The sequence below is a fragment of the Abramis brama genome (genome assembly GCF_963993115.1).
Source record: "Abramis brama genome assembly, chromosome: 18".
Taxonomy (NCBI): Eukaryota; Metazoa; Chordata; class Actinopteri; order Cypriniformes; family Leuciscidae; genus Abramis; species Abramis brama.
In genome coordinates, this window is record NC_139980.1 from 17,493,616 (window position 1) to 17,565,704 (window position 72,089).

Genomic DNA, 72,089 nt, shown 5'->3' on the forward strand with positions numbered 1-72,089 from the left:
ATCTGTCTGAACTTGATTACACTATTCACAAACGCCCCAGTAGGTGGCGCCAAAGATGCGGTGATGTAAACATAGGCATTTATATTTTTCTGCAAAGGTGGTCTTTCGCTGCCCTGTGACGTCACAAGTCTCCACTTTTGAGATTCTGTGGTTTCAATAAAAGCAGTTTTTGGAATAACAAGGGAGTTTTGAGTTTTGAAACTTACAGGGTATTTTTATAATATAACGAACTCTTAACTGAAAATTGGAATTCTCAGTTCATGACCCCTTTAAAAGTATTTTCCTTGAAAAAAAGAATTGTCATGCCTTAAAATAGATGCCTAATCTGGTATACGTAGTTCTATGAATATGCAAATTTTCCCCGCCTCCACTCACTCACACCAGCTCAGAGATCCACACGTTGACATGATGTGTTTTGAATTTGCACATGGTTTGTCCTAAATCATATTAAAAACACGACATAGACATATAAACAACATTAAAAGCTTGATTTTCACCACAGGGGGGCTTTAAAGAAATTATAAAAGTAAATAAAAATATACACAGAGACTGAGGAGGAGTTTTTATCTGCAGGCAATCTGGTTATTGAATGAGGACACTTGAGTCTGTAGAACTTTTAACCCATGTATAAACACATACATTACATACAGACACAGACATTATCATTGATTTTATTTTATATTCATGTTTGTATCATATCATATATATCATATATTGTATCATATATATTGGTTTATTTGTTCTTATTGTTGTTAGCATTGTTGCATTGTGAGACGATAAACTTAAAGTCTGCGTGAACCGGAAGTTGCAAACGACTTTTCTCCAGTGTTGTGACGTATTTCCCAGTGAAACGGAATATTGAACAGAGGGCAGGGTTTTACTCTAGTGCTCCTCCTCTCCATCGCTCACTCATAGCAGACTAACGGTTTGAGGGGAGTGGTTAAGCGTTTCCCAACCCAAGCCGTCAAACCTACATCATCAGAGAAGGAACACCATTCCAGACCGGAAGTAACTTTTCAGACTTTGATTAAAGATTATGACGGCAAACAATTTTTTTCTGTGTATTAACTTGCACGGATTCATTTTTCACCATAAGACTAGTAATATGCGCTAACAAAGTAAATAGGGTCAATTTTGAGCAATATTGGAGCAATATTGAAGCCTATCCTGCTGAATTTTTCCCCCTTTTTTAATATAGGTATAGGCTTAGTATAGGCTATTTTAAATACATTTAGTCAAATGGAGAATCCGGCAGTAACTACACTGATTTAAATTTCACAAGCCTTAAAAACAACACATCAAGCTGAAAGCAATGCGTTTGATACAATACAATGAACCGGCTCATAAGAGGCATTCTTATCAATGGTGGGGTTACACTTGTCGCCCTATATGTTATTAGTTCCCTGAAATTTACTATATGATTTTGATTTAATTAAAAACAGCTGGCTCATAAGAGTCGTTCGGGAATCGGACTGATCGCTGTTTGTTTCATGAAACGGAAGATGCAATAGTCTTTTCATCCCTATTGTGTCATATATCCGAGTGAAACGACTTCTCGAACAAGAAAAATTGTAATTTGCTATTGGTCAATCTCATGTGAGTGACAGGTTGTCCCGCCCTCACTCCAGTAAACGTGTGGGATAAAAATGTGGGGGAGTGCTCTGGGATCGGGCCAAATTCCGAGCTCGGGGACCTCTTCTCGGACAGCACGCCAAATACGCATATTTTATACTATATCTGATTATATGTAACTGTGACCTCGTAAAAATAATTATGTACAGTCACAATTGGTTAAAACAAAATTCATATGTGCATGGTGCATGACATTTTTTTCCATCTTTACTCTATGTAATGGAGCATATTAAATTCATTGTGCTCAATTCAGTCAATCAGTGATTCTATTTATAGCTACACATACATAGCTGTAGGCATACTGTAATTGTAGCATTTTGTTTTTGTTTACAACGTGGTCACCTGTATTCAGTGGTTGGCCTATAAAACTCAAATGGCATATTTGTTACAAAGAAAGAATGAAGAAACTTAAAGGGATGGTTCGGAGTAAAATCAACCTAGGGTCCATTGCACCATGACCCCGAGCCAAACACCCCCGAGCAAAAGCACGTAAAAGTCCTGGCAGAAAGCGATGCATAAGGATGTAGTGTAAGTGTTAAAAACTTAGTGTTAACTAATGATTGTTGCAAACTGGTACTACCAACAAAATATTAGTGCATTCCTGGAACACTACTCATTACACTACATCCTTATACATCGCTTTTTTTTTATAAGCATTTTCTCAGAAACATTTTAGCTGGAATGTAGCAAGGTTTGTTGATAAGGGAAGAAGGAGCTTGAACATTGTTCAAAATATCTCCTTTTGTGTTCCACAGATCAAATTAAACACTCAAATAAGCTTTACAAAATCACTTTTACAGACTCATGCACTCTTGCATGTAAACCGTAGGTTCAAAGTAAACCGTATTCTCCAGACACTAATGATTCAAATTCTCCATGAAGGATGAACATGCTCAATTTCCTTCCAGACAAAGATTTTATCTCCTGTATTCATCTTTTTCAATTAGGACCAACCTCCCCAGCCCCGAAGGGCCCTGTATTTGAATAGTGTCCATTATCTTCCATTTCTTCCACTCAGATGATCAATTTCATGTGAAAAATACACAGTTATTTTTTTTATGACGCAGAATAAATGAACATCCGAAGTAGAATGCCTCCCAAAATTTGCATTCAAATTAGATCACGCCCCCACATGTGAGCAATGGCTCTGCTCTGCGCCCTGTCCCGTCCTACTTCCCTGGTACTGTCATCAGCGTAGACTCCATCTGTTCATCTGCTGGGTAGCCCAAGTTATAAATCACATCATGACTGGATGATAGCAAGCTATTAGCAGCCAACATTGTGTGTATGTGCATGTCGGTGCATGGTTATGAAAGGGGAATAAAAGAGAAGGCACTGTTCTTTGCCACAGTGGTTTAAAGGTGAAGTCTGTAATTTTGCATGGCTAAAATAAGTTCTCGTATTCCAGTTTAATATGCAGAGACTGCAATCTTTGAGCAATCATTTAATTGTTAAAGCATCCTGACAAGCCTGACACAGTAACATTGGCTTAACCAATGGGGTGAGTTTAGGGCGGGACTATCTGTATTTCTGATCAATGGCAGACAAGGGGAGTGTTCAAAATGTTTGCAATTCCTGTTTGATGCCACTGGTGATACAAAACACAGCTTTAAACTCCAAAGATTCTGATGTGACTTCAACAAACTGCCTCTGAAGTTCACTATAGTTTGTGTTGGAGTGAAATTTCCAGATTGATAAATCATTTATTTGCATTTAATGTATGCAACATTCTTCTGTAGCAAAAGGGTGTCACCTTGAAATGATCCAGAAATGATAACACACATTAGGAACAAGTTGTTTCAGACTGAAAAGGTCTTTTTTCTAAATGTTATTTAATTAGTAATAAAATACATACATATATATAAAATCCTTGAAAGTTTTGCATGAATTCCTGAATGAGTTTTTAAAAGAAAGAGAAAATCATTTCTACTTAAGTTTCTCTGTGCATCAGAGCTTGGATCTTCATTTTAACTATGAGACTGACTAAACATCTATCACATGACTAAGCAAATGGCAAAATCTCCATATCCATAGGGGGAAACATACAATGGTGCACTACATCTGAAATGGTCCTATGTGCAGGCCAACAAATCTAGAAGCTGTTGTTCATGATGTTTCATTTATACTGGCTTGAGGAACAAAGTAGTATCATAGCTGTGAAAGGCTAAGACTAACTATTTCTCCAAACTAATTGAAGAGGCCAGTGGCAGCAGTTCTAAATTGTGGCAACATATAAATAGACTAACCAATTCAAGTAGCTCTTAAGGTTTGTAATAATCTGATTCATAGTAATGAGGCTATTGCAAATGTTTTAAATCGTTTTTTTTTATTATTATTTTTTTATTAATAAAGTAGTCTGTACAAGAATAAGCAAGTAATTTTAAATATCGAGTCATCTCCTGAGGAATTTGATTATGCTCACACAGGCTCCGTCTATATCAAAGAGGTATCTCGTGATAAAGTTGAAAGGGTGATTGTAAGCATGAGTAAATCAATGTCTAAGGACATTCACAAAATTCCGCTGCATTAATCAAGAGATATCAAAGCTGTTTGTTGGAGACAATTACTTATTTAGTAAATTTGTCAATACCATCAAAAATATTCCCAGAGAGCTTGCAAACAGCAATAATAACATTGGTCTATAAATCGGGACATAAAGATATAGCAAGTAACTAGCCTATTGCTATCCTTCCTATTGTCTCAAAAATTAGAAGATCTTCGCTGAGCAATTAGTGGAACATTTAGAGTCTAACCAGTTGCTTTATCCACAGCAGTTTGGATTCAGGGACAAATATTCCACAGAAACAGCTGCTATTTTGACACTTTGACACTGTTAATCACAGTATTTGACTAAATAAATTAAATCAATTCAGTATGTCATCAGAAGCTTTGCAGTGGTTTAGGTCATGTGTGAGAGACAGCAATGTGTTAGGGTCAATGGGGTGAAGTCACCTTTGCATGCCAACAACATGGGAGTACCACAAGGGTCTGTACTTGGCCCACTGTTGTTTGCAATGTACATAAATGACCTTCCAAATTGCTGTCCGGGTGTCAGCTGTCAGATGTATGCTACCCAGCTTGGAAGTGAGCGCCTGACACAGGCATTACAGGATATTTATAAATGGCTTGAGTTGCCTCATTTAACTCTTATTGTTAAGAAAACAGTTTCCATGTGCTTCTCCATACAAAATAGGCCTGCAAGGGATGTATTTGAGGTGAGGATCAAGAATGAAGTAACTGAAGCAATGAATGAAGTCAAGTACCTTGGCATCATTCTGGATAAGAATTAAAAATGTTATAGTCAGGTTAAGTATATCTGCAAGAAGGTCAAACAAAACCTAAATTGTTTTGTGTTATTAGAAGGGATTTATCATGCAGTTTATCAAACTGCAAAACTATATATGCATGCAATGATATTTTCACATTTATCATATTGCATCACATCATGGTCACAAGTCTCTCCAACTAAATTAAATGGTACATGGACTGCATTTATATTGCGCTTTCACAGACCTATGGCCACCAAAGCGCTTTACATTGCCTCACATTCACCCATTCACACACCGACGGCGGTGTCAGCCATGCAAGGCGCCATCCAGCTCGTCGGGAGCAGCTGGGGTTAGGTGTCTTGCTCATGGACACCTCGACACTTGGTCAGGTGGAACCGGGGATTGAACCGGGAGGGGGAGGGGGAGGGGGAGGGGGAGGGGGAGGGGGAGGGGGAGGGGGAGGGGATACACCGCTCTACAGTAATTTGAAAGTGATTGCAGTACCAGTTTTGGCCACAATCTTACATACGGCTCCTTTAAAGCCTATTATCTCAATATACAAACAGGCAATAAAAGTTATGGACCAGAACCCATGATCATTGTGATGTTTAAAGAAAGCATAACCTTCTTAGCTTAGACAGTTTTATTGATTTTAATTATCTCAAACTGGCTTTTAAAAGTCTAAACAATGATTTGTTACCACCGTTTTCTACATTTGTCAGTAGGCGTCAGAGATCTCAGGGGGCAAACACTTCTCATAGGGCAAACACTATCAGTGGTGACTGTGTTGTCCCTACGTATAATACCTCTTTTGGTCCGTCTGCTTTCTCTGCAAAGGGGCCAAAACTCAGGAATGCTTTACCTACTAATTTGAAATTAGAGACCAGTGGCAATGCTTTTAACAGAGGACTTAAACAATGGCTAAAAACAAAACAACAGTGCTCACATGAATAGCCTACCACTGGGTTATGGTCTGACTATGTTGCCTTTGCTCTATTAGCTTATGTATGTCAATAATTCTGAATAAATTGCTTCTTTCTTTCTTTCTTTCTTTCTTGCTCCTGTAATCTTATCTTATCTTTCCCATTTTATTCCTTTTATTATTAGTATTGTTATTCTTGCTTTTACTGTTAGCATTGTTATTATTACTTTTATTATCAGCATTGTTATTATTATTACAGTTTTTTTTTTTTTTTTTTTGTGAAAAAGCCTCCAGTGGACAGGTGTTGAAAATTAGCATGTTTGCTAAAACACTCAAGCAAATACTTATGGTTTGTCCAATGTAATTGTGATGTCCATGTAAAATATAAATCTAATAAATAAATACATTTAAATCATAGCCATACTCAAATATTGTGTGAAAACATTAATGTTCATATTATTTAGGTACTTTTTAAATGCTAAAGGGCTAAAGAAATGTATAGGCAATTTTTAGCTGAATTTAACTGATATTTTGTTGACAGGCTTTTCCCACAGCATATGGAGCAAATTTGCAGCTGAGTATATTTGCTGTTGACAGTTTTCTAGGCCTTTTGATGTTCAGTGTTTATGGCTTCAATAAGCCTTACTGTCCTTAGGGACTCGACCATATTATGACAGACTCAGGTCATATTAACCTCCATTCTTCCTACTCTCAGAGACAGTTTCACATGGCAAAGCTTGACACACAAATGTCTTAGACAAGGGTAATATATACTGTATAAAATAATTTCAATAAATGAAACTGCTTAATTCAATTCAGATGTTTGATTTGTATTTATTTGTTTTGTTTAGAATTAATTCTGATGGTTAGTGCTAATTGTGGTGTCTTGGACACATTTGTTGTGACCACAACTTTCCTGGACACTTGTTCCCCTGCCCAGATAAATGCAAGGTCTGAATGTACGGCGGCAGACCGGCGGTTACGGTCTGGTGTGGTAAGGAAAGCACACAACGAAGGAGAATGTTTTGGAACACACATATACTGATCACTTGGAGAAATAACAGAGAACAAACACAACTCAAACCAAATACAAATGAGAACCGACAAAGACAGAGGGAGATCACAGAGAATATATACAGGTGGCAGGGAGGATTAAACTGATTAACAAGATAACTGAAGACACACAGCTGAACCAAAATAACTAATGATGACGGTGACCATGGAAACAAAGAAGTGGCGGGAAACACAAAATGGAGTTCAGAAACAAACTGACACACAACAACGCAGTCCTGAAGTGTCAGCTAGTCTCTCCCCTGTGAAGGCCCCCTTCTCCTTCCCTTTACGACTTTCGTGAAGACGTGAGGAGACAGGGGCAAGGGGAGGACCTTGTACTGATATGCCTGACACTCGAAGGCGAACCAAAGAAATTGTCTGTGCCGAGGCAAGAGCGCGACCTCTGCGTCCTAGTGGGATTCGTGCAGAGGCAAGATGTGTTTAATCGCCTCAGTCTGTTTCTTCACTGCTGAGAACTGCTGGGCAATGTCCCCAACAGTGTTGCCGAAGAGAGCAACCCTGCGAGATGGGGGCATCCAGAAAGCGCACTGTCGACCTCCCTCATCTCTGCAAGGTTTAGCCAGAGATGCCGTTCCTGGACCTCTAGTGCGAACAAGAGTGCGAACTGGCCACGAGCCCGCGCAGTACGCTCAGATACCAATCATCTAATCAAGAGTTTTCGGGACAGGTCAGAGGATTCCACTCGAGCCTGATGCTCTCGCCGGCCCGGGCAAGCGTCGCCACTAACTTTGCACCATACTCTGACTGGGTCACTCCATCTGATGGTGGGAGCCCAGTTGAGTCTTACACGTCAGAGGGCACTGGTCCATCCCCTGATAACTCATCCGGAGGCCCGAATGAGAAATCAGGTGCATCATGTGATGCAACTGAATCACACAAGAAATGTCAGTGAGACACTTCACATTTGGATGCATCTAATATAAGGAAGCATTAAAGGTCAAGCCACTGTGTGATTAGCCATTTAAGTATAATAAATTGGGACAGGAGCATTTACTCACTAAAGCTTTCAGTTATTGAGCAAAAGAGCTGATTTTCCCAAATGGGTCATTTTGTTCTGGACTCAAACTTGATTATTACAGGTTTTAATCTGAATCTTATTTAAGAGCTTTCTCTAAAGTGTCTTTCAAAGTTGGGAACAGTTCCCATTGGTTTTATCACCTCTAGAGCTATAGAGATTGGCAATTTGGTTTCATAAAACAGTGGCATTGCATACAAAGGGACACAGCTGTGGTGAGGTTGCCGGATATTTCCTCATTAAGGTTCTCATTAAAATGAGAACCAGCACATACTCATTTATTCCTCACAGTGAGTAAGACAAATCTGAGACATATTTTGAAAACCTCCTCAAGGTTGTCTTTGTTCTCTTTGTCTTTGTAGATGTCGTATCTGTGTACAAAATCCTAATGCAGATAAATGGATGCAAATGGTCAAATGTATTTATTTTGCTTACATTTTAACTACATGATTTTATATAAAATATTGTGTATTTATATCATGTAAATATTTTATTTCATTTCACAAAAGAACTCTATTCCAGAGACACTGCTGTTGCTATGGATACAGAGAGCCGACCAAACATAATGGAGAATCCAAGTGGCAAGACTTGCATAGTTATAAAGGGAAATAAAAGAGAAACCCTTTATCATATTTTAATATGCTATAAGATGTTTGAGCAATTGATGGAGCAGACTGACACAGTAACATTGGCTCAACCAATGGGGTGAGTTTAGGGCATGTTTTTATGTCTGGCCAATGACAGACAAGGGGAGTTTTCAAAATGTTTGCAACTCCTTTTTGGTGCCACTAGTGATACAAAACAGTTCAGCTTTAAACTTAAAAGATGCTGATGTGACTTCGGTATATTGTCTCCATAGTTCACTTTTAAAAAATATTTTTGAGGACTTGTGCAGTAAGATCCAGAGAAAATCTTATCCTTCAGAGAAAGGGCAACAATCAATAGAAACTTTTAATGATCATAATGACGTGACATCATTAAAATCATAATGACGTGACATCATCAAACCAGAATCAGAAATTAGAAATAAGCCTAAATTTGCTATTCTGGTGTTTATAATCAAACTCTCATCTGGGAAACTTTCATCTGTATATGCATATGCACACACACATATATATATAGTCGTGGTCAGAATTTTTGGCACCCCTGGTAATTATGAACAAACATGCCTGTGAAAATAAATCTGTATTGTTTATCCATTTGATTTTAAATAAAAAAAATCACAATATGAATTAAATGCTTTTCTCCAGAACACAGTGGCCATAATTATTGGCACCCTTTTATTAAATTGTTTTAGCAACCTCATTTTGCCAAGATAGCATCCCTTTTGAAGATCCAGTCGTGTCTGACAACTGAATAAGCTGGAGTCTGTTTTTGGATGAGTGAGGGGGATTTTTCTTGAAACACTCCCAAACAACATATGGTGATGTAGACGTTGTTTGATTTTTTTTGTTTGTTTTTTGGCTTTCTGACCCCCAAGACTCAACTAATCTCTGCAGTTCTCCATCTGTGATCCTTGGAGAGTCTTTGGCCACTCAAACTTTCCTCCTCACCATGCATTAAGACAATATAGACACATGTCCTCTTCTAGGCAAATTCGTAACATCTTTTGTTGATTGGAACTTCTTATGTATTGTCCTGATGGTGGAAATGGGAATTTGCAATGCTTTAAATTTTCTTACAGCCACTTTCTATTTTGCGAAGTTCAACAATATTTTTCTACACATCAGAACTATATTATTTGGTTTTACTCATTGTGATGAATGATTAGGGGAAGTTGGCCTTTGTGTTTCCTCATATTTATACTCCTGTGAAACAAGAAGCCATAGCTAGACAATTTCATGTCCCTAGTCACCCTGGAGTGCTAAAACATGTAAGTTTTAATAGGAATATACTTCAGAGATATTTTACTATAACAGTGTTTTGGAGAAGAAGATTTAATTCATATTCCCCACCCAAAGATCAAAAGGATAAACAATGCAGATTTATTTTTACAGCCATCTTTGATCATATTGACCAGGGGTGCCATTCTGACCACAAAGGGTCAAAAAGGATATTATGAAATATCATGGAGAGAAATTCAAATTTCTTGAAACCTATCTCAAACTAGACAAAATATATATGAAACCTGACCTGACAACGTTACTTTCATTAGCATAACCTACGGTATAGTCAGATTGATTCAGTCTTGGTGTTCTAGAAACATAATCTGTAGTGAAGCAGCTCTGATCATATTGAGTAAATCATTCTGACCTTTAACACCCCCAAAATTAATTTTGACTCAGCATGTGTTTGGCCCTCACCATTCACTCAATAGTGTCAGCTTCTCATCTGCTTTATGTAAGGGGAGTGTTTATATTCAATGAGCCGCCAACCTTCATTAGATAAAGAGCAAGGATAGATGCCCGTTAAACTGATTAAAGCTCAAGGGAGATGTGATCTTCATACAATCTGAAGATGAAAATAGTGCAGAGACAAAAATAAAACAACCTGGAAAATGGTGAATAAGTTCATTTTTGACCTAAAGAAAATAATATTTCCTGAATTCCTCAAAGTTGCACAAAGTATTTTATTTTAAATGAAAGCTTTTATCATTCCTATTCTTTAAAAGTGCTACTGAAAACAAACACATAACAGAATATGCATATCAATATCACGTCACTGAAATATCTGGAATCTGTAATGTAACATAAAATAGTTTGATTCTAAATATAATTTTTCGGTCAAAAGTTTAGAATAATTACGATGCTTACCAAGGCTGAAAAATAGTAATATTATAAAATATTAATACAATTTAAAAAAAAAAATAATGTTTTCTATTTGTATATATTTTAAAATGTAATTTATTCCTGTGATGGCAAAGCTAAATTTTCAGCATCATCTTCAACGTCACATGATCCTTCAAAAATCATTATATGATGCTGATTTGCTCAATTATTACCAATTATTATTGGTGCTCAAATATTAATAATGGTTCTTAATTATTATCAATGTTGAAAGCAGTTTGCTACCTAATCATTTTGTGGAATACATTATTTGATGATAGAAAGTTAAAAATAACAGCATTTATTTGAAAACATTATTTTTTTTGTAACATTATAAATATATTTACTGTCACTTTAGATCAATTGAATGTGTCCATGCTGAATAAAAAGTATTAATTTATTTGTTCGTAATTGCCCCAAACATTTGAATGGTAGTCTATCACAATCTTTTATTTAATTCATCATTTATTTATCTTAGCTTGAGGCCTTTTCCTGTTTTACTACATCGGTACTGTTGTGTTTTTTTATCTAGGCTGTAAGTAAATCATTGAAGGAGAGGAAAGCAGAGGGATGTCTCTTGGCCCCTTTATATAAATTGCTTTATATAAAATGTTTCCTGTAATAAATTTTGAAAAGGCAACAGCTATGCGTGCTTGATACCACACAACCACGATCAACATTTCCTTCTGTACTTCCATTAAAGCAGGGCTTCTCCCATGCATTAGTTACAGAAACACTCCTGAATTAGGTCGACAGAAGAATGCATACGTCTTTGTTGATGCAACCACACAGATATAGATTACTGTACTTTACTGGGAGCAGCTGTTATCAGACTGTAGAGGGAAAAGGAATTCCATTATTTGACGAAAAGCCAACCGGAGCAGAAAATCTACCCCATGGAGGAGTAACAGACTCGTGACCTTTATTTGCATTTACTATGTTTGTTTTCTTGGTGGAAAGGAAGAGCTTGTCTCTCCCATGAAATCCTATTCATTTTGAAACAATAACGCATTGCTTCTGCTTCCATTTTTGGTCTCTAACTCATGATTTAGAGTGCATCGTTTTGCAACTTTCTTTGCAATTAGTAACTCTGAAAAATTAAACCATATTGATGGTACAAAGTGTTTTAAAATGTATGAAATGAACGTCTTTTCAGATCACTCTGTGGGATCAATAAACACTAAAACTTGCTTCAATAGGGTGCTTCCTTCTAATGTTCACGCAATTTAAGCAATGAATGAAAATGCATAGAAGATCATAAAAAATAGGTTGAACCATCAGATCTGATTAGTGTATCTGCCATAGACAATCACTGAGACCTTGCAGAAAAAGCACTGAAAAATAAAGTTAAATTAAATGTGATGAATAGTAAAAAAAGCAAAATAAAATATTACAGAAAAAAGTATGTAAAAGAAAAAAAGACATAAGGGAACGTCTATTGTGCTTCTTAGTTTCACAGTTTTATTTTAGCTTGTGTATTACTCTGAAGAACTTCTCTGACACTCTGATTTCCACTTTTTTTATTATAAAAATGTAATTTGTAATACTTTTAAAATAGGAAATAGTCACATTGTGAGAAATTACAGTCTGAGGAACTAAGGAAACACGGGGCTTATAAACATAGGGAAACGTGATCTGGATGAAACAGGACAGGTGTGTGGGACTAATTAACAAACAAAGAAACTAGGAAATCAGGCAAACAGGATCAATCAGGACTACAGGACAAAACAGACCATAACCATTGCAAAAGTCTCATTTTGAGACATAAAGTTGCAATTATGAGATCAGCTTACTAGAAAAGTTAAAGAAAAAAGTCACATTGCGAGAAACAAAGTTGAATTTGCAAGATTTAAAACCACATTAAGAAAGGCAGTTACATTTCTGAGAAATGTACTATAAAGTGAATTTATGACTTTACGCAACGAGATTACGCAATTGTGAGGTCATGTTACTAGAAAAGTTGCATTCGTGAGATTTAAAGTCAAATTACAAGAAACAAAGTCGCATTTGTGAGATTCAAGGTCACATTACAAGACACAAATTTACATTTCCGAGATATAAAATCAAATTACGAGAAACAGTTGCATTTGCGAGATTTAATGTTACATCAGGCATATGAGAAACAAAGCCGAATTAACGAGATTTCAAAGAGATTATGAGAAATAATATGACATTTGTGAGAAATTAAGTCACATTGCGAGAAGCAAAGACGAATTTGCGAGACTTAAAGTCAAATTACGAGAAACACTGTGGCATTTTAGAAATTAATGTCACATTATGAGAATCAAAGCTGCATTTGCTAGATTTACAGTATGAGAAACATAATGCAAAGTAATTGTTCCATAAAAATAGTAAAGTTACTGATAAACAAGGTTCAGACAGTTTCAAAGTGAGTAATGGAGACACGGTATTTAGAAACACCAGTGGGATGAGATATATTCAAGAGTGTAGAGGGGACAAGAGCTTATCGTCCCAATTAAGCATCATCTGCTTAGCATCATAATGGCTTTTGGTATACGGGCTGTGAATATGTTTTGTCAGCTGTCTGGATTACACTTTACAAAATAGGGCTGTGGGTAATTGAAAAGTAAATCTCATGTATAAAATGAAAAATAAAGCAAAAAATAGGTACTAGCTATTCCCATAGCCTGAGGCCTCTGTTTAACATAATTTTGTATTTGTCTAAGCTCTCATTTCATTGTGCTTTCATGCATATCAAAAAAATACTGTATATGATCTACACGCCAATCACAAACATATGCCTGGAGGGTGAATCATCTATTTAATATGATATAATTCATATAAACTTGTTCACTTTCCAGGCCTGCAATGGCATTAGATCTACCCTTCCACTCAGATAACATTATGAGCAAAAAAGTCTCCAAAGACTTCATTCACAGAGGTCTGTTGCTATGAGACAAACATTTAACCAGAAAATATGCCCTAACCTTTATCGATGGCTGAAGGGATTTCCAGATTCTACATTAATAATTGATGCGCTGTGACCTGTTATTCTGAGAACAGCTGTGGGCGTCCCTCTGCCTCCAAACTCTCAGCTCAGCTGTATCAGCTCAAGTTCTATTATGCATTCAATGTCTGGACAATGTCACGGCTGGTGTGGTAAGGAACACGCTCAAACAGGAAATTACTAGAATAATTCCTTAAAATAGAACATTGGAGATCCAAACTCAGGAACACAGGATAATACAAACAACACATCAACATAAATTATACCGGACAAGGAACAGACAGAATTCAGGGTTTAAATACACAAGGAGAGATATTGAACAGAACTAGGAACAAGTGTAAGGTAAATTAATAACCAAGGGAACTAACTAGGCACACAGAACACAGGCAAACGAGAACAGGAAACAAAACCAAAACCAAAACAGAACATACATGTAACAGACAGCACTTGCAAAAAGAATTACATATTACTTACATTGAAAGATATTTCACTTTAAAAAAAGATGATATATTATAGAAATAATAGGCTAGCCTAGAAATTTAGATGCACCCTAGCGGCAGCAAATTTTATTTTGCAGCCAGTCTAGCAACTCTCCGTTGGCTTGCGATCTGGAAAAAACAAACTCTAGTCAGGCCAATCACATCGTGTATAGAGTCGGTGGGCGGGCTTAACATAATGATGGCAGAGTTGTGACGGTTCCGCGTGAATTCCCTGCTACTTGAAAACAAAGAAGATGGGTGCTGCTCCTGGCGAACAGCGCTATCCTATTGCGTGCAGAGGGAATTTGAAAGACAACCGTTTATCCCGCCCCTCGGATTGAGCCCTGCCAATGGTTTGTTCCCAGACCCAACATCTTGATGTGGGTCTGGCTTGTCAGGATAATAATTTCTACCAGAAAGACTCGGGAGAATAAATACTATAACAATTAACATTTATTAACAGCCCAACAAGCAATCAAGTTCTTTGGCGTAGGCCCCGTCCGTAGCTTGCAATCCGAGGGTCCGGATCTGCATATCCTGCCTGAGGATGAAGGCAGGGGCGCAGCTGACCCCCTGCAAGGTATAGGAAGGGACCATCCTGGTGGTGGTGGGGTGGATGGAGGGAAGAGGCCATCCTGGTGGTGTTGGGGGGGATGGAGGGAAATACCCATCTTGGTGGTGGTGGAGAGGATGGAGGTGAATTGAAGCGTCAGCATCTGCGAACTCAGACGTGTATGTACCAATCTTTTATACCACAAGTATAGGAATATGATTGGATATATCCATGTATAGATGAGAAGGTAATAAGTGACGTAACAATTGAGTCTTCCCGGCAGAACTTATGCTAGAGCTTCATAGGCTATACTTTAAAAGCATATACTTAAAGCTACAATATGTAAAAAAAAATTCACCGCTAGGGGGCGCTAACCTCTTACAATAACAAAGGTGTAGGCGGAATTATGGAACTTGTCGTCATGCCGATGGATCTAATAATGTTTATGGATGAGTGAATACATTGATGTTTTTAACATGACTGTGGTATGAAGCAGGTCACGATTGCTAATAAGAGACAGATATCAGCGCCATAAGCGAGTCCTGCGGATATAAAGGAATAAGGACATTTCATTCTACCGAACATATCCGCAAGTGCTGTATTACTACTCACACAGGTCAGTCTATTTGACGAATTAAACTTGTGAGGTAATGCAGTGCTGTTTCACTTGGTCTACACTATCACACTAAACTGCATTTGAGTGTGTTGAAAGTTATAATGTTATTCTATGTGATAGTTTATCTGTATGAGACTAGCAGTAAACTAGATCAACATTAGAATAACATACTGATCATATTCTAACATTTCATCATGTTGAGCTATATAACATTGATTAGTTTTATGTACATTTGCTCATCGTCTAATAAAGTACATGCAGGAGTGGCGTCTCTGTCAAGTTGAAGTTTGGTTATGGGTATGGTTCTAAGACTTTTTGCTTCACCATCTGTAACTCACTGAATTTTCGAGCTAGAGTGATCAAACCTTTATATAGGCACCAATCCAAACCTCTGCAAGAATATCACAGCTTTTATATTTATATTTTTGACGTCCAATACATGGTGTGCCTTTGTTACATGTGTGCATGTCCCAGACCAGACAGGTCCATAGTGTTGACCAAGATCCGGCCCACATCTGGGCTGTGTGGAATCCACGTGTACCAGATGTGGGCCGGATCTGGGCCGACAGTATGTTGCTGTCTGGGGTGTGTGTTAATGTGTGCATGTGTGTACAAATTACTAGAACTTACTTCCTTAGCGTTATATATGCTTAATGACCTCTTGACTCCAGCGTGACTGTGTAAAGAAAAACACTGTCAATGTGTGTGTGAGTTTGTGTCAATGTGAATATTCTCACAATGGTTACAAATACATGTTGTTAACACTGGAGTGCAGGCTTGGTGGGCCCAGAGACTGCATTGGGGACATTTTACCCACACATCCTTTGGTCTTGAGTTGTCAAATGGCTCCATACAGACAGCACAAAAGTTTTTGTTGTCTGAGGTTTCAGAATCCTCACTATTGGCTTTCAATATTGTCTCTGCAACTGATCTGACTGACCTGCCCTTCTTCCTCATCAGTTCCTTTTTTTTAAACACTGGCAGGCACACCTCCATCTATCTTTCTTTTCCAATGTCTACACATTCTGTAAAATACTTCAAAAGAAACTGTTCTTGTATGTATGGGTATGGTTGTAACACTTTTTAATGTGTCAGCAATTGTTTAACTAGCTGTATTAGCAAAAAGGTATCACATTTTGCCTGAGGAAAAACAATTTAATCAAATATAAGTTAAAATATTTGTATCTGCAAAAGTTTAAGTACTAAACAAAATATAGCTTTGGTCAAAATAATTCCATTCTTACCATTCTTAAAATCATTTGTTTTCTTTATAAAATCTGCATGTGCCTATTTCCAGCCTTGACAACCATTCATATAGGATCTGGGAGGAAGTGAGTAAAAACTGAAAAGATAATAGGATCAATCAATTACTCCTTATCCTTGATTTAACCTTGGTTATCCTTGATTGGTGGAATTGATGGAGTCTCCCCGTTTTACAACCATTCCTGGTCTCCCCTAAAATGATAATTAAGTACTCTACATGTGGTTTAGTATGTTAATCAACACAAGTGTACTTCTTTAAAACACTACAAAAGATTATTCAAGCAATGATTTAAAATGTACTTTAAAATAAATGTTATTACAAAGTGCACTTTTTACTTACGCATGTTAAGAAAGTCATGAAAATGCACTCTCTTTAAAGTGTAACTCGATTTGTATTGCTAAAGTGTCTGTAGTATATGTAAATGGACAATGTTTACTCTTTCTTTGTGTTACCTGGACCGAGAAATTCACTTTTATTTGTCAGCAAAAGTCCGCCGGGTGATGCAAAAGGTGACCTATTTTCGTGGTCATCCGGTTTGAAATGTTGACTACAAACAGGGAGGTTTTTCAGATTTTCTGTCGTGGCATTCTCTCAGTATTTACATTATTTTGCCTTTAGCCACTGCTTACAACACACTGGATCCTTCACTGGAAACCAAAACGTTTTTTCAATATAAACCTGGGAACAATACAAGTCGACATCATTATGACAAAAAGTTTAAGAAGTATTTCCTACTAAAGCAATCCTACTATTTGACCTTGGTAAGCAGACTGTTGACAGGCAGGGCCTTGGACGGCAACATGCCCAGTGCATCATGGGTGTCCTATTTTGCAAAAAGGAAGACTAATGACTAATGGGGTTGGATGTGGGAATATCCCAAATTAAATGTCCCACTTCAGACCAGTGAGTTCCAGGCAATAAGACGTCAAGTCCACATGTTGACCATTATTTTTGTGTCAATTATTGCAAAAACTGAATAAAAACAACATAAAATCGTTTTTGAAATCAGCTGACGAAGAGCAAAAACTAGGGTATTTTTACATAAACTTGATGTCAAATGTTTGTTTTTATATTTTCCGACATTTTGGAAGTGGCGTCAAATGACGTGTCTCGCTGAGGTTGATCGATGTACCCTGAGTTCACAGGTCGAATGTCCGACTTTGAGTGGCATTCCAGATGTTATTTCCAAGAACGAGGTGGGAAAAATTTCGAGCTGCCTGGAACACAGCATTAGACAGCCACGTTTTATTGAAAGCCCATTTTGCCAGCGGTGAAGTATCTCTTTAAGTACAATTAAGTGGCCCTTTGTTTCATTAATATTATATTATACTTTTACTATACTTTGAAGTAGCCTATACTACTGTAGCAATTCAGTGCAATGAAGAACACTTATTTTTCACAATGCATCTCATCTAATGTTTGTTTGTTCATCACACATCAATGCATTGTCATAAAGCATGCTAGGTACATCTTGAATGTTGTGGTCAAATGTGCGAAAGTTCACCAAGAGTACAGCCATTCTGTCCTCTAAACCCCATTAAGATGCCAAGAGGGTGACATATTCGTGCTCACAGACTTGAATGCCTCTCGCATTTGCAATTCAGATTATTGTCATGCACAAAACAGAGAGAGTGTGGCGTTTCAATAATCTTCCATTAACAGATTGTATACATGTGTCAACAAGTACTGACTTGAGACCACCAGCTCCTCAAACATGTTTTTGACTATAATCTTGAACCAGGAAGAGAGCCAGTTTGATTATATGGCATTCCAACATTTTTAAAATGACCTTATTTTGAACCCATATTGCTTTTATTTACCATTAGTTAGAAAGATGCCAACAAGTTAGAAGGTGCCAAAATTAGTTTTCATTAATAGCACCAGTTTTTCTCCAATCTCACCTCTTGCTGATTATTTGCAACATTTTTGATTTAAAAAAAAACAAAAAAAAAACATTATATTTTTATGGTAGCCTTGTCATAAAAATATGGATCCGGATACATTAAATGTTTGACGCGTCCTGACTGCCGTATTAATTATAAAAAGATTTTTCTGCATTTGGTTTCATATTCGTAAGTCTCCTGCCTGAGCACACCATTATGAACAGAAAGGCTTATACGTTTACCTCTATCAAAATATGTTTTCCGTTAAATAGATTTGACTAGCTAATTTATTTACTGTTAGAAAATCCATAAGTAAAATAACGTTCTTGGTTGACTACCATTTAAGGCTGTAGAAATAAATCATAGTCATATTTTTGGTGCCGACAAATCGAACATAATTGGCTTAGAAGGAGCTTTTCTTACTAAATATTTCGAGCTCATACATGTGGCGCATCTACAAAAGCTTTGTCTAAAATCTTTTCGAGACGTTCGTTTGGCGTCACACAAGGTCTCTCTCTCTCTCTCTCTCTCTCTCTCTCTCTCTCTCTCTCTCTCTCTCTCTCTCTCCCCCTCTCCCCCTCTTCTTGTTTCTTCTCCTCTGCTCTGTCTCATCCTCGTCTCGCTGTTGATCCGTCTCTAAAATGATCGCAGACGCACATCAGATGTTCAGGATTCATGTACCTGGAGGCTGTACCTCAACGATGTTATTTGGGAGTAAATAGGTTACAGAGACGACACAGAAAGCGAGCTTACCTGACCTTCCTGAAGCTTTAGTTATTCTTCTGATAAGCAAATCATCATGGATCTGTCATTTATGGCCGCGCAGGTAAGACATTTCACGCTTCGTCTCTAAGTTTATGTGGAACTCAATACAAACTTCAGCTTATCATATCAGCAAAACTAATTCGATTTGTACTGTATATACTGTAGAGTCCAAAACTCTGAGACAACATTAAAAATGGGATTTATACGTTTTTTACACGGTAGTAAACAGAAAGTTTCAGGATTTCCAGGAAATTTAAAACAAAGATAAGTTATGACTATGTACTTGTTAATAATAAGATTGTGTTTATAAGTGTTTGAACTGCTTTGCACAAAAAGGTCACATTTTCTTTTTTTCACATTAAGCTCAAGATGCTCTTTGTAACATTATCAAATCATGCTGGGTAACAAAGATCATTGATTTCTGCAACTTGTGGAGTTCATGACAAGCCAAATACTCATTCTTCCTATTGACGCACTTTAAAAATTCAACCTGTATCCATGTGACAGCTATTACTTCAACAATATTTTACTTTAAAAAAAAGTCAGGTGCACTTATTGTCACTGTTGCAATCAGAAACCATTAGTTTTATATATAACAATCAAATTATCTAGTTGCCATTTAGTAAACAGTGATTGCGATCTTACTGATACACATAAATACATAAGAAAAGACAGACAGACGATAGATAGATAGATAGATAGATAGATAGATAGATAGATAGATAGATAGATAGATAGATGTGTGTGTGTGTGTGTGTGTGTGTGTTTGTGTGTGTGTGTGTATATATATATATATATATTTATATATATATATACACACACACACACACACACACAAACACACATTATAACTATACATATACATATACATATAAAATAAATAAAAGCCAAAAGCATACAGTAAATGTAATCATAAAATTATAAATGCTTCATCCACTCATTTTGCAACAAGTAGCTATTATTGAAATTAAATAAGTCCTAAACATGTATGCAATTTATTAGACCATGAGAATGTGAGTGCAGTGTGCATGATTCAGAGAGCAATAAAATTAAGAAATGATAGGAACAACTGCAGGTTTTGTAATGAGCTGTAAAGCAATTATTGGTGAAAGGCTAATAGGAGAGAACAGCAGTACTCAAGCTTTATAGTCATGTTCATTTCCTTGTGTTTGCAACTTTGCAGAAAAAAAATATATATATCTAAAGGCAAAAGTATAAAGTCTTTTAAAACACTGCAGCAGAGGAAAGTTTGTTAAAAGAAAACTCCCCCATGGCAGCCATTTTACTGGAGTTTGATGTTTAAAAAAAAAAAAGAAATTTGTTTTATAAGCCAATCCTCTGTGATCACACACAGTGCTTGTTTTGGATGAATACTTTCTTGTAGGCAAACGAGCGAGACGAGTTTTGCTTGGAGCGACATCAGAAAATTGCACTGGCAGAGTCATTTAAAAGGATGTATCCAAGCGAAGTGAACATCATTGCAACATCAGCCAGGAGTGCAACTAAACATCCTTTTCCCTCTTACTGGATGGGCTATGGAAATAACTTTAGGTGTAGTTTGTGCAGTATGAATTTGATCAAAGGCCAGAAAGAGATAGGTTGCAGGGCATCAAAGAGTGATCTCTCCATTAGTGTTGTGTCTTCTCTCAGTGTCATTTCTCTTGACAGCCTAGAGGCAGAAGCTTTAATATTAATGGCTGTGACTAACTTAGAGCCATGCTAGCTCAAAATTAGCCTGCCAGAACAGTGCTATCACCAAGAATAGACATGGCCCTCATACAGTCATGTCTGATAGGTAAGATTTGGTTTGACTAATGCCAAGTCTGGTCTATTTCAGAACCGACCAAGTGACTGTACAAATTGGTTTGAGGTCTTTAGCTTCTATATGCTATAAATACTCTCAGTGGAGAGTTTTAGAGTTGGGCCAAATCCGAATATTCGGCAGTTCAAGGCTTAATGATTTTTCAGTTTGGTTTCATCCCACATTTGTGCCCTTGATGCAAATTAATCTTTGGCTTTGTGTTTTGACAGGTGATAAAAGATGGCCGTGGTTTCTCACAATGGCCCTGATTGCTAACGAGATTTCCACTAATTCTCCAACCTGCCTCATTTATCTCAGATAGTGTTGGATATCTGCCTTTAATTAAATCGCTTCATTTTGCTTAGATGGTGTAGAACGGTGGAGCTAATTTTTTGGGGGAACAAGCTAAACTATATCAGTGATGTTACAAAACGTTATGCAACTTATACATAGAGTACTGTACTAATAATGCATGGGAAAACTAATTTCTTTCCTGTTCAAAACAGGCTTTCAGAAATGGTTCACTTTCATTTTTTCACCTAAGATTTTGAGGTATAAAGTAGAACATATTTGCGCTTAGTGAAATGAACTCAATTGCAAGTTGAGTCTCCTGTGTGCAGCACTATTTTTGTAAGTTGCTGACTATGTAGAGCGTTCTAAATCTGATCAATTATGTGTTAACAGTTAGGAATTTGGAAAAGCACTGTTGACTTCCATAGTAACGAACTTGAAGTCTTTTCAATATCTGTCCTCTATGCTTTTCAGAACCTCTTTTGCTGCCTTCATCAAAGACAGATATTAAAGAGAAAGTGGCTTATTCTTTTAGCTCTATATTGTCTGATAACTTTTGGTTATGTGAGTCTTTGGCATAGACGTCGAGCCCTTTAGATGGGTAATTAATCTTGGGTATCACTAACATAAAATGCTGTTTTACTCATAAGATGTGCCCTCCGATTACTTCTTTTTTTGTGTTGGTGTGTTGCTTGGGTCACACAATTTATTCATAGTACCAGCGTAGAAGATGCCATGAGTAGAATTCTTAGTCTTCGTGACTTCAAGTAAAAGTTTGGCTGGTTATCACAGTCCAGTTAGTCCCATCTGGAAATGCCATAAATACACCATCTGCCTTCAAAAACATTATTAGTCTCAACACACTCCAAGTGCTCGTTTGTGCTATTTTCTACAGTCCACATTGAATGGTTTCCCTGTCATCTGCATCCCTTGTTTCCAGCAAATGAAAAAAATATCCTCATTTCGCCTGTGCACCTTTTCATCAGCCTTTGAACCTCACTACATGCATATCGGCTTCCTTTATTTCCCCATTGGCCCATGGCTGCTTTTTGATTCATAATACTATGTCTTATTTTTGTGAATGCTTTGCCGAGGTTTAGCCTTGGGTCTGTCTGTAGACTCTCTGACAGTCACTGAATCCCTAATGCATGTTACACGTTTGTGGGCAGTTCTCCTTTGGGACAACTCTGTACTAGTAATACTCTAGTCTACAGTGATGACACATGCTTTTTCACCTGGCCCTTGGTACCTTTTGTTAAATGTAGTCATTTAGTTAATCATACTGCATTTGCATTCGAAATTCAAATTAACGTATATTTTTTCTGTCTTTGTGTATTAGTGGTAATGCTCAGTATATCATCAGTCTTATCGCCTATTATTTATGTAAATTGGGTTCACCTTTTTGAGTTATTTCTCTTTAAAAAAATAAATAAAATGCATTTACACATTTATTATCGGTAGACCCTCAGGTAAATTTTACTTAGATATATACATATAGTCAAAATCTAAAACAGTTTGAATTAAAACAGTGACCTTTTTGTTGTTGTATTTACTAGGTAGACAAACTTGGCATAACTGTGAAAACAACAGTTATGCTAAGTTTGGCTACCTAGTAAATGCAACAACAACAAAAAGGTCACTGTTTTAATTAAAACTGTTTTAGATTTTGACCATAGGCATAGTATACAGTACATGCTGTAATTATTAAATTATTCACCTTAGCAACATGCTAAATCATGCCAGCAATGTGCTAAAACATGCTAGCAGCATTATAATTCAAGCTAGCAATTTATTAAAATTGACTATTTTACATTTTGCCGAATTGGTGAACATTTACTTTTTATGAGAAAAAAAGCATGACGATCCACCCTTAAACTAACCTTCAGTGGGGCCTGGGGCATCAGCAGGTTGTACCAAAAATGTAAAAATGAGATCATACAAATTCGCAAAAGCATAAAATAGATGTTTTGGTCGTCTTAAAAAGTCCCTTAGTATCATTTTGTGGCAGTAGCTATGATACAGTGATGGTATACCGTAGTATTGGTATACCTTAGGCCAGATTCCTGCAAGGGTCCTGTTTGGTAAACCCACACCCGCAGTAGTTAAGAGAACACCCATCCTGTTATCCAACAGCAGCACTAATTTAAATCCCATACCCAACCAAATTCGCAAAGACCGTGACCCAAACTGCACCCACTTTAAATCTACTACATGTAGACAAATGATTTACTTTATCATGTCACAAGCAATCAAACCACCATTATGCATTCAGTTTATGCATTTAAGAAAAATATACAAGCAGCCCAACAAGGAAAAAAAAAAAGATGATGAGAACGTGCATCTGTCATGTAAACCAGGGGTTCCCAAACTTTTTCATTCTAGGACCCACCTAGACAAGTATAATCAATCTCAAGACCCACTTGCACTGGTGCTACCAAATTTCTCAGTTGGTCGCACCAGCATGATTTGGTCACACATTTTTATTTTATTTTTTTGCTACATGCCATGGGATTAATCAATGCATGCTGATGAATAGTGGTCTTATTCTGCGTACCCTAGTTTTGCACTGATGTAAAAAGACTGACAGTGACAAGACCTAGCAAAATATTTTAAACTTTTAACTCTTAAAAAAACTTTAAAAAACATGTATGTTCTTTAATGTTTGATTATAATTTTACCATCTTCACATAGGGATGGGAAATGATATTTTTATCAATAATAATAATGTCACTGACGATTCTGATTATCGATCCGATTCTTTAACGATTCTCTTATCGATTCTTGATCACACTGTGTGGAAAAATTTTGTCATATACTTTTCAAAAAAAAAAACAAGGGGTTTTATTTATTTGAAAGCTTAAGCTTGAGTAAGCAAACTGTACTTTTTATGTAATTTATGTAATAAATAGAACCTTATTGTAAAGTGCTATTCAGACGTCTCCTGAGTTCACTGTTGGAAAGATCAGTTGTTTTAACCATTCATTAAAATGAATCGTTCAAAGGAGTCATTAGTTCGCGAATTGGACGTGTGTGCGTTGTGTGATTATCCCAGCAGAAGGACATGGACATCCAAGATTTGTGTCAACACAGAAAACATTTCATCACTGGATAGTTTTTTTCGTTTAATTAAAGTGTTGTTTTATGTCAGCTGAATGTCTGGGATGCTTTTCAGAGAAGATAAGGCAACTTATTTAGCACAATTCACACCCAGAGTTAATTAAGGAAAAAAAAATCTCCGAATGCTCCACATGAAACTTTGGTCTTCCGACCTTTTACCACGTGTCGATTTATTTTGAGAGAGAGCAAGACAGCGCTTAGTTTGGAGACGGTGAAGTCTTGTTTACACTTTCGCCTGGCTCCGAAGAGAGAGAGAGCGCGCGCGCCCGCGCGACCGGGGCTCTCTCTCTCTCTGCTCGTTCTTTCAGTTAAACATGCACTGTGGCTCTGTCACAAGCGCAGCAGTTTATCTACATTACTCACCGATCAAATAAGACTTTGGCGGGACAAAAAATCACTTTGGCGGGGGCTAAAACTCACTTAAGAGTTGTTTGGTCATTAATCGGACTGGTTTTGTTTCACTTATCGTAACGTAAATTTAGCTGCAGCTAAGTTCCTTTGTGCGACCCACCTTTTCTCACTGTGTGACCCACAAGTGGGTCGCGACCCACAGTTTGAAAACCACTGATGTAAACAATACAAAACGTTTGCCTACATATGAACAATCTGCCTATACAGGCTATTTTGAACAAGTGTATAATTACACACAATAGGCTATACGCTTAAATGTCTCTAAATTAAAAGAACATAGCCAAATACGTGTCACAAGTTGGTTGCGTACATGCACGAAGACGAAGGAGATTAGTTATAAATGTCTTTAATGACAAAACTAGTTAAAATAGAAAACTAACACAAACACAACATTGACGAAAACGAACAGAGAATGAGGGAGAACACAGGGTATAAATACACAGAGCAAACAAAGGGAACTAATGAGATAATTGATGAAGTGACAGGAATAATGTCTAATTAACCAGACAGCGAAACTAGGTCACAGGGAACACTGGACACAGCATACACGTTACAGTACACCCCTCGGCGTGTCCTCATGCCGTAAATAGTGTAATTGAGGAGGCAGGGAGAGGGGTCTGGAGGAGGGTGTGGAAAATCCAGGAAAAACCAACACAGTCCAGGGCAATCTAGTCACTCCATGGGGGAGTGGAGGGTGGAAGGAGCCAGGGGGAAGCCAGGAGCAGGAGTCTGATGGAAATCCAGAGTCCAGCCAAGATGATGCCCCACATGATGAAGGAACCAGGGCGGAGGAGTCTGGACGACGGGGCGAAGTGGAGTGACTGGATCAGTGGCTGGAGGCTGAGCCAGGGGATCCAGACGGTGCTGTTATACGGCTGGCCCGAGATGGATCCACACCACAGAGGGATGGTGGAGAAGGAACAGAGGGACTGACAGAGACCGCAGTGACTGGGTAGAGTTACTGACAGAGATCTGAAGAGGAGGAGAGGGAGGGCATACTGGAAGTACTGGAGAATAATTGCTGTATGGAACCATTGGAGACACAGGAGAACTACGACTGGACAGAACCAGCGGGTAGACTGGAGATTCAGGGCTGGGTAGGATCAGCAGGGGTATGGAATCACCCTCTTCAACACAGTCCTCATTAAAACAACAAAATAAATAATCCAGACACATTCCACCTTTTGTGGCGGGAGTGTGTGTGGGGCTCCACTCCATTCCCTCATAATCAACGAGGACTCCTACAGCGGTGCACAGTGTTGCCGGCTCACACACCTGGTCAGACGATTGTCGAGGCTCTGGCTCTGAGGCAATGTTAAGCTCAGCCTTTTTCATCGGCTCCGGCTCATTCCTTGCAGCAGGCTGAATTCCTCCGTCTGCGATGGGCTCAGGTTCATCTACCTTACAGCTGGGTGATGGCAGATGGCAAATTCCCCAAAGGACCCACACCGGGCAGGTGTGCCTTCGTTTCTGTGTTCAGGCTTACATGGAAGAAGATGCACAGCGATCGTCCAGGAAGTTGGTGAGGCATGCCAGATCTAGAAATCCTCTGGTGTGGGTCTCGAGGGATTGCTGCTCCTGCTTGAGGCATAAAAGCTGGACAGTCGTCTATTTTCGGTTTGGTTTGTTCTTCTGTCACGAGTTGGTTGCATACACGCATGAAGACGAAGGTGATTAAGTATAAATGTCTGACAATGTAATAACAACGCTCTGGAGATCAAACAGGAAACTAATATAAACACAACTTAACATTGACGAGAACAAACGGAGAATAAGGCAGAACCCAGGGTATAAATACATAAAGCAAACAAATGGAACTAATGGGATAATTGATGAAACAACAGGTGAAAATAATGACTAATTAACCAGACAGCGAAACTAGGTCACAGGGAACACTGGACACAGCATACATGTTACAATATGAGCCTTTACTCTCATATAATATCGGGAATATTTTAGCCGATTGTCTCTCCAGAAACTGCAGTGTATACATGGCCGTTGATAATCTCAGCAGCATGAAAGATACAACTTTTATTCAAATTGCGAATAGATTATATTCAGAAAGCTAACAAAGAACACTCCCTTAATGACTGAATCTATCAATCACGTGGAAACGCTGTGCTCAGTGCTGCAAATCGCGTTGCAATTAGAAATGTTATTTAGACATTTGTAAGACTGAAGAGCGTGAACACAAGTAAGCACAGGACTATCAGTAGGTACCGAATTGAGTCGAAATAGTCTTGGCTATTGGACCCGCAGTCTGCCTGTGCCTATTGATTCCTGAACCGCACCCGCACCACAAATGACCACGTTAATATTTCACCTGTTACATCAAATATTAGCGGTTCACCCGTCGCCCGCGTGCAGGATTCTGCTTTAGGTATACCTTAGCTATTTCTTGGTACTAAATTATTACCATATTCATGTACCATGATCCATCCATCCATCTTCCCACTAATTTGCAGGGTCCGCTTCACACACACATTTGATTTGGTATAGGTTTTACTTCGGATGCCCTTCCTGACACATTCACATATTCACATTCACACACATATCCAATCCACCTAACCTGCAACTGTGGGGGAAACCAGAGCATGGAGTAAAATCATGCTGACACAGGGAGAAAATGCAAACTCCACAGAGAAACTCTCATCCGGGGTTTGAACTGGGGACCTTCTCGCTGTGTGCTACCCACTTAGCCACTGTGCCACCCCCATTCATGTACCATGATATTTGCATGGTACTCCAAGGTACTTTAAAGAATACCATGTCGAAGCCATGGAAATGCCATGACACTTTTTTGGTACTACTACTGTTTTTGCACACTGTTTTAACATGTCTTCACCTGCATTACAGAGCTGTTCACAAGCTGCTGGTGTTGAACCTAATAAAATTTCATGTCTGTGTTTTATGGAGTGAGAAAGCACTCCAATTGATTCAGTGTGTGACTGAGCTAACTGAAAGATTCAGACCGATTTGTTAATCAATTCTTTAAATAGAGCTGACTTACAATATTGATTCATTCATGATTCGGGCTTCGCTATAGTTGTGATTCTAAGAAGCTGACAGAATATATATTCATATGGTATGTTGTATATTTTTAGCGAAAACAAAACAAATAGCTTGTGTCAGTGCTACCCTGCTACTTAATCAATAAAAAAGCTTTGCTACTGAAAAGCTACATACTTTTATAAACAAAGAATCTGCCACCTCACCACTGAGAAATGTAAATTGAGTGTTTGAGGTGAAGATACTGCACAATGCTGGAAGTGATAATCTTTTAATCAAGGCTAATTCAGGTTATTTAACAAATTTTAGTGTCTGTGACACTAAAATTGTGAGCCAAGACAAATTTGCAAACTACTAATGAGGGAGTTCTCGTCCGTTTCAGCCAGCTGAACAAATGCCACATCACCAATCTCAAATCTCCTCCTCTGAGACCCAAGTGTCATTCCCCGCGTCTCCCTGTTTTCTGAGGACAGTGATGCCTGGATGGGTAAATGTGGGCCCATAAGGACGATAAGGCAGCGGGAGGGGGGCCGGAAGCTTGTTCAGCGCTGCTGTGAATGGAAATGGCACTTCACTGTAGATAATGCTGTGGAGTTCATTGCACACTGATTAATTTGCTCTAGCCAAAGGATTCCTTCTCTCAGAGGCACAAGCTAATGGTTCACATAAGGTGTTTTTCCTCCCATCTGCCTCTCTTGTATTTTGTGAGCAGTTCTCCGACATGTGGTGATACTGTTATGTAAGCCGTCACATTTATGAATGCATGTGATTCAATCTCAGATGGAGAAACCTAATGTATTTAACTGATGTGTGCTGGAGGCACAACATTTTATGTGAGGTCAAAAGGTTAAAATATTACCAACACATATTGGTAATGCTATAAGATTCACCACCACCCCACTCTTTTTTTTTTTTTTTGTTCTTTTTTTTAAAAAAATTGGCATGGTCTACTTATTTGATGCAATGGACACCCAGTTTAATATTTTCATGTATAAAAGCCCTTTTATACTCTGAAAAATAGAGTGCTGTTATATGTATAAGCTCATAAAACAAGAAGAAACATAAAGCTCTAATAATTTTAATAATGTTTACACTTAATAATAAATTAAATTAAACTAAAACTAAAATTTTCACATTTTCATGTGGCTATGTCTTAGTCTGCCCTCAATATAATGTATAAAATCCAATCTTCTATTATTACTATTTACTTTCTATTCAAAGGAATAATTACTTTGGTTAATTTGAAAAATAAATAAAAATAAATAAAGTGATGTTCAGTGATTTATATAAAAAGAAAAAACGATCTGCATTTAAATTTCCACAGATATCCCACAATGAGAATTATGAATCATATTTTGTGTTCAAACCTTAGAAAAGTAGACTTGTTTGATAATTCTGTCTTTCACCTTTATCTCTGCTTTTCTCATTGCATATCTGCATGCAGTGTGTAACAGCCACTTGTGGCAAAGGCCTTTATCTCTTCATGGCATGAGGGCTATCAGACTCTGAAAAGATTTCATTTCTAACATGCAGAAACTCATTAGTCAACATCAATGCATGTTATCTTGGCAGAGCTGAAGGACTGGGGTTCTTTTTTCTGTTCTTGGTCTCCTTTAATTTCCTAGTTTAACTGCTTAAATTGATAGAAAGTCAAGTGGTCACACTTCATTCTGCCTTCAACAACTAGATTCTTGTTTCCCTTGTTTCCCTTTTTTGAGTTAGTGGATTATTACAGTGGATATGAGTATTAGCCTATTACTTGGAATATATTCATATCGCATTTCTCTTTATATCGCTGGGCTGTTCTCTTTAACTCTCATTTCTAGCCAATGTTCTCTTAAGTTTCATAGCATTTACATAATTTAAAAGCTTCCTTTTCCTTCCAGAAGTGGCTGAAGATGAGATCAGTCCAAACCCTCTGCAAATTGCTCCAACTCTTTTCCATTTTTGCAGCCCTCTCTCTGGAGGATGAAGAGTAATTGTTATTCTGTGAAAGAAAAGCTTTGGTTTGAGAGCACGACCATTGGCTTGGATAGATGAGGACTGTTTTGTGTCTTGCCACATAATGTAAAACAGCTTTTAGCATATGCCACTACAGTAGACTAAGGCTAAATTACACTCCGTCCTTCTGTATCATTTATAGGCTGAGACAGAAGAGTAATAGAGTAGGAAAAACAGCAAGCTCTGTCTTGAAACAGAATTAAAATGTTAAATCAATACACACAAATTTCTTCTGAACCATACAACCTTACGCTTACTGAACTCTCACTAATCATGCTACATACACGTCTACATTTAGTTTAAACTTTGATTTTATTTTCTGCTAATAAACATTAAAATTTAAATAGACAAATTTGGGGTTGCAAAATTATCATGAACTAAATATATCATGCTGGGGTGTTGCAAAAACGGAAAACAACTTCTGAATTATTTAATTCTCATAAACTCAAAGTACACTTAAAAAACACGGATAAGGGCTGCGTTTCCCGAAACCTTCGTCGTTCTTAAGTTACACTTTAAGCAATACCTCATCGTTAATACGTGTTTCCCGAAACGTTCTTAGGTAAGTATACCTCCTGTAAGTCATGCGTTCGGAAGGTTGGTCTGGACCACTCTATACGAATATAATTCTGAAGTTTTAATACACCCAGACAGTGTTTAATTAGGCGAATTCAAGTGTTTTCATGCAAAGAATAAAAGTGTCATTACACTGATTGTTGTTAGATTTTAATTATATTATCCAAAGGTACATCATCTGGCAAACCATTAAAGGATTAATAGTCTATTTAAAGGGAATGATTGTGGTGGGGAGTTTGCTCAAACGATTTGCTGGCAGCGATACAGCGAATAGTTGTTCTAAAAGACGGCGCCGTCTGCGGAGCGCTTTTAAAGGCCAGTGAAAACATAGGCTACTGTCAGTTAAGTCCTATTCAGACGCTAATTGTTTCTCATGGGCTCATGTATTTTAAACATTTACAGGGGTAAGTCTGTGATTTTATTGCCATCCAAATCCATAATGTCAGTGTTTTTTCTCACCCAACCTGTGTAAAAATCCCTGGCCAAATTAATACCTAGGCCTACTGTTTTTTGACAAACAGGTCGTGTGGTAATTTAACTGCCGCCTGAATCCACATCTCTGAGTTTACAAGAAGAGATTCAAAATTTACTGTTTAAATCCTTTTTGATCACTGCCGAACACCGTACGTGAGATGTACATTTTTATTACTGAAATGCTGGAAAGTATTTACAAGAACAATATTTCATCGCAGCTCCACCTCAGCGAACAAAAATGGGAAAGAGAAGAAAGCACGTAAAAATTTTAAATGGTTATGGCAGCAATATATGATACAATTTTAAAATGTGTAGGCTAGGCTATTATAGGCTAGTATAGTTTGGATTATTTTTTGTAATATCCCATGAGTCCAAATAAATGCAATTTCAACTATTTCTGAAGTGCTTCTTTTATAAAGAACACCGCTTTCTCACATAATGCAGTGAAACAGCCCCTGCACGAGAGAATAATTGATTCTCGAGCCATCGATATCAACCAATTCAGCACCATCGCCACAGACAGTACCGGGTAACGTCGCACGTAAGAAGGGATATCTTAAGCAGCTTCCTAAGGTATGGTTCGGGGAACACGCCTAGAAATGGTATACCTTTAGTTAAGTTATACCTTAAGAGTCTTCGTAGCACGCTAAGAGACAACGTTATCGGGAAACGCAGCCCAGAACAACACCAATGTAACTAATGACGAGAACAGACAAAGAGCAACTGAAACAAAGGCTTTCTAAATACACAGGGAGATCGTCATTGTAACTCAGAATAGGTGCAACTTTCAGTAACTAAGGACACAAATACGGGAATCAAACAGGCAGGAAAACTGGAACAAAGGAAACATGCACAAAACACAGGAAAACATAACATAACACTGACAATATACAGTTGTAATCGAAATTATTCAACCCCCTTTGCTGATCAAGTTTAGTGGCAAAATTTACAGACTTTCAGCTGTTTGCAATGAACAAATCAAACAAAAGTAACTGAAATAGCTCAACACAACAAATGTGTCTAGTGGTTTCCCCAAATTCAACTGAAGATGCAACTTTTAATGACTTTTGCAGTCTCAAAATTATTCAACCCCTTCATGGCAAGCATCTTTAGTACTTTTGTTTTTATGACGTGCTGCAAATGAGATGTATAACCAGACACCAGCTTCTGGCAGCGTTTCTGGGGAATCTGAGCCCATTCTTCATGACCAATGGCCTCCAGTTCAGTAATATTCTTGGTTTTGTGTGCTGCAACTGCCTTCTTCAAATCCCACCAAATATTTTCTATGGTGTTCAAGTCAGGTGACTGTGATGGCCACTGTAGAAACTTCCTGGATTCTTCTGCAACCAAGCCTTGGTGGAATTTGAGGAAAGCTTGGGATCATTGTCCTGTTGGAAGGTCCAATGATGCCCAAGCTTCAGCTTCCTCATGAAGTTTTTTCCTGGAGTTTCTGATACTTCAATGAATCCATCTAGCCTTCCAGACGCTGCAGGTTTCCAATGCCAGAGGATACAAAGTAGCCCCAGAGAATCACCGAGCCCCACCATGCTTAACTGTAGACAGAGTGATCTTTTCAGCATATACTTCATTCTTCTTCCTCCAGACATACTGCTGATCCATAGAGACGAAAAGTTCCAGTTTTGTTTCATCGCTCCATAGAATAGAATCCCAAAACATCTGTGGCTTATTTATATGATTTTGAGCTATTTTATTGTGCTTTTTTGGTCAGTAGTGGTGTAGTCTTGGAGTTCTGGCATGCATTTACCACGCACCTTACTGTGCAAGCTGAAACCTCAGTGCCTGTTGCCACCCAGTCTTGCTGCAGGTCTTTTGCAGTCATTCAAGTTTTTTATTATTATTATTTATTATTATTCAATTTAATAAATAAAATAAACAAGAAAATTCCTGTAACAAAGTTGTGTGAAAATTTGAAAATATAATATCATAACTGAAATTACATTGAATCATCAAGTCAATTAAAAATGATCAATTATCAATTAAAAATAATATGTAAAAATTGGATACAATCAAAAAGGCTAAGATATCTGAGGTGTGTCAGTCCAAAATTATAATTTTAAGGGTTGGTTACAGACATTTAATGTGTTCAAAACTAGCTACTCATGCTAGATTATTTTTTATGTTAGAAAATTATTATTTTTTTCTTTTTTTAAAAAAAAAAAAAAAAAAAGGAATTGTGCCTCAAATGTCACTGAAAATCACCTAAACACAAATGATTTTCACAATCAGTAGCAGAACTTTTGGTCAGGAAATCTTTATACAATTCATATAGTTTGACTGACAGCAAATGCAAATGTCATGCCCTTGGTGGAAGATATCCATGGATGTATCCTATCATAAGCTTAAGGGAAACGTCCTTTCCGGCCACATCCAGTGAGACACTTCATCATTCTGAACTTTCATTCAAAGTTTGAATGCGTATTTGCAAGAATAAACCACTTTGGCAATCAGTCATTGGTAGTGATGGATTGCCGCTCTTAATCAAATCACACACTGCCAGAAGTTGAAGAGGTGCAATTTGGAATGTAACTTGATTGTGACTGGCAGGCAAAAGCACAGCAGAAGATATATTACCATATTGAGTGAATCCAAAACTATGTGAAAAGCTGCCAATCTCCTATGGCTCTGGATATTTATAAAGTCAAAACTTTTCCTGGACCCTAGTCTCCTGCTATAGCCGAGGATATGTTATTCTCTCTGGCGTTCTTTAATTTGTGGGTGCCTTGAAGGCCAAAGTGCCAGTGAACTGTACCTCAACCATAATAAACCAGAAGTTCATAAAGAAGTTGCTGAAGGAGGTTTTCTAAGACTGGAAACAAGAACAAAGAGTTGCGGCTGTGAACAGAAAAGAGGATTTTGTCTAAAAAATGTGACATAAAATAGAACGAGGGAAAAAATAGCTTTGAGCCCTGCTGTACAGGAGCGCATTGTCTTTGGCACAGCGATAACACCTGTCTGAAGGAATGAGGCTTCATCATACTGACAACAATCCATTGACATTATAATAATATTGTAATAAATTAAGGGAGAGTGGGGTAAGCTGTGCCAAATTTTACTACTTAGTTGTCCTTCAGGCACTGAACAATGACGAATGATGATGAGATCGAAAAGAAAGCATGCACACACATCTATCCATAGAAAAATGATTTCTCCATGAAAATTTGGTCCTGAAACATATATTGGCACAAAATATTTAGACCTAAATTGAAGATTTATGTATTTGAATTGCCTATAAAATTTCCATCCATTTGGATTACACAGTTTTAACATAAACTAAACTTAATATGAAGCATATTTGTAATACATTAATACATACATGAGACAGGTAACATCTGTTGTAGTTCTTATAAACTGAAAGTGGTTTACATATACACAATAACAGTTTATTTATCATTAAAAAAAAACTAACTGAATATTGTTTGTTCCACAGCTATTTAACCCTGCTCATACTTTTAACTGAATAAATGTAAATGTAATTTTTTTTTTTTTTTTTTTTTTTTTTTTTTTTACAATAAACAGATTGTATGCTGATTATTTGGATATTAACATATTGTAATGGTATTTGTAATTTAAGAAGTGTGCTTATTTATTTGTTTGTTTGCATTAGGAGGCACAATTTACTATCAGTTAGTTACACAACTTACCCCGAACCATCTTAATTTATACATTGGTTTTATACATTCACCAACATGCATGATAAATTTTTTTAGACTTGAAATTAATTTTACCTGTATGATGGAGATAAGTGTTTACAGGTAGATACTTTATTTTGACATTATAAAAATGATATTATATATATATATATATATATATATTTATATATATATATATATATATATATATATATATATATATATATATATATATATATATATATATATATATATATATGAAGAGTTCAGATGCAAAAGCCTCTAAGTGCCATCTGAAATTTTCTTCTAGAATGATCATTTTTAGCAAGCTCGTATATTGAAGTTCAGTAATTTCAGTTAAATTGCAATGAAAATGACCTATTAGTTGTCACTTAAGTGAAATTACTGAGCTTAAAGATATGAGCTTGATAAAAATGATCATTCTATCAGAAAATTTCAGATGGCACTTAGAGGCTTTTGCATCTGAACTCTTCATATATATATATATATAAATATATATATATATATATATATATATATAAAAAGCTTAGCACTTCTGTCTGTTACATCTTTCAATTTCTAAATATGAAATTAAATTCTTTCAATTAAAAAATTGGCATGTGATTAGAATGTTTAGGTTGGAGAACGTTAGAGTAGAGAAGAAAAAAAAAAGTAGCGAAAGTTGAGATTCAGAATATCAGGGCAGGACAGGAATAGTTTGTTATTGGTGCATGTGAGTTCATGAGTAAGTAGACTGAATAAAGAAGCCATGGACATCTATAAATATGCGGTTTAAGTGGGTATGCATTTGTTTGGGTTTGTTATCTTATTTTGTATTAGGTGCTTCTGTCCAGAGTGCCTATTCACTATTGTGAGCCCGTGGGCTCTTAGCAGTTTTGTTTTGTTTTTTTTCGCTCAGAGCAGAGGCTACAGAAAGCATGGGAATCATTAAGACTTAATGCAGCTCTCTGAATGGTATTGAGCTCCAGGCAACTAATTTCAACCACTGCCTCTGCAGTGACAAGATACTGAGTTCATGTGACAGTTGCATTGTATGAAAGCCTTCATATCAAATGTTCATGTAGCATTTCTTTCCCTGCATATTTCAGATTTGTTTTACATATACAGTATACTGTATATATATATAAAATCCATAACAAAGCATCATCAATATGAAATTAAATGTTTTCAAACAAAATACATTAATTTTACTTGCATAAATTAATTGCATATTACTTTCATATGAAAAACAATGATGATGATAAACGTCTCGGGTTACGACTGTAGCCCTTGTTCCCTTAGAAGGGAACGAGTTGCTGCGTCAAATGATGACACTTTGGGGAACGCCTTCAGCGTAACTGCATCTGAAGCACGTGTGCAACTAGTCCAGTCCTGATTGGTAGTGATGGCAATTTCAAAACACTGCTTCATGAAGCTTCAAAACCTTTACAAATCTTTTGTTCCGAATCAATGGTTCGGAGCTTGTATCAAACTGCCAGAGTCACGTGATTTCAGTAAACGAGGCTTCATTACGTCATAACTAGGACTGGGAATCAATTAAAAAAATTAACTAATTAATTGCACAATTTGCTGCAATTAATTGCAATTAATTGCATTTCCCCCAAGCTTGTAATCATCAATATTTAAACTTGAATCACAGAAAATAGCCCTATGTTATACATCAATATATCAATATATTATTCTTTTTCAATAATCATTCAACATAATCAATTTAACAGATTTTTATTTTATTTTTTACTAATTATCAAAATAAAATATAGTCCTACAAAGCTATTATTACCAGAGCATGTGATCAGAGCAGGTCATTTTACCATTGTTGCCCAGCATTGCTATACCAGCTCAGCAAACAGAAGTCTACTACTGAGAAATTTCACGTTATTTGAGCGACTTTGCTTTTCCAGTGTGTGATCGGCACATGATTGGAGTGTTTGGGCCATTAACGACAGAGCAGAACCATAGACTGTAAAAAATATGGACAAAGCGTCTGTGACATCACCCATAGACTTTCTGAAGAACGATTTTGAAGCCGTTTATGGGGGGTATGGGCGGCGCCATCTTGGAAAATCTTGGTAAATCCTAACCCCGCCCACCTTCTGGCCAATCCATGGGTAAAGGACGCGAGTCCGGTTATTCCAAGTACAGAACAGCGAGTGTCACTCAGCTTGCTCTGCTACTCCGGTTATCTCTGTATGTATATTTTAGGCAACGAAATATGTTATAAAACACCATACTAACTCTTTTCATTTTCATATAAAGAAATCTTAAACATTATAGCCACACAAATGTGGTTCAGGCAACGCGTATTGATTATATTCACTGCATATAACGTTTGCCTATTTATAACAAAACGAAATATAAAACACAAACCTGCCTCTTTTCGTTTAAATATAATATAAAAATATGAAACATTTTAATATGGTCCAGGCAATATGTGCATTTGTACTAAACAACAGATGTTGCAGCAAACAACATTACAGATCATCTTCGTTGTATTAAAATTTAAAATGACAAAACTCAGTCCAGTCTCTTTTTGTTAAATTTCAGTGTTATCAATATTAGCTATTATAAAAGTATAAGTAAATGGTACAAGAAGCTATACAAATAAAGCAAACAATTCAGTCAAACATACAAAGTCAGCGCTCTAGTCTAACCATACAACCGTAAAGTTAAATAGCTTATAAAGTTATGAAACTTCCCCTCAGCCAAAACGATTGGCCAGGGAACAAATTATAGATTCACGAGACCAACAATTGCCCGTTAGATATACACAAGACGAATTATATCTTATGTTTAACCACTACAGAGACGCCAGAGTCAGCGGCAAACGTCAGAACGACTAGCCGAGGAAAGGCTGTTCCAGGCGGGGTACATGAGCGGCGAGCGTCCGCTGATCGTCTGGATCTCACAACCTGGATACAATTTTCATAAATCTTTATAAATAAACCACAGATTTGAGCTTTAAACAACTACATTCTCGCCTGAAAAACTCTTAAAACTACATTTCATGATACAGAAACAGTAGTATTATATTTCAACTGTATATTAAAAAATGGCGCTTCTTATGTTGTCATTCTCCTTGGCGCAGCCTATGCTCGTTATCAGCTGTCAATCAAGCTGTCAATCAAAGTTAACCACGCCCTTATTTGTCATACATTTTATATCTAAATAGGATCTAAACTAACGAGTTAGAAAAAAATCCACCCCCCTCACAGTTGTCAGGCACTCGGAACCTATCGAAAAATACAATAAAAGTCCATGGGACCAACCTGTAAAAACATGAATTTATGCTGTGAAAACGGACATTTTAACATGGGGTCTATGGACATTTGCTCCCTTTTGGGACCTCCCTCTAGCGGATTTTCGATGTATTGCAGTTTTTCGCACTTCCGGGTAGGCTTCATTTTTCAGATTAGAATGTTGCCGCTTGAGCAGAACGCACAGTGCAAACACGGAGCCGAATATTGAGCAGAGAGCCGACACACACACACACGGAACGGAGATCGCGGCGCACACACGGAGCGGAAAAGACCCGCTCATGAAAGCTGGGCGGGAATGAAACCTGATCGCCGAACACGGAGGGGCGGGACGGGATATTTTCGGCCTTTTCAATAGCAGCCACAACAGGAAATCTTTAAAACCAGGCAAAAAAAAAGTGCTGCGTTAAATGCGTTGTTTTTTTTTAACGCGTTAAACATCTCAAATTAATCGCAAAGATTAACGCGTTAATTCCCCCAGCCCTAGTCATAACTGTTTCGAAACGTTTCGAAATTTTAATGGTTCACCTCTGAACCAATGATCTCTGTGGGTTGTACCTGATAACTGATAAAATGTATACATTTGTAGACGTTTTAATTAGACATTAGTATAATTAAAATGAGTAATGGAAGTTAATAGTCTCTTATTGCCTTTTAGCTAGGCCATTCACAGAACAAACAAAACAAACCCTGACAATTGGTAAAATAACATATAGACACTTGATAATCTTATTAGATGATTAGATAATTGCATTTGAAAGATTTTACTTTCAATGAAAAAAATTTGCAATAGATTTGTAAAAGGTGTTTTCATGCATGTTTGGCCTGGGTTTTTGTTGCATTTACACTGTTCTGACCACTAGGGGTCACCGACAAAGCCTCAGCTAACTCTGTACCATGGAATCCGGCCCCACGGGGCAGGATGCTTAAGGGAGAACCAGAGCAGACAGTGGGTCATCTCTTGTGATGCCAGATCGCGCGTGTCACCTCCCGAAGTTTTAACGCGGGCAGGAAGACACCCTCTTTCAGCTGTGCTTATACTAACATTTCAAGTTCCTACGGGACAAACAACACCAAATAGGACAGACAGTTCAACACAGAGCACTTGCTAAAAAGCAAAAACTGACATTTCTGCATTGCCGGCCTCCCTTTGTAGTTTCCGCCTTATGCTGTCACACGTCACAAGGTGACACAGCACCAATCAGGATTGGATTAGTTGCACACATGCTTCAGACGCAGTCACACTGAAGGCGTTCCCCAAAGTGTTGTCATACGAAGCAGCGTGAGTTCCCTCAAAAGGGAACAGCTTGAATCTCCTTTTCATGCTGCAATGCTACATCGATTGGTGGCAGCAATTGAAATGTGAACTTTTTCTTTTCCAAATCCTCTCTCTTTTTTCAAAATTAGACTATTTGGTCTATGAACTTTTGCTCTGCAAAAACACTTTAAGACATTCAATTGTTTGTCATTTTAATTTACTGTAATAGAGGAAAATGCAAAGGAACAGCTTCATTTGACAGTAAAGTGCTCCGTTTGGTTAAGAGTTATTTTAAAGTCTTGAATATTTGATATCCAAAAATAGGAAATTCTTAAGACTGGCATCTCATAATGGGATTTAAAGCCTTTAGTTTTAACCAACAATAAAAAAACACAATAAAATCATAAAAGTAGTCACACTATATTCCATGTCCTCTCAAGCTACATTATAGTAGTTATTCACTGACAATAGTGAGCTATTAATCACTGCAATTTGACCATTAAGTGGTCAAAATAAAATAATTTATTCAATCGTTCTGGTTGGTTTTGTGTATTGGATCAGTTGATTCATTGAAAATATTAAATTCAAAAGAACAATTTGTTAGATTTGTTCACAAATCACCTACTCTTTTTGAACGTGCCAAATGAGAGCTCAGTATATCAGTCTATTTCTCACACAAACCTATCATACTGCTTCAGAAAACTTGGAATATATAGTACACAGGTTGTAATGAATCCTTTATGATGCTCTTGTGGTGTTTTTTAGTCATTTTTGTCATTTTGAAAGCTCCAGCATTTATTCACTTTCATTATATTAAAAAGCATGCAGAAAATTAAATAGTAAATAATGGCAGATTTTTTTTAATGTTTTATGTACTTATGTACCTCGGTGCTTATTAGTACAGAATGTGAATTTATACTTCCACTCTTGATTGCATGCATGGATTCATATGCTACCTTTTGTACAATGTTATTACATAAAAAGGAGAAATGTGTAAGGAAAATCTCTGCACTCTGAAAATGTTCTATTTAGAATCCCAGTGAACATCCTCATTCTGATTTATTAGCACTGTTATTTATGTGTACGTCAGTTTTTATGTTTCAAAAGGATGAGAGAAGGTTTTTCTCCTCAAAGATTGATGTAGTTGTTCTGTCAGTGAGGAGCAGCAGGTGCAGTGCTGTATCGATTGCTGCCTAGTTACCTCTGTTTTACACTGACTTCAATAATCAGCCAATCACTGAACTCTGAGTCATACATCAACATAACATCTCAAAATAGGCCTAATTTTGAGGGGCAGTTTACACGACACAGTTTTCAACAAAAAACTGAAAACTTTATATGCGTTTTGGCTGTTCATGTACACGACAACGCCGTTTTGGGGTCCTGAAAAAACAAAGTTTTGAGAAAGGTATTCAAACTGCAAGTTTTTTTTTTTTTTTAACTATACCCTTATCAATATCATCTCTGTGTAAACTACAAAAATATATACTACTGTATATATAAATAAAACCTATTCCATTTTTAGTACATCGTCGTGTAAACGTACTCTAAGTAATATGAAAACCTCACATTCTGCTCTGCTTCCCTGGTCTTAATATAAGCCGGGCAGACTATAATTCACTTGTGTTTTCGCCTTAAGCGAAATGAAAAACATTGCTGTCAAAACTAACAAAATGCACAGCAGCATGACATAGTGAATTATTAATTGTATATTAAATAAATATGTATTCGAATTAAAAAAAAAGATGTTATATAAAAATGTTACATACATGTTTGTGGTAGAATTGGCACCGGCACCAGCATGTATACTGTAGTAAACAGACATTGTTCAATATTATTTGCCAATTTGTTTTGTGTGTGTGTGTGTGTGTGTGTGTGTGTGTGTGTATTCATGTTTTTCTATCCCGGAGGGAACTTCAACCTGAATGCACACAGACTCATGGGGACTCGTGTCACAGTGGGGACCTAAATAGAGGTCCCCATTGGTAAACAAGCTTATAAATCATACAGAATGAGTTTTTTTGGAAATGTAAAAAATGATGAAAGTTTTCTGTGATGGGTAGGTTTAGGGGTAGGGTTAGTGTAAGGAGATAGAATATACAGTTTGTACAGTATAAAAACCATTAAGTCTATGGAGAGTCCCCACAAAGATATGTGTGTGTGTGTGTGTGTGTGTGTGTGCGTGCGTGCGTGCGTGCGTGCGTGTGTGCGTGCGTGTGTGTGTGTGTGTGTGTGTGTGTTTGTGTGATTCCTGAAAATGATTTGAATATGTTGTAGATACAGCTTAAAAAGTGTTCAGCCATGAGTGAAATGACACATTATAAACAATTATACTCTGAGATGGATGATTCATAATGTTGCCTTCAGATATGTCGTCTTTGCTTTTGTTTATCAGCTCATGATGGTTCACTGGTAGCCGCTCATACACAGTTAAGTTTGTCATCCTTCTTAATTCACAGCGTCCTTGCCTCCATCATTCATTGTTCTCTTCTGTCACCAGTTGCCATAGTGAAGCAGAACAAGGATCCGTCTGTGTATGTGTGAAGTGTGCAGCTTGTAAGGGTTCACACCCACAAACCAGCACAGACAGGTGTGCATGTCAGGCTGAATCGAGAGGAATGAAATTGGCCATCTTTGGGTTCTTTGTGATATTTTTACCCTGGTGGTGAGCGTCTTTTCATCTTGGCTCAGTGGAGGCTGTCAGACTCTTTACTGCCCCATGCAGCTTTTGATCAGTCTTAAAACACCTCAGACAGTCCTCTCAAATCTGGTTTGTTATTCGCTCTTATTCACATTCTCGCTTTAATCATCAACATGCAACTTGTTAGACAATTTGTTGTGAAGGTTGTGGAAATGACAGCTCTGCTTTGTGAATGACTAAAAAGGAGCATTTTCGAGGACAAGGGCTATTAAACAGTCAAGTTTTGTCAAATATAAAATGCAATTCATTTGTAACATGTTTTATCTTTATCTTTATGAAGAAGCCCCAGAGAGATGATGGTATATGTCAGCCATAGGGAGATGGCTATAGTTAGCAAAATTGGAATAGAGGTATATTTCTTGCATTTGACGTGAAAAGTCGTAGGTTTAAAATCTCACTTAACAAAAATAATAATAATAATAATAGCAGTGATTATGATTTATTATTAATATTAACCTTTTTTTCTATTTATAAAATTCGTCCACAATTTCAAATATCTGTCAGTGGATAATGGGTGCATTAACTGTTAACAAGATATGTACGATAATAAGAGTTAAAAAGAGACGTACGTAAACTTACTCCCTTGTATGTGAATGTCTGCAGCAGGCATTACTTTGAAATTAAATTTCAAATCAATAACAAATTCAATAGTAAACAAGACAATTAAATCTCAGAAAATGCCTTTCTTCCAATAAAACTACTCCAATAAAATGAGGTGTTCTGGTGATCTAGTCCTATTTCATAAAAACACATTTCTAAATTAAGTAATTCATAGTGTTTAAAATAGTTAAAATAACATAATTCATCATATTTCAACTTTTTAACAAATAGCCAAAATCCTAATAGGATATCTATCTTCATTATCCTCAAAGAAATTCATGGGTAATTACAATTTAGATTTAGATTGGTTTTCTTTCTTCTTTTTTTTTTTTTTTTTGCTACACCACACACAAATATATGACAGATTGCAGACTGTATATGGGAAGCCTGTTTCCTGAGGTTATCGCTTGTGAAGGGAATTTATTTCTCTCCACAGGTTAGAAAAAAACAATTATCTTGATTTATGGAAAGTAACACATTTATTTTGAGATACATCTGCATTTGTTTCTGAGAATAAAACATCATATACCTGTTGTGTAGACTTCAGAATTCAGATCTTAAAAAGAGGTCTAGTTACATTATTTAGACACCTCAAAAATAAATAAAATAATAATCCGATAAGACTTTAGCATTTCTCCTGCTTCTTAAACAGTGTATATTTGACAGATGCTGTTTAATCAAAGCGACTCACACTGCGTTCAATTTATATATTTTCAGTAATACAGTTTATATTTTATCAGCTACATCAGTAATTCTGTAGCCAAGGTCTGCACTTTAATTAATTGAATTAGAGTTAGTTAATTAAAATAAAAAGTTTGGCGTTAGTGTCATTTTTATTTGCAATAAATCTACCAAAACCAAAATGTATAGATCCATTGCAAATTTACTAAAACTGGCACATGATGAAATAAATAAATGCTGTTATTTTGAATTTTCTATTTATCAAATAATCCTGACAAAAATGTGTCATGGTTTCCACAGAAATATTAAGCAGCAAAACGTTTTTCAACATTGAAAATAATAATAATAAACCTTACCAATCTCAAACTGAATGGTATTCTACTATATACAGTACTGTATATATTATTGAGATGAATGTAAAAATGGCCTTTATGTAGTTTTTGTTTAATTACATTTGACTCACTTAAGCAATATATTTATTTTACACTAACATGTCAAAGATGTTTAAGGAATGTTAAACATTTAGGCTAAACATTTATCAATTTAGCACTGCTAAATTGCTCTCCCCAGGCTAGGAATAAACTCATCTAAGTGCACTTATTGATTGTATCTGGAACTGTAATTGTGGCTAGCAGTCATTTCAGTGAGACTTTTACTTTAGACACTCTTTGCAACTACATGTCAACTAACTCCCATTAGAGTATTAGTTGACTGTTAGCCTAGGGTTAAGGTTAGTATAATAAGTTGACATGTAGTTGCAAAGTTACTTATAGTCAGTAGAATGTCTGTTGGGGAGCATCACAATAAAGTGTTACCAGATATTAAAGGCAGACAGTCTACTAATACTCTAACGAGAGTTAGTTGACATGTAGTTGCAAATTTACTTATAGTTAGCAAAATGTCTAAAGAGGACTATCGAATTGTTACCGAGTTTTGTAAGATGTCTATAAAGCCAGACCACGATGCACATCAGAGTGTTACTGATGTAGAAGATTGAATCATTTGGTCGTGTGGTCATCCGTCTTACCTTATCTCTTCTCCATCATCAGATTCCTGTGATGACAGGAGCCTTCATGGACTCATCGCCTCACGATGACTACAGCACGGATCACTCTCTCTTCAACTCCTCTGCTAGCGTCCATGCCGCCGCTCTGGCAGCTCACAACCAACAGGAGGAGCAACAGTCCATGTCCCGAGATGCCATATGGCTGTGGATCGCCATCACCGCCACCATCGGGAACATTATAGTGGTGGGCGTTGTTTATGCCTTTACGTTCTGACCTCTAGAATGAAACCAACTGAACTTTGGAGATAAATTCGTCCCCAAATACAGGGTGCCGGGGCCCTCATCAGACGAACAGTGTGTGCAATCATTCAAGAAAAAAAAATGTACACGGTGTTAGTTGTTTATTTTCTATTCAGAACAGTATTTAGAAGCTCCAGAAATTATTTTGTAATTTTCATGTTGAAAACTTTTTAACTAGATTGTTTGATGCTAAACAGTGTAATGTGAGGAAAATCCGCTGTTTTTATTTTTCTGAGTGGCTAATACTGCCAGACTTTTGCCAAATAATTGGTATGTGTTTTTTTTTTTTTTTTTTTTTTTTTTTGCTTTTAGTGTGTAATAAGAAATGCTTTATTAAGCTTTAAATGTCTAGAGGGCAAACGCTACTCTCTGGAAGTCATCCAGCATCCTTTTTAGAGCAGTGATGAGGGAGTTGAAATGAATCCCCAAACCTAATTTGGAAAAGTAACCATCAAATAATGTAAAAGTAGGAAGTGGAGAATGTAAGTGCCCAGAACAGGAAACTAAACCCTTTTTTTTAATACTATTAAAATATTTTAACCTTGGTCTAAAACAGATAATAAACGATAAAAGCATTTAAATATTTCTTAATTCATGGGGAATTTTTACACATTGGTTTATTTTTTATGTATTATTTAATTTTTTGACCCCAGGATACATCAATTTGGAGACAATCTCTTCACTTAAATATCCACATAGTAAAATCACCAATTTTAGTTAATGGAAGGTACAGTTTAACATTTAAGAAACACCACACAATGATTTTAATTAAAACCTGCATTCCAGTAAATGATTTCATACGGATAAATCATTCCGTCCCCTTAGTTGAGGATGACAAGTGCAGCTTGTATTTGGTAGAGGTCAAAGCTTTGCTTTTAATGAGCTCAGCATAAAAAGGTGGTGGTTGCTATGGTGACTGTTTCATGCTTGTCTGGGAGAAAGTGGCTGCGGCTTCTTATCCCACCATCATACATCTTTACTGCCCGCTTGCACAAAGCAACTGTCCAAACAAACACGCATATGAAGAAATTGTATTCATGCGTAATTACGCTAATAACTTTCCTGTTGCTCATTATTATTATATATATTTTAAATATCGTTCTTAGAGCATTTCAAAGCCTTAATAAAGCATATGACTGGACCAACAATCCCTACTGAAAAGGAATTAATTGACTGCTCTAGGTTTGCTGATGCTGGCTAGTTGACCAACATGGTATTTCAAGGGAAGATAGTTTACTACTGTAGTTTAGGAACAGCAAACACACAATTTTTTTTTTTAGATTAATCAATTCTCTTTTAATTCTGATAACGCAACTGCCAATTGTTTATGAGACTTAAGGCCATTGCACACTGAGTCCGAAATTCGCATCCGAAATTTTCGCACGTTAAAAAAAAAATTCGACCTCACGTTATGTCAATCACGCTTGCACACTGTCTACGAAACTTTCGTCCGTAAAAAAAAAAAAAAATCGGATTGGGTTCGATTTTCTGCGTTATTCGCATCCACAGCCAGTGTTTTGAGAGGTTTTTTGAAAATTCAGAGCCACCGTACAAGCGAACGACAAAATCCAGAATGACGTCTGACAAGTTGATACACTATTCGTCTCACAGCACAAGTAGCCTACTGTATGAAAAACAAAATGCGGATTATAAAGACACTGAATAAAATATAACCTGTATACAGCTGTTCTGTCTGCCCAGCGCTTCCGCCGGTGTGTGTGTGTGTGTGTCCGTCCATAGACATACTGTCAGTCTCTGTTCAGGATCGAGGTTTAAAGGTTTAATAAATACGCATCGGACTCAGTGTGCAAGGTTTCTGTGCGTGACGAATTTTAAGGCTAACGAACACGAAAAAAACGCATACGAAAATTTCGGACTCAGTGTGCAATGGCCTTTAGTCTTCAGATGTCCTTAAATGTCTCCAACTAAAAAAGGTTTAGAAAGTTATTTCATACCAGTCAAATTTTTACAAACCAGTCAGATCTGCAGCATTTTCACTATAAAAACTCGCTGTAAAAACGATTTCTAATTGAGTCATTATTGACCGGACAGTTTTCAGACTGTGACGGTCACAGTATTGATCTGATCAACATACTTTAGACCTACGGTTCACTTGGATGAAATGGACTGGGACCAAGCCAAGATGATCATCTATCATCTTTTCTGCAGTGGATTGCACTAGGAGATGAAGTTGAATATATGCTGAACAGGAAAATGGCCTTCACTTTATCATTGACTTTGATTTATGGACTGGATTTCCATATGTAAAAATACTTTGCAGATAAACTGTAACTGCCACAGTGAAGTTTGATTAAGAGCTGATTGTTAATTGTGGTATATAATACGATCGAATTGGAGAGAAGATTGAAATGTCCTCCAAAGTCTCTTTTCCATTAAGGGAATAAACTGCAGTTTGCTGGTACCATTGCAGTTCCTAATAGAGGAACATCTGTTATTTAGACCAGCTCAAATCAAAATACACTAACAACAGTAAACCTTAATTTAGAAGTGTGATGCAAAGTAACAAACAATGTTCTGCTCAGCAAAAACAATGTAGATATTAAGATTTTTAGTAAAAGTCATGTCTGTTGATGTTGAGAGGTCTTTATATAGAGGCCTGATATATATTATGGCAAATGAACACTGGTGTGTTCAGCTAAATTCTGCTTCACCTGCACTGCAATGTGTTTCTTTTTGTATTGAAAAAACACTGTTGAATTAAACGAGTCATTGAACACCAGATGTGCGACTGTCATATACTTGTGATAACAAATTTTCTCATCTTTTCTGAAAATGAACTAAGCAAAACCTTGACCTCAATAATCTAGTTGTCATTAATAGAATACATTAACATGTGAGTGTCCATGTTTACAATCAGTAATCTAATCTAATACTATTTTGGAATCAGCAGCTTGGTCCACACATGAACTATAAAGGAAGAGGAAGTGAAAACAATCATGGAGAACATTTTAGGGTTATGTATTTAACCCGGTACCCTGAGATGGGAACGAGACATGGTGTTGAAGCTTTGGGAACTCGTCTGCGGAACCGGTGTCTGATGGTGTCTATCTTATTGACTGACGGCAGTCCTATGACATCACATGGAGCACCGTTTGTATACACTTCATTTCACGTCATCAACTTTGAATTGTCTGAAGAAAGACACACAGGCATGCCCAAAGCATGGCAACGTGACATAGCATATTGTTCCCATCTCAGGGAACCAGTTAACATATTTAACCATAAGACGTTCCCTTTCAAGGGAACTCGACGCTGCATTATGGTGTTGACGCAATGGGAACATTAATACCCACTACACAATGCTGAACAAATGCCTGCTAATACATAATCCATGGTACTCCTTCCATCTGAAGCTGAAGCAGACAACAAATGGGATAACTGTACAGATCCCCTTTCTGTCATATCAGCCTACTAGTCCCGTGGCCTCAGCCAAAGACAACTGTAAAGCTCTTAGAGAGCAGCCCTACCGAAGGGAGTGTGCGAGGTAACACCTCTGCAGTCAAATCCCCAGACTTAATGTGATGGAGAGGGTGACAGATGAGAGAATGTGACAGATGAGAGAATGGATCACCAAATGTGATTTGGCCTACCCCCACTAGCTCCTCATATGCGAGGCCAGCAGAGGAGGTGGACTCATTGATAACATCTGCCTCAACTCCCTCCACATCTAGTTCCACAGAACTAGATAGACATAGCCAATAACATGCTCTCAGCCAGATCAGAAGAGGGCTTCCTAACCCAGCATGAGAGCAATACGCTGATTTCACGCAGCCGCCATTTTGAAATCGAAAGTGAGGCTCCGGTGGGAAGAACCCCGGAAGTAAAGATAAACAACAATGCCTTGGACTACCAACCTGAAGCTGCTGCCGCGATTTACACTATTGAATGTTAATATCCAATATAGGATATATATATAGTTCATTCCTGCTTCTTTTTTTACTTTCTGAATTATATATATAAAAAAAAAATTAATTATAAATTAATTTCACTGTATAGTCTAAAGTATGAAAGAAATGTATGTACAGTTTTAGAATTGACACAACATCATTAAACACAACAATACGCCATCGCATTCACGACTCTCCTGTGATTAAAGGCGACACTTCCGGTTTCCTTCCCACCGGAGCCTCGCTTTCGATTTCAAAACAACGGCTGCATGAAATCAGTGTATGGAGCTAGCGGGAGGAGCATGAAGAAGGGCAACACCCTTGTCAAATTCCTCTGCCAGCTCCACCTACGATCCCTACAATCGAAGGCACCGCGGGGCCTAAATCACGTGGTGCAAACGTTTGACTCCCATTGTCAACTTATTACAGTGAGTCCTGCTCCCTAGAGAGCCAAACGCGCATGGTCCTAAACAAATAGGCAATAAGAACTTCCTGAACTGTTTAGAGCTTGCCATATTTCTTCTTTTTTTTCAGTTTTCAGATTTCAGTTTTCTATTCAAAACAATCAATAATTCACTTGGACAATCTCTTTTTTTCACATGCACACACAAAGCGGCTTCCTGAAGACAACAAAGCTGATGACATGTAATGCAGGCGCCCTTTTAAATGCATGGGTGCCCCATTTATTACATCATAGGGCATGTGTAAATGCGCCAATTGATTGGCAGACGGCAGCCCTATGACGTCACATGGAGCGCCCCAGAGTATAAAAGGGTGCCTGCCTTAGACATCATCAGCTTATTGTCTAAAGGAGACTCGCAGGCATGCCTGAAGCATGGCAATGAGACACAGCATCCACCTCTCAGGGAACTAGGGTTATATTCATAACCTGAGACGTTCCTTTTCGATGGAACTCAACACTGCGTCATAGCGTTGACGCTTTTGAAACATCAATACCCACTTCGCCATGATGAACAAGTGTCTCCATACTCCTCACAAACCTTTAGGAAACCTGTTACATAGATCCACTATGACCACACTGTCACCTCCAAGCCAAACTGGAGGGGCGACAGATGAGGGTTGGGGGTATTGCCCAGTCTTCCTAATCTGTACAAGTCAAAGGTATATAAATGCTTCCCTCATTATCATCCCCAGATCCAAACTGGAGGGGCAACAGATGAGGTAGTGGGAGGCCAGTGGCGGTATTGCCCAGTCTACCAAACCTGTACTATTCTTAAAGACAGAGCTCTGGGAAGCAGAGGGCTCAGCATGAAAACCCTCTAGAGCAAGTGGAGGCATGTCTATGCTCTATCTTAAAGACAGCTTACCAAGGAGGCTCACAGGGAGCTGCCACACTTGATATCACTGTTTAGACAGAGCTCTGGGGAGCAGAGTCCTCAGCATGACAATCCTCCAGTGTGAGAGGAGGCCTGTCTAGGCTCTACCCTAAAGACAGCTTACAGGCTCACCAATTTATATACCCTCTGTCCCCACAATCCACACCACCGCACTGCCTCAGCAAATGCAGGGTGCAGATGCTCGATTCTGATCCCTCAAGAAAAGAATCAAGCGAGAGCAGAGCTTCCCCACCATGACTCATCACAGTGTGTGCATATAGCTCCCTCAAGAGCTGACAGCACTCACTCTGCTCTCAAGCATACATTGACAGGTGGTATCTTCACACACACTTAGACAAACAGCTCCTGAAGACAAAGAGCTGATAACTTTCTAAGGCTCCCTTTTATACTCTCGGCCGCTCCATGTGACTTCATAGGGCTGCCATCTGCCAATCAATTGGCGTGTTTCCACACATGCTTCAGACACTGGTCAAGCCTGTAGGCGTTCCCAAAGCACCAACGCTATGACGCAGCATTGGGTTCCCTCAAAAGGGAACTAAATTATGAAGAGAACTAATATATTATAAATTTTGACTAGCATCATGTGAGTGGACCTCAGAAGCCCCTTTCACACAGAGAGTCCGGAAAATACACGGATAATGTGTCCCGGGATTTGTCCCGGGATCATTTGATTTTGGTTCATTCACACTGCCAGTGATTATCCGGAATCTGTGAGTGCGTTCACACACATCCCATAAATATCCCGTAAAGATCACGTAAAGACATGTGACATCAGGATGTGACGTGTAAGGTGTCGAAAGCATGTTGTGGTATAACAGCGGAAGTGTTTGCATTGCTTTGAACAACATGGCAGCTGATCAGGCATTAGATGTTGATGTTCAGACTTTGTTGTTTATGTACAACATGTTTCGTGGCCAAAGCACAATTTTTTTTTCGATTATGACTTCTTTTCAACGTGTTAATTCGATAAGGAATACGCTGGAAGAAAAATTGGCGGAGAGTAGGAAACAAAATGAAGCAGTGAGACGTAAAGCACGGAGACACCATCGGATGCTAAAAGCTACAGTTCTTTGTACATGGCTCATGCAACTGGGTGTTTCGAAGAGAAGACTGTGGATGGTACCAAAGACCTCAAGGGGCTGTGTTTTGGTCAAATGTCGTTGAAAACTTCAACGAAGATCAGTGGTGGCAGCACTTTAGAATGTCAAGGAACACGTTTGAGTTTGTTCTGCACCTTGTTGAGCTAAGCCTGAGACGCAATCCTACTAACTGGAGAAAGCCCCTTGAACCACGCAGTGGCTATAGTTCTGTGGTGGTATGCTACCCCTGGCGAGTACCATACAATCAGTTGTCTTTTTGGTGTGGGGCTGTCCACTGTTTGTACACTGGTTCACGAAGTCACTGCAACATTGAAGAGAAAGCTTTTGAAACGTTTCATCTCCTTGCCCAAAGGAGAAGCTCTTCAAATGACTTTAAATGGGTTCGCTGAACGTGGGTATCCTTTGTGGGCTGGTGCCATAGACGGTAGCCACATCCCTATAATTGCTCCCCAAGAAGATGCTGCAGCTTACTACAATCGTAAGGGATGGCATTCAGTTGTACTTCAAGCTGTTGTGGACCACAATTTCTGGTAAGAATGTAGTTCCTAAGCTATTGTGATCATTAGAGAAATTCGATAATTTTTTTATGTGTCCATATTTTAATGCCATGTCTCTTGAACTAGCTTTACAGATGTATATGTAGGCTGGCCTGGCCGCACGCATGACGCTCGTGTGTTGTCCAACGCTCCCATTTTCAAAATGGCAGAACAACAGGGTGGATACCTGTTTCCTCATGAGGTATGCAATGTTTGTTTTACTTGCACATTTTATTTGTCATGTTTTGATATCTAGATGCAAGTGTATTAAACCATGTATGACATTAACAGCGGCATTGTAAAAAATTGCATTGTGATTTTTGTACAAAACTCAATGACAGTGAATGGAGTCGAGGTTCCTGTCGATTTAATCGGCGATGCTGCATACACCCTGGCTTATGAAGGGTTTCACAAACCACCATGCACTGACCCCTCAACAATGGCACTACAACTACCGACTGAGCTCAGCACGGATGGTTGTGGAGAACGCCTTTGGTCGCCTTAAAGGTCGTTGGAGGTCCTTGCTTAAGCGCAACAGTGTCGACACTGCTCTGATGTCTGATGTTGTTGCTGTTTGTTGTGTTCTGCACAATATTTGTGAGCTGAACAAAGAAGTTTATTTGCCTGACTGGAACATCACAGATGTTTTGCAAGAGCCTGATCAAGAAATGTTTCAGGAGGTGGGAGGGCATAATTTGTGATTCAAGGCCAAGGAATTGAGTCAAGGAATTGGTGATTATAACGACTCTCTTGTCATGACTCATGTTTACTTTACCTGCACAACCATTTATACACCATGTCAAAGTTTTTCAATAAAAAAAAATATATATATATTGTAAAACTATTCAGCATGTTTGTCAGTTACTTTTTTACATAACTGAAACAATGGAGTGTGATCACAGATGATAGATGAAAAATAAACAATTTTAAATATAATTTGAAAATACATTTAATCATTTAGCAGCTAGTCCCAGTTAGCCAAGCATTTTAAGTTTTTTTAATGGATATAGAATAGTGTTAGCAAGAGTTAAATGTAGATGAAAAAGATGTGACTTCAGTAGTTTATGTATTTCAATTAAATTAAATATTTTTAATATTTTTAAAAACATTTTATGTATTTTATTTTATATGTAATTTATGTAGTAATATGGCACAGTACACATACAAAAAGTTATATTGAAAAAGCAGTAATGAAGCACACACCCGGAAGTGTTGAACACAAACTTGTATATGCAAAAAAAAAACTTAAATATACATTATATGAAACACAATACAAAGTGTTTAATCTAGAGTGCAAATATAAATTAGAGCACAAATGAAAACTGTTAAAGAAATTTTTTTTTAAACACTTTAAAATATACTATGACTATACTATTCCTAATCCAGCTGTAGAAACGAAGAGGATGACAATGGCGTGAATGTGCTGTTTTCCGTTTCTTCTGATGTGCTTGGGATATTGAAGCGGGTATAGCGTGGAGGCACATAATAATGTGTAGGTGCCGGAGCGGGCATGTGGCGTAGGAGTTCACCCAAAAAACGGTTTTGGGTCTCCTGTAGCTTGCGCAGCATTGACATCTGCCTTACCAGTTCATCTTCCCTTGCTAGACTCGACTCCCTCCTCAGTCGCTCCTCGTATTCCCTCTGCTCTGCCAAGCGAACACGCTCCCTCTCCTCAAAGTTCCTCCTTCTCCTCTTTCACAATTGTTTGAGTCCTGGACAGGGGCTTTCTGGACTTTTTAGCAGGAGGTGGTTGAGGCGATTCTGAAAAGACAAACCCAAAGGTGGATTATTAACCAGGAATACACACGTGATACATGGCAGACAAAACACAAACTAAATACTACAACCATGAAGACATTTTAAAACACTTAAACTTGGCTTGATGGGTGAACACAGTGATATTAGAGGACAGAATTTACCATAAAGTTTATTTATTAATACTGTATACAGGGAAGAATATGCTTAATATGATATTTTGCACATTAGATTTATGTGAGATTCTGGCTTCATAAGCTTTTTTTTTCACGTTAAGCATAGAGTTGGGGTACTCGAACTCGGACTCGAGTCCAATTTTGAATGAACTCGGACTTGTCACGCACTCGGGTGAATTTGTACTCGGACTTGTCACGGACTCGGACATTTTAGACTCGGAAAATTTGCCGAGTACAGTCGAGTCCGGGCACTGGAGGACACAATATTTTATTATTCAAAAATGAAACGAAGCTAACGTTAGTGTTGTTTCAGCGTTGAGCATTGTGGCCAATCACAGACATGCATATTATGCGCATGAACGCAGTGGCAAATCAGAGGCGTTTTAGTCACCATGCGGAGAATTCACTCAAGTGGCGGAGCCAGGATTTTTTCATAGGGGTGGCCAGGCAAGGGCCAGCAACCAGTCTGGGGTGGCACAGAAATCTTAATTATTTTACCATAAAAAATAATTTGACTATAATGTATTGGACTGTTTTAGTGCCTACACAACTGAATAAAGTTAATTTGTACTTAATTGTAAGGGCACACACTATAGCTAAAGTTCAACTTGCTCAGTTAGCTTGGTTCTGGTCCTCAAAATCTCTAATAGCTTGTTCTACATTGTTGCATCTTCATGGATAAGATAACATGCAGATAATACTGTAGTCCAAATATTATTCAACATTCAATACGTTTTATATAATCAATGAACTCTCAGTTCTATCATACCTAAATTAAAAAGGAAAACAAAAGTTCTCTTTTGAATCCCCATGTGCAAGAATGTGAACAAGGCGGAAGTCAACAGCACATAATGTAAAATGTTATGTTTTTCATAATGTAATGTTGCCAGAATGTAAAATTAAGTTATTTTATGGATTTAAAAATTATCCATTTTTGTTTGTCCTTTACAAATTAACGCAAAATGAATGCCTATATTCTAGTACAAATGCACAGTGCTCACATTTATTTGGACATTAAAACATTACATATCCATTTGTGCCTTATATTGTGATCTCACATAGCAGAATATTTTAATCCAGACACATGTGACACATGTATAACAAATACATGCATGCAGTTTTGACAGCTTTAATCGCCTTTTTGATTCTTACATGAGTTAATTGACGACAGAACTACGGCTACAGCACGCCGCATTTGCGCGTGATGTGCGTACCGCAAGCACAGTAGTACAACGGCTGTCAGCCGTATGACAGGAAAGTTAGTTAGTTTTACTGACATTTGGCCTGACAACATCTAATCTAACCGAAGATAGCCAACTGAATAAGGACAACGCGCTTTTCTCAGCATCTGACAGAAGTGTCACAAGCTTTCACACACATTTTATAAAATAAAAGTAGCATCAGAAAAAAAGAGAATTACGTTTGTTGTTGACTGCACACTATTCGACTTACTCAAAACGGTCTTGCAACCCACCAGTTGAGAAAGATTGAGTCTATATTTACTATGTGCATATCACTGTCTGATGTTCTGCTGAAGCTCATTTGGCACTTGCACATTTCCGCACTCGTTTGACTTGCGCCTGGCGCTGAGGTGAAGTTGGAGTGTGCGTCTGAAAAGTCACACGTTTTTTGTGGTCTTAAAGAGACGGTTAAGCGTTTTAAAAAACGCGATTTTTGTCAATAAAAAAAGAGACAGAAACAGCAGTTGTGAGAGGGGTGGCCAAAGGGGTGGCCAAGCTTAGACCACGGCCACCCCTGGCCACCCCCTAGCTCCGCCACAAAAAATCTCCTTATAAACAACAAAGTCTAGACGCGATGTAAATAAGAGATTCACTGCAGTGCGGACAACTTCAGTGTTTATGATGAGAGTTTCAGTGAGAGTGCAGAACGCGGTAAGTAGCATAAGTGATGGCTTAAAGGGAGCGCTATTGACGATCTAAATAATAGTTTTGTTTTTCATGCTTCTAGAGGACCAGTGGTTACATTCGGTTACATTAGCCTAGTCCACAAGACAAAATACAAACACAAATTACAAGACAAATTACATAAGCTTGATTTTTAATACTGTGTGTCATTGCCTGAATGATCCACAACTGTTTTTTGTTTTTTTTTTGTTGTTGTTTTTTTTGTAATGGTTGTTCATGAATCCCTTTGTCCCGAACAGTTAAACTGCCCAATGGTCTTCAGAAAAATCCTCCAGCTCCTGCACATTCTTTGCTTTTCCAGCATCTTCTGCATATTTGACTCTTTACTAGCAGTGATTGTATGATTTTGAGATCCATCTTTTCACACTGGGATTCATACACAACTACTGGTATTACAAACACTGAAAACATTCAGTGATGCACAAGAAGGAAACATCCATTCAGAGCCAGGGCGTGTAAATTGGTGTAAATTGTTAATATTTTGTTTAAAAATTCATTAATTAATTTAATACTGCCCTTCAGAGGCTAAATACGATATTAACATAAAAGAAAAGAAGAAAAATGTACATATCACTATCTTCTTGATCAAACGTTTACCCCTGGCTCTTAATGCATCGTGTTGCATCTTGAGCATTACCTTTGCAGATTCTGAATAATGTGACCAATCATAAAGCAGATATCCACCATTTTTGTCTGACAAACAAACCAAATCAAAATTAAAAGGTGTGTATTGACATCTTTTTGCATTTCTAATGTTCATTCATGTTTAAATCGTGCTATAACTAAAATAGATGATCAGTTCACATGCTGCTTGAACTAAGGCGCTATACAGTAAAGCGCCACAAAATGGTATTTATTGTTTGAATTTCACAAAATTACTCAATTTTAAAGCTGAGACTTTATTTTAAATAAATAAAATCCCCCTCCTTGAACTGCCACCTTACCGTGGTGGAGGGGTTTGAGTACCCGAATGAACCTAGGAGCTATGTTGTCTGGGGCTATATGCCCCTGGTAGGGTCTCCCAAGGCAAACAGGTCCTAGGCGACGGGTCAGACTAAGAGCGGTTCAAAACCCCTTATGATGCCCAAAAAAAGGAGGACCGTGACGTCGCCCGGTATGGCGCAGCCGGGGCCCCACCCTGGAGCCAGGCCCGGGGTTGGGGCTCGTATGCGAGCGCCTGGTGGTCGGGCCTCCCCCCATGGGGTCCGGCCGGGCTCAGCCCGAAGGAGTGACGTGGGGCCACCCTCCCGTGGACCCACCACCTGCAGGAGGGACCGTAAGGGGCCGGTGCTAAGTGGATCGGGCGGCAGTCGAAGGCGGGGGCCTAGACGACCCGATCCCTGGACGCGGAATCTAGCTCTAGGGACATGGAATGTCACCTCTCTGGCGGGGAAGGAGCCTGAGGTTGTGCGTGAGGTTCAGAGATTCCGACTAGAGATAGTTGGGATCACCTCTACGCACGGCTTGGGCTCTGGAACCACACTCCTCGAGAGAGGATGGACTCTTCACCACTCTGGAGTTGCCCATGGTGAGAGGCGGCGGGCTGGTGTGGGTTTGCTTATAGCCCCCCAGCTCAGCCGCCATGTGTTGGAGTTCACCCCGGTGAACGAGAGGGTCGCTTCCCTACGCCTTCGGGTCGGGGATAGGTCTCTCACTGTCGTTTGTGCTTACGGGCCGAACGGCAGTGCAGAGTACCCGGCCTTCTTGGAGTCTCTGGGAGGGGTGCTGGAAAGTGCTCCGACTGGGGACTCCATCGTTTTACTGGGGGACTTCAACGCCCACGTGGGCAGCGACAGTGACACCTGGAGGGGCGTGATTGGGAGGAACGGCCCCCCTGATCTGAACCCGAGTGGTGTTCTGTTATTGGACTTCTGTGCTAGTTACAGCTTGTCCATAACGAACACCATGTTCAAGCATAAGGGTGTCCATCAGTGCACATGGCACCAGGACACCCTAGGCCGGAGGTCGATGATCGACTTTGTGGTCGTTTCATCCGACCTCCGGCCGTATGTCTTGGACACTCGGGCGAAGAGAGGGGCGGAGCTGTCAACTGATCACCACCTGGTGGTGAGTTGGATCCGATGGCGGGGGAGGAAGCTGGACAGACTCGGCAGACCCAAACGTACTGTGAGGGTCTGTTGGGAACATTTGGCCGAATCTCCTGTCAGAGAGATCTTCAACTCCCACCTCCGGCAGAGCTTCGACCAGATCCCGAGGGAGGCTGGAGATATTGAGTCCGAGTGGACCATGTTCTCCACCTCCATTGTCAACGCGGCCACTCGGAGCTGTGGCCGTAAGGTCTCCGGTGCCTGTCGAGGCGGCAATCCCCGAACCCGGTGGTGGACACCGGAAGTAAGGGATGCCGTCAAGCTGAAGAAGGAGTCCTATCGGGCCTGGCTGGCTTGTGGGACTCCTGAGGCAGCTGATGGGTACCGACGGGCCAAGCGGACTGCAGCCCGGGTGGTTGTGGAGGCAAAAACTCGGGCCTGGGAGGAGTTCGGTGAGGCCATGGAGAAGGACTATCGGTCGGCCTCGAAGAGATTCTGGCAAACCGTCCGGCGCCTCAGGAGGGGGAAGCAGTGCCCTACCAACGCTGTTTACAGTGGAGGTGGGCAGCTGTTGACCTCGACTGGGGATATCACCGGACGGTGGAAGGAATACTTCGAGGATCTCCTCAATCCCGCCGTCACGTCTTCCATTGAGGAAGCAGAGGCTGAGGGCTCGGAGGCGGACTCGTCCATCACCCAAGCTGAAGTCACCGAGGTAGTCAAGAAACTCCTCGGTGGCAAGGCACCGGGGGTGGATGAGATCCGCCCTGAGTACCTCAAGTCTCTGGATGTTGTGGGGCTGTCTTGGCTGACACGCCTCTGCAACATCGCGTGGCGGTTGGGGACAGTACCTTTGGACTGGCAGACCGGGGTGGTGGTCCCTCTTTTCAAGAAGGGGGATCGGAGGGTGTGCTCCAACTATAGGGGGATCACACTTCTCAGCCTCCCTGGGAAAGTCTATGCCAGGGTACTGGAGAGGAGAATCCGGCCGATAGTAGAACCTCGGATTCAGGAGGAACAGTGTGGTTTTCGTCCCGGTCGTGGAACACTGGACCAGCTCTATACCCTCTACAGGGTGCTGGAGGGCTCATGGGAGTTTGCCCAACCAATCTACATGTGCTTTGTGGATTTGGAGAAGGCATTCGACTGTGTCCCTCGCGGCGGCCTGTGGAGGGTGCTCCGGGAGTATGGGGTCCGGGGCCCTTTGCTAAGGGCTATCCGGTCCCTGTACGACCGGAGCAGGAGCTTGGTTCGTATTGCCAGCAGTAAGTCAGACTTGTTCCCGGTGCGTGTTGGACTCCGGCAGGGCTGCCCTTTGTCGCCGGTTCTGTTCATAATTTTTATGGACAGAATTTCTAGGCGCAGCCAGGGGCCGGAGGGGGTCGGGTTTGGGGACCACACGATTTCATCTCTGCTCTTTGCGGATGATGTTGTCGTGTTGGCCTCATCAGACCAGGACCTCCAGCATGCACTGGGACGGTTTGCAGCCGAGTGTGAAGCGGCTGGGATGAAAATCAGCACCTCCAAGTCCGAGGCCATGGTTCTCAGTCGGAAAAGGGTGGTTTGCCCGCTTCAGGTTGGTGGAGAGCTCCTGCCTCAAGTGGAGGAGTTCAAGTATCTTGGGGTCTTGTTCACGAGTGAGGGAAGGATGGAACGGGAGATTGACAGGCGGATCGGTGCAGCTTCTGCAGTAATGCGGTCCCTGTACCGGTCTGTCGTGGTGAAGAAGGAGCTGAGCCGCAAGGCGAAGCTCTCGATTTACCAGTCAATCTACGTTCCTACTCTCACCTATGGTCATGAGCTGTGGGTCATGACCGAAAGGACAAGATCCCGGATACAAGCGGCCGAAATGAGCTTTCTCCGCAGGGTGGCTGGGCGATCCCTTAGAGATAGGGTGAGAAGCTCGGTCACTCGGGAGGAGCTCAGAGTAGAGCCGCTGCTCCTCCACATCGAGAGGGGTCAGTTGAGGTGGCTCGGGCATCTTTTCCGGATGCCTCCTGGACGCCTTCCCGGGAAGGTGTTCCGGGCATGTCCCACCGGGAGGAGACCCCGGGGAAGACCTAGGACACGCTGGAGAGACTATGTCTCCCGGCTGGCCTGGGAACGCCTCGGTGTCCCCCCGGAAGAGCTGGAGGAAGTGTCTAGGGAGAGGGACGTCTGGGCATCCCTGCTTAGACTGCTGCCCCCGCGACCCGGTCCCGGATAAGCGGTAGAAGATGGATGGATGGATGGATGGATGGACTTTATTTTATACCAAAAGGACCCTGCTCTGTCTTGTCTGTTGGCGCATTGTCAGTATCCTCTTTGCGCCGCAATAAATTTTTCACTGTGTGAGAACACTGTGTGGATTGAGAGCAGAATGGCTTGTCAGATGTAGCAACAGTAACTAAGAGGGGCGGGTCTTTGTGAAAGGTAAATTTCAAATCATTGAAATCTTTGTGGACTCGGCCGGACTCGACTCGGACTTGGATGTTAAGGACTCGGACTCAAGTCCGACTCGGGCCCATTTGTACTCGGACTTGGACTCGGACTTGATTGGTAAGGACTTGGACTTGACTCAGACTCGACAAAGGTGGACTCAGACCCAACACTAGTTAAGCATTTTAAAATGTCCCCAACAATATAGCTAATGGTTATGTAGCCCACCTGAACGGATTTCTCTAGGGTTTTCTTCAATGGTCTCCGGACTGGAGGCAACTGAGGGCAAGGAAGAAGCAGAAGAAGAGGAAAATGCGGAGGAACTAGACAGTTAGTGATAAATCCTCTTCGTCATCACGAAGACGAGTCCATACTCCCCAGTAGCGCCACTGGGTTTACCGTGTGGCTCGTTCCCCATATACTGTAGCATAGGTTGTAGAAAGGCCAGTCTAGTCTTCCGCTCTTTCCATTGTAGTCGTGTACTTGGTGGCATTTTTTACACAGTGTCTTAAGTTTATTAATGATCTGCGCTTTCGATCTCGAGAAACCACGCTCGAGCATTTTTTTTCCGGATTCGGTCGTACACTAATGCATCGCGTACCGTTCCACAAAGCTGGCGAACGGTCTCAGTTTCAGCGCGGATAGTAAGGAGCTACCTGGTCTCTGCTTCATTCCAGTTTGCAGACATTTTTTCATTCTTTCTTTTATTGATGACGAACACAAACTTTCTTCTAAGAGCAACAGAGTCGCACGGTAACTGCGTCATTGCGATGGCACGTGCGTCATCACTACGACACACCCCTTACGGAATTGGTCCTGGCTTTTGTTCACACAGGGCGTGTTCCGGGACTGATCTCGGCAATGTTACTAGGTCCCCATCCCAGTATCGATCCCGGCATCAATCCCAGGACGTGTTTGCGTTCACACAGAAGGCACTCTTGCAATTTTACGGCAATTTCCCGGGATCAATGCGTGTTAAAGGGGTCTAGAGAAAAAAGGTTATGAAACCTGAAAAAAGTTTTAGTGTCTATCTGCTTGTTGTGACATAAGTTGTGACGTAAGGAATACTGTTTCTGGATCCAAGCCTCCACTCGTTTCACCTGAGTATACTATTTTACCAGCTATTTATGAGCCCTGCTTATTCAAATCCCATTTAATCTAAGCTTTTAAAAACTCACATTGAACACTGCTGCTCACACTGTCACAGGCCAGTCACCAGTATTTTAACAATTCATAAAAGATGAATTACTGTCTGGCCATCTAGGATTTTGGTATGGAGATAAAGGTTATGATCATGCTTTTTCAGTAGATTTAAATCACACAATTTGTTGACTGCTTTTGGCATCTAAACTGTATAAACATTTAAGCATGGTGGTGTAAATGTCAAGATCTGGCTGTGTTTCTTCCTCTGTGCCTGGATGACTACACATCTTTAAGGAAATTATGAATTCTGAGGTATAGTTCTGGAAGAGTGGGCAAAAGCCCTCAAAACAGATGTCAGAGACTGATTAGTGGCTATGGGATATGTTTACACCACATTATTGTTGCTAATGGAGAAAATCACAAGCTGTTTACTGATATGCATATTTTTGCACACATTAAATTTGAGTTTAAAAAAATATGGTATTGAAGGCAATATTATAGGCTATCAGAATATTTTCAATCTGTTTTATTTGTACTTGATAGCAGTTTGTGTCGTGTGTGTGTGTGTGTGTTTAAGTGTAATGTATATTACATTTTAGATCTTTTATACCATTCTTATGCATTTCTGTTAGTTGTTTTTAAGTTATGTTGATGCCTGTGCTTATGTCTTTGAAGCCAAAGTCAAACAACTACTAACAAACTAACTACTAACTAACTAACTAACTAACTAACTTGTTTTACACAACAAAGGATGTTAAAACCATTGCCTTTTTTGTTGCTTGCATTGACATGCCTGGGAAATAAAATGAGAGATCACTGCATCACTTCCCTTAGATCAAAGTATGATGATGAAGCCTACTGTAGTTCTGTCATCAAACCCAATAAACACTCTCCCGCTTGTCAGGAATTAGAGTTAAATTGACAAGAACAAGTATTGTGCCATTCATGGAATAATTTAACAATTGAAGTTTATCAAAAGCTTTGTGGAGCTACAGAAATCTACTTATTCTGGAGACCAAACATATGGATATGTTTTTTTTTCTTTTTCTTTAGAGGAATCAGTGAGCCTGCAAAATCCCAGTATCCAACCTGTTTCCTTTGATTTGATACATATTCTATGAACCTTTCAGGCTGTTCCCACAAACCCTCATCTGTGTTGACTCAGACTGAGGCAGGCTCCCCAGAGACATCTGCTGTTTCAGAGCTCATGCTTTACAGACGCCTCAATGGTGCTCAGAGCGACACTTAACATAACGCTCACGTCTCTTTCAATGTCTCCCACGAACACTCAGTTCTGATTTCAGTCGACCCAAATATGACTACCCCAAGAGCTTTTACTCGTGCTCTTAGTATTTATTTTAGCATTCTCATCTTTCTGACTCTCTCTCTGTCTTTATACTCCTGCTATAAGGAAACTTAAATAGTTAGAATAATTATACATATATTAAAGGAATTATAAATATAAATATTTTGATTCATTATTTCAAATATTATACATATCATACATATACATAAGGTTTTATGTTATAGTATGTTAATATTTATAATACAGCAGGTGTCGTTCATAAACTGTGCATATGGGGGAAAAAATCCATCAAGTTTTCACCAATGCTTTTATCTAATTTGTAGATTGTAGAATTAAGTGACCCAATATATTTTATTTCAGAGTAACATAAATGTTGTTTTGCATAGATTACATGCACGTCTAGGCCCATATAAAGTGTTTAGTGTTTTAAAAGGTCGTGGGACTAAACCACTTTGCTTTACTCAAACATTTTGCTATGCATAATTAATTTAAATCTTGGGGAAAAAAGTTGTACCTTGTAACATCCTCTTGTATAGTTAATTTTGTATTATGATGCAGGAGCATATAAAAGCATGGAGCAAGAACAATGCAATGCTTTTAGAGCAGTTTGAATCCTATGGGGATGACATTTCTGCTTCTGACACTGCATCTTTATTTGACAATGAAAATAACAGTGCCGGGGAGGTTTACAAACAAGGATGGACTGGACACATAGGGAACACCAGGGCTATTGTTAATATTTGCCATATAGATCAGTTATATAATACAACGTCCAAATAGTTTATATAAGGAATTACATACCGCCAGTTGGTATCATATAAAATAAATCAGTCAGAGTGATCAGGACAGGTTTTGTATCATCCTAAAGGGGTTTGTTTTGTCATAATGACTAGCTGGCTATACATTATCCCATGGCTTCTTTTATCAATCACTTGCTTCTAATATTACTCTGTAATCAAAAAATAAAAATAAATGATGTACTACTTTTTTATAAACTACTTAAACTACTTTTATGAACTACCCAAATGTCCCATTCGTCCACCACTCCCAGCGGTGAGTACCATCCAACTACCTCCCCTGATAGCATCTTTAACTCGCACAACTGTTTCCTTAACTGCCTCCAAACACTCTGTTTCAGTACAAGCCCTTATAGACACTGGATCAGCCGGAAATTTTGTTTATTTTCCCACTCTAACCTGGGAAAACAGCTGGGCCTTGGCTGCATCAAACACTGCATACCCACTGTGACGCTCCGCATCGGCTGCCTTCATCAGGAGAAAATCTTGTTTCTGGTGCTGGAGGGTTCCACTACGGATATCATCTTGGGACGCCCGTGGATGACTCAAAACTCTCCAAAAGTGAAATGGAACCCCGGGGAAATAACTTAGTGGAGTGAGTATTGCCTCCAGACACACTTTCGTCTACCACAAACGTCACACTCAACTCCACTACCATAGAGAGTCCAGAGTCAACCACCAAAACACTGAAATTTCCCACGATTACTGGGCATTCCAAGATGTGTTCAGTAAGCAGTTGGCAATGGAATTACCACCTCATCGGCCATGGGACAGCGCCATCGACCTGCTGCCTGGGGCTACCTTACCTAAAGGTAAAATCTATCCATTGTCCATCCCGGAGCAAAAGGCCATGGAGGAATACATCAAGGAGGCACTCAAACAGAAGTTCATTCGACAATCAACTTCCCCTGCTGCTTCCAGCATATTTTTCATTGGCAAGTAGGATGGAGGCTTGAGGCCGTGTATCGACTAACGCACTCTGAACGCCCAGACAGTCAAATTCCGCCATCCACTTCCTCTGGTCCCATCCTCCCTCGAGCAGTTGCAGAGAGCTCACATCGTCACTAAGCTGGACCTGCAGAGTGCCTACAACCTCATTCGGATATGTGACGGTGATGGGTGGAAAACTTCATTCAAAACACCTGCAGGACACTATGAATATCGCGTTATGCTTTATGGCCTGTTGAACTCACCCTCCGTATTCCAAGCCTTCATGAACTAGGTGTCCAGGAGTTTCTCCATCACTTCATCATCATCTACATCGACAACATACTCATCTACTCCCGGAACCTGGCCGAGCATCGGCACCATGTGGTGCAGGTCCTCCAGAAACTGAGAAAATACCAACTCTATCTCAAGTTCCACCACGACACCATCCACTTCCTTAGATACATAATCACCAGGAATGGTATGCAAATGGATCAGAGGAAGGTGGATGTAATCCGCAGTTGGCCACAACCCACCACCATCAAAGATCTGCAACATTTCTTGGGTTTTGCCAACTTCTATCATCGATTCATCTCCAACAACAGCTCCATCAATTCACTACTCACCTCTCTTCTGAAAGACCGGCCCAAGTCTCTGTCCTGGAATCCCATTGCCATGAAAGCCTTTCAACAATTAAAATAAGCCTTCTGTTCTGCTCCAACCCTGGTCCATCTAGAACTGCCCTTCATCATGGAAGTAGATGCCGGGGTTGGAGCCGTACTATCTCAGTGACAGGGTGATCCACCAGTCCTCCATCCATGTGCCTTCTTCTCCAAGAAACTGTCCCCAGAGGAGCGGAACTACGACATCGGAAACCGTGAGCTGTTGGCAATCAAACTCGCCTTGGATGAATGGATACACTGGCTGGAGGGAGCCAAACATTAGTTTGAGGTAATTACTAGGGCTGTGAAAATAACGCGTTAATTTCGATTAATTAATCTGAGAAAAAATAACGCGTTAAAGAAAATAACGCAGATTAATCCATTCTGTATTGACCTTGGAACCTGGAGCCGTTCTAGCCACCATTCTACTGTAAAATGAAGGAGGGAGACGAGAACGCGCTGGCGCTGCCTGGATCATTGATTGGAACATTTACTTATAAAAAAACAGCCGGCATTTCAACGTTGATTCACCGGTGAACGTAAGGGACCAAGGTCGAATCAATGTTGGATTATGTTTCGACTGTGCAAAATGAATCAACATTGAAATCGTGACGTTGTTTCACTGTTGATGTCGTGACGTTGTTTCATTGTTGATTTTGTGACGTTGTTTCACCGTCTCTTCTTTCAATATGGGTGAATAAAGATTGTATGTCGACGTTGAACCAATGTTGAATTATGCTTCGGTTCTGCAACACATGCTCAAGATTGTAAAACAAGTTTTATTCTGAAAAAACAAAAGTCTAAAAATACTTTCTAAAACAGATGAAAAACATCTCAAACTTTAAATTGCAGCATTTTCGAAGTAATGTTAAAAACCTGTAGAAGCAAGTGTAAATAATGTTTATAATTTAATGTTTAATATTAAATGTATAATTGAATAATGTTCAATAATTTAATAATGTTCAATTGTATTGTATTGTATTGTATTGTATTGATTATTTGCTAGGCACAATTATTTCAATGCTCAACATTTGAACATTATTTCAATAACATGTTCAACACAATTATTAATAATAATGTTCAATTATTTGAACAGTGAAAATAATAATAAAAGAGTTTTTGAACTTTAATGTCACTAATGCTGATTATTCATTGATTCATTTGAATTGAAATATTTAATACTTTCACAGCAAAAATTATGTATGCGATTAATTTAGATTAATTAATCACAGAGTATAATTAATTAGATTAAAATTTGTAATTGATTGACAGCCCTAATTTATATGCAATTAAAATGCGATTAATTTCGATTAATTAATTACAAAGCCTCTAATTAATTAGATAAAAAAATTTAATCGAGTCCCGGCCCTAGTAATTACTGATCGTAACTTGAATACCTCCGTGATGCCAAAAGATTGAATCCCCGACAGGCATGTTGGGCATTGTTCTTTACCCGATTTAATTTTAACTTACAGCCCAGGGGACAAGAATCTCTGTGCCGATGCCCTCTCACGCCTGTACCACCCTGAACCGGAACTGTCTGCACCAGAACCAATCCTCCCTACAGCCATAGTCATGAGTCCCATCCAATGGTCTCTGGATGACCCGATTGCCGAAGCCACGCGCTCTGAACCTGCTCCGCCGGGAGGTCATGAGGGACAGGTTTTGTACCATCTGCCCTGCGCCTATCTCTCATGTACTCGGTTCATACATCTCCAGGCTGTGGACATCCAGGCAGCTAGCGAACCCTCTCACTCCTCCGAAACAAATACTGGAGGCCTGAAATGACCTGTTCAGTCTGTGCCATCTCACAAACTCCTTGTCATCTTCCTGCTGGTAAACTGGTTCCACTACCCATTCCCAACCGTCCATGGTCTCATCCTGACATTGAATTCGCCACTGATCTTCCTCCATTGGAATCATACACTTGCATTCTGGTAGTCGTGGAGCCTGTAAGCTTATTCCATTGAAGGGGATATCCACAACATTAGAGACTGCAGAATCACTATTCCATCATGTCTTCTGCCACTTCAGACTACCTGAAAATATTGTCTCAGACCGTGGGCCCCAGTTCATATCCCGAGTCTGGCGTTCCTTCCTCCAACTACTGGGTGAGCCCTGATGACATCCTAGACCCATCCTTACTGGCGGACTTCCCCGTCAATCATCCGAACCGTCCGGCTCCCAGAGGTCGAGGCCGCCCCCGTCGTTGTCATCCTGTGCGGTCTTCAGGAGCTGCCCATTGAGGGGGGGTACTGTCACGAAGGCTACACCATCGTCCTCACCAGACCCTTCAGCTTCACCCACTCATTCACCCTCACCTGAATACTAATTGCATGCACCTGCACCCGTTCTATAGGACACTGGATATAAGCAGTCACACTGCATTCACCATTGTCTGGTCTTGTTGAAACCTACCGTTCAGCTTACCTAACTCCTGACTTGTTTGCTACACGCATGATCCCCATCGTCATCAGCTTTCGTCGATCCTCTTCTTCAGTTCTGATCATCCATATTCCAGTCATCAGCATCTACAAAGAAACAGAGACTGTTACCATTGAGCTAAATATATTCAAGCGATCTGCATACCATCTACTCGCCTGTTTGTTTCACCTGCTCTCTGTCACCGGCATTACTAAACCTTGTCTACTACATTACCTGTGTTGTATCCTTCTGTCCGCTGACATTAGCTAACATATGTAGCTGTAATTTAACATTTTGCAAGATGGTGCCAATATAATGTTAGCAAACATCCTGACGCTGCCCACAGTGCTGAGAGCGGATGAAAATCTAAATATGTGCTATATGCTTTCCTCTCAAAAATAAAATAAATCACACGACAAAATGAGAAAACAGCAAGCATTTTTATAAGCATAAGAATCTGATCATAGCAATGTGGAAAAGTTTGCTCGAGCACTGCTATTTGGCACTCTAGTAAAGTCACGTCACGTTTATTTTTATCACTTTATACAATAGATTGCTTAAAAGCAAGCATATTTACAGGATTAAATGTGGCTTTCCAGGGGATTTAAGGATCCTAGTTTTGTTTTGGAGGTCTTACATTCATCCAAGGTCAAAAAGTACTTAAATTTTTACATAATATACATTGCAACATAACCTCTGTTCTCACAGTGTCTGAAACAGTTTGATAAAGGATTCAGTATCTCTAAACCCCTCATTTCTGAGAGCCTGCTCTGCTCTGATTGGTCAGATGGTCCAGTATGTTGTGATTGGTGTACCCTGCTCTGATTGGTCAGATGTGTTTTGAAACTCCCACCACCATATCTGAATGTCAGCTCCAGAAGCTTGCTCAGCACTTGATACACAGTGATATGAACAGTAACAATGGCGTCGGTTTTACCCTATCAATCTGAGCATGAGTCGTCATCCAAAAACAGCGTTTTCTCAACACAAAACCAAACTCTTCCAGGTCTTAGCTACATCTACAGTATTTGCAGGCACCAAAAACCATGAATCCCATAGGTGGGACTTATGCAAATTTGTTACAAACCTAGGTAGGTTTGTGAAGGAAGTGAGACTGCACAAGCATCTGTATGATATAAGAAACAGTAAAATAGCAATCAGCAGGTTGCCATGAATAAAACGTTCAAATGTACAGTTTCGCAGTGAATTTGCAAAAAAAATTGACCACCAAATTTCACAATTAACCAATCAGAATTGTACACCGTGGATAAATATACACTGTTGGTTGTGACAGGTCGGCATAGATCTCATTTCACCCCTGTTTACAAGATCAGTCCCTCTGACATCACTGATGGATTACTTAATACTCCACTAATGTGAAAGTAAATGCTTTCTTTGGAGGTGAAAAATGACTGTTATCAGCCTCCACATCAGCGTTTGATTTGTTCACGATTATTGATGGTGTGATCCAAACAGAGATTTGTAACACATGCCATGTTCAACCACCAGCAAGCCCTGTTTTTCTCTGCCTCAGGCTGTTGTCACACACATGTAGGTCACTTACGTGAAGGCTAAAAGCTCAGAATGCTACAACCACTAATGTCATAAAGGTCACTATTATATTTGTCATCAATCTGTCCATTTCAATCTGTCCATTTCAAGAATGCCTCGGTTTAGATTTTCTGATGTTCCCGTAAAGCTCTTCACTGCTTGCGTTTGCCCTTAAACCAGACAGATGATGATCCCTTCAATGTTATGAGATATGAAATTAGATATTCCATCTACCCCAGGGTCAGGCTAAGGTAACTCAATATTACAGCTTTCCATCTCACGAATGTACTGTACGTTTGCGCTGAAACAGAATCAGGTTGTTTACAAAAACAGGAATAGTTTTGTGTGGGATTGTGTTTAGTTGAGTACATGTGGAAAACACTTATGTGATGCTCTCCCGCAAATGTGTGCAGACTAGTTGCAAATCACTACCTCCGGAAACTCTGTTGCTATGGCAGCATCTCCATGGCGACAGTAATTTAACAGTTTTCGAGCATTAAGCTGTCAGTGACCCTGCAGCTGATGTTCGAGTGCTATGAACCACAAAGCAACAGATTTCAGAGAAAGAAAACTCACACCATTGTCGTTCATCTCCTCAGGATGTGTGCGACAGACTTAGATGCATACTCTCTGATTAATCCTGTGACTGCAGATCCAGCAGCGCGTCGGATCCATCAATCTCCCACATACTGTGTGCGTGGGATTGATGGCTCATTGCAGAGATGTAATGGAGAGAACTAGAGGAGCCTGGCTCCAATTATCCTACAGAAATCAAAACAGCTGCATGTTGATGAATGGATCCCACCTGTCACCTTCTGTTTGACATCACCTGGCAGGTAAATGATGTCTCTTGAACATTTAGCAAGAGAGCAAACAGTTGATGAGATGGGCCTGTGGGTCTCTATTCGTTCATCATGATATGTCGGACTTGGCTGAGTAATCGTCTCTGTTTTCACTGTATCTGATTATGGGAACCAAGTAACATTTATAATATCGTTTCCTGGATGTGGCCTTTATCTGGAGAAAATTACTGTCAGTGCTGATTCTAGGATGAAAATATTCTTTTGTTATGGTTATGTTTAAAAGAAGTCTGGAAAATAACAGTGTATTGCTTTCAATTTATCACTGTGACTCTTAAGTGCCATAATAAACAGCACTAACCCATATACAGAGTGGCTGTTTAACACCATTATTCTGATGAAATGAGAAAAAAAAAAAAAAACTGATCAGAGCATGTGTGAGCATATTTTATACAGCTGACTATAAAGCACCTGCGACATGGGATTGTTTTTATCATAAGTAGCAAGCTGGTCAACACATAATTATAGTGAAAGTGACATGTGGTAACCCATACTTGGAATTTGTCCTATGCATTTAACCTATCCAAGTTAGTGCACACACTTTCGGAGTAGTGAACAAACACACACACACACACACACACACACACACAGAGCAGTGGGCAGTCATTTTCACTGTGGCTCCTGGGGAGCAATTGAGGGTTATGTGCCTTGCTCAAGGGCACCTCAGTCACTTCCTGCCAGTATTAAAAATCGAAACCGCAACCTTTGGGTTACCAGTCTGACTCTCTAACCATTAGGCCACGACTGCCTCCATTAAGGAGCAATTACATCTGACCAATGACCTTTAAAAAATATGAACACAAGGGAGTTTATGAACAGATGCAGATGGTACTATCTGAAATAAACTGTAAACAATAAACTTTGAGCTCAAGCCCATTATTAAACTGGAACTCACATTTCATCCACAGTAACAATCAATAATGACACCAAGAATTACGTAATCCTCTAGACACATTGCAAACTGGGTAATTCCCACCAACAATCTCTTCCAAACTATAAATTTTAAAGTATGGCAAATCATCAATACAATTACACTACCTCATGTTTTCATAGCTGATCCACTATGATCATAAAAATGTGGAAAATAGGGTCCTCTCTTATTTTTTAAGATTATGTTTATATGTTTAATTTACATATTCAAATTTAGCATATGAAAACTTTTGAATGAGGTTTTTATTTTTATTTTTTAATACAGCTATTATTTTGTGGACCATATGAAAAACATCCATTATGTGAAATAGACTGTAATGTGTGTTATGATTCTATATAATATTGTATAATTAAACTATATTATTTACTACCAGACTGTATTTTATATGATTTACTCATCATAATATTATCAATATTATCTCAAAATATATCACTGGGGAAAAAGTTACAGGACAAAATGTTTTTTGTTTTATTTTTTGAAATTATGTGTATTATTATTATTATTATTTTATTCAGTTGTTTTGCTCTTGTTAGACCTTGCACTAACACTTAAAATAGAATAATACAATTTAAAAAAAAAATGTAAAAATAATAACTGTAAATTGCATTGAGGTGCTACCAGATGAAGGGTTTTCAGGCACTTAACAAATTGCAAAAAATGAAATAAAATAAAAAATAAATAATGCACAACAAATTTTATATGGAGTTTTATATTACTATTATATGTGTCTCTTAATTTCTTAAGGGTAAGTTTATGGTACGCAGACAAGAAAAGGCTAAAGTACCTTACTGGAATCTGCATTATTATTGGAACTTTACCCGAGGATAGAGTTTATGGAAATAATTACGCGACTGTTCTAATATTAAACTCATAAATGCACTTTAATGGTCTGTGTTTGCAGAATACATTTTTTATTGCACACTATTTCCTATCAACACGCCCTGTAAGAAAATTCTGGCAGGCGTGTGGACTTTGCATAAACAACATTTTTTGAGTCCATCGGCACCTTCTGTGACAAAATGCTGCTGTCAGATAACACATCTGGAACACTCTACTTCCTTTAGGTGATGTATACCCTTGGATGCATCAACATAAGCCTCGTCACTTTGATGTTGACCGAAACCAACATCCGTGAGTCCACAGCTGCAAAGAGGCAAAAAAACAAGAGGCACCGCTCATGCAATGGGTCTCCTGTGTGGCTGTTACCATAGAGACACTCGGATGGCAATTCACCCGCATCTAATTTCCTTCAATTTCAAGATGGTCGAGATGCTCCCTCAAGCAAACTGGTGGGAGAAGAAACTCTGGAGTATAAAGGGTCAAAACACCAATGAGCTCTAATGGACCTTGGGGTCAGGATGAGTCTTTTATCATGTCTTCACAGTGAGAAAAGCTAGCACTTTACAGAGGCTGGAGGAATTTAATGAGATGCCTTTCATACCACTGAAAATAAAACAAAGCTTTGAGATATGGGATATTAAGATATATTAAGCCTTGATTTTGGGGGCTTAGAGACTCCAGAGCCATGGTAACCTTAGCATGCTTCAAACGGTTTCCATAAATTTGTTTTACATTGTAACAGAATGTCACTTTGTAAAATGCATTCATTTTCACTTGGTTAAATTCTCTGACTGATAATAAGCAATACAAGCGGTTACATAGGGGCCACCAGGGGGCCCCATGCTAGGGGTTCAGACAGTAATGCTTGGTAATAAGTGACATGTCTTAATGTTTGAAATCTGAAAATCTGCTTTGGGCCCCCCAAAATGCTAGGGCCGGCCCTGAAATGTAGATACACTCTTGCAAGTTGTTTAAAAGACATTTTACATCAAGTAGCTTTTCCTTGTCATAAAAAGATATAATTATCATATACTGAGTGTGACTTATTGACCTTGGCACAGTGTGGTA

General features: G+C 39.0%; 1 protein-coding gene across 1 annotated transcript; it reads left to right on the forward strand.

Annotated features, from left to right (window-relative positions):
- Positions 1 to 19,053: 19,053 nt before the first annotated feature.
- Positions 19,054 to 47,096, forward strand: LOC311068733 (uncharacterized protein C14orf132). The gene is made up of 2 exons (XM_084091358.1): positions 19,054 to 19,266; positions 44,100 to 47,096. The coding sequence occupies exons 1-2, from the start codon at positions 19,240 to 19,242 to the stop codon at positions 44,328 to 44,330; spliced, it is 258 nt and encodes an 85-aa protein (XP_083947484.1). The 5' UTR covers positions 19,054 to 19,239; the 3' UTR covers positions 44,331 to 47,096.
- The last annotated feature ends 24,993 nt before the right edge of the window (positions 47,097 to 72,089 follow it).

Bases quoted from the DNA above. Each gene is read 5' to 3' on its own strand.
- LOC311068733 (XM_084091358.1), top strand. From the start codon at position 19,240: ATGGATCTGTCATTTATGGCCGCGCAG. The intron at 19,267-44,099 runs GTAAGACATTTC...CTCCATCATCAG, and splicing joins TGTCATTTATGGCCGCGCAG to ATTCCTGTGATGACAGGAGC.